This window comes from Betta splendens, unplaced genomic scaffold, assembly GCF_900634795.4.
Source record: "Betta splendens unplaced genomic scaffold, fBetSpl5.4 scaffold_29, whole genome shotgun sequence".
Taxonomy (NCBI): domain Eukaryota; kingdom Metazoa; phylum Chordata; class Actinopteri; order Anabantiformes; family Osphronemidae; genus Betta; species Betta splendens.
The window spans coordinates 135,446-206,023 of NW_026577848.1; the positions used below are offsets into that span (position 1 = coordinate 135,446).

General features: G+C 49.8%; 2 protein-coding genes and 1 long non-coding RNA gene across 6 annotated transcripts in view; all 3 read right to left on the bottom strand.

Moving 5' to 3' along the window:
* Nucleotides 1-2,694, bottom strand: part of LOC129603763 (uncharacterized) — a 2,997-nt gene extending 303 nt beyond the window's left edge. Inside the window, exons 1-10 of one of the 3 annotated variants that reach the window (XR_008693967.1) lie at nt 2,417-2,694; nt 2,201-2,313; nt 1,876-2,055; nt 1,660-1,772; nt 1,405-1,514; nt 1,038-1,162; nt 892-955; nt 717-787; nt 345-459; nt 1-159 (exon numbers count right to left, since the gene is read on the bottom strand). The exon at nt 1-159 is cut by the window's left edge and continues 303 nt beyond it. This is a non-coding gene — a long non-coding RNA (uncharacterized LOC129603763). Of the gene's footprint in view, nt 160-338; nt 460-716; nt 788-891; nt 956-1,037; nt 1,163-1,404; nt 1,515-1,659; nt 1,773-1,875; nt 2,056-2,200; nt 2,314-2,416 lie in introns of all 3 variants that reach the window. The other 2 variants (XR_008693968.1, XR_008693969.1) reach the window with 2 other exon arrangements.
* A 36,023-nt stretch (nt 2,695-38,717) lies between these two features.
* LOC114850817 (C-X-C chemokine receptor type 4-like) lies at nt 38,718-41,303 on the bottom strand. The gene is made up of 4 exons (XM_029142400.3): nt 40,527-41,303; nt 39,958-40,166; nt 39,592-39,875; nt 38,718-39,498 (listed from the first exon to the last, which is right to left on the bottom strand). Exons 1-4 carry the CDS (start codon nt 41,301-41,303, stop codon nt 38,903-38,905), a joined length of 1,866 nt encoding a protein of 621 aa, XP_028998233.1. The 3' UTR covers nt 38,718-38,902.
* Nucleotides 41,304-45,226: 3,923 nt separating this feature from the next.
* Nucleotides 45,227-48,349, bottom strand: LOC114850818 (uncharacterized). Of its 2 annotated transcripts, XM_055506739.1 has the most exons (4): nt 47,339-48,349; nt 47,150-47,234; nt 46,237-47,059; nt 45,227-46,144 (listed from the first exon to the last, which is right to left on the bottom strand). In XM_055506739.1, exons 1-4 carry the CDS (start codon nt 47,962-47,964, stop codon nt 45,423-45,425), a joined length of 2,256 nt encoding a protein of 751 aa, XP_055362714.1. In that variant the 5' UTR covers nt 47,965-48,349; the 3' UTR covers nt 45,227-45,422. The 2 variants fall into 2 exon arrangements, with proteins under 2 accessions (XP_055362714.1, XP_055362713.1); XM_055506738.1 differs by having other exon boundaries at nt 46,237-47,234.
* Nucleotides 48,350-70,578: the final 22,229 nt, after the last annotated feature.

Genomic DNA, 70,578 nt, shown 5'->3' on the forward strand with positions numbered 1-70,578 from the left:
GCGGGACGGGGAGGTACAGTGGGCTGGGGTCGCGCCGGACCCCGGCAGGACGAGGGACGTGGAGGTACAGGGGGCTGGGGTCGCGCAGTTCATCTGAACTCGATGATCGTGCAGCCTCCTGCTGAGGGATGTTGGCCAGGAAGCAACACTGAACATAACCTGCAGGAGATAAAAAAAAAACTATTTAAAGGGCTTTGTAGTTAAAAATAGTAAAGCCCCACTGAATCGTTAATACGTTACTGCTCAACGTATGCCCTCAGACTGATGGCAGGAATTAATGTAGAAACATCAAAGGGAGGTAAACAATGATTCATAGTCGTGATCGTAGATGTTTGTACTCGTACATGGCGGTTAAAAGAAGGCAGATTGCAACTAGTCGCTGTCGCTTCGTTCTGCTTTTTGCAAGACGCGCTTTCCACTGGACGGCAGCAGTTCCTTAGAAGCCCTGGTTTGTTTTTACTGTGGAGAGAGGAAACAAACAGTGACCATGCAGAACAGAGATGGGACACGTCTGGTTTAAGGGAAAAAGTATTTAACACTACAGCTATGCAATGCTGAAAGTCTCATGCAGCTGTTCCGTAGCAGCTAATGTTTATCAAAGTGACATCCGATCACAGTTTCTGTGTGTGTGTGTGTGTGTGTGTGTGTGTGTGTGTGTGTGTGTGTGTGTGTGTGTGTGTGTGTGTGTGTGTGTCTTGTAGTTTAAAGATACTTACGCCTCTTTTTCAGCCAGTTCTAATGCATCATTTATCTTTTTTAACATGTTATAGCGCTCACGGCCTTTAACCTGCAGAAAAAAAAAGGATTTAAATTGAGAGCTGCAATTCTGTGACAACACTAGTTTTTTTTAAATACTTTGTGTGTGTACTAACTGGCAACATAAGTACTTACTCCTCGTCTGTGCTTGAGCCAGACTTCCTTTTGCACATATCAGGATCTGTTGCTGGGGCACTTTCTAGAAAAGCAAAACGTGATCCGTAAGATAGAAGACAGCCAAGGTGCAAAGACAAACCCAGCATTAATAAACAAACACATACTTCTTTTCTTCACTTGTTTGGCCCCTGTCTGAAGTTTGGTACTATTTGCCTCCTCTGTTTTACGATCCCTGCCGGGACACGCGCAGACACGCACCTCGAAGCATCTTCGGCCCAAAAGTTGTCCGCTAAAAGACAGTAGAAAAACATTTACTAAGGCTGCAAAAGCTATCTTTGAGGTGGGATAACAGTGATGCACAACTTCAACTTCAAGTTACATTTAGAAACAAAATAAACATAAACAGGCAAATACAATAAAGCAGGAGATCAAGTTACACCACGTCGACCCTCGGTTTCCATGTAACACTACTCTTTATCCAGCAAATACATTTCAGCTCACACCAATCCTGGTAGATGAAACCATACGTACTCTGAAGTCTCAAGGGTCAGGATGGTGAGGATGGGTCTGCGGTTCATGCCTCCCATGCAGGAGCTGTTGCACATGAAGTTGAACAGGATTGTGGTGATCTCTGAGCCCGGCTGAAACACATGCAGGATAGTAGTCGTTTAGTGCACGGGTAATTTCAGGGATGAAAAACCGTGAAAGCGGAACGAGAGGCACAACAGAATGATAACATTTAATTGCTACGTTAGGGGAAAGGTCAGAAGTGAGAGGCAGTGATACCTGGGGCGGCTCATAGGGAACAGTCACACTGTGCCTTTTTGTGTTGTGATCCTCAAGATACTGAGGCCTTTGGCTGCCCTCCGCTCTGATCAAATGACTGCGATGGTCTGCAGCTGAAAAGGAAAAACCAAAAAGCCAAAGCATCTCTCTCTCTCGTTTTCTTTTAACAAACCTTTTAAAACAGAAGGTATTATTTCACTGAAACGCTTTTCTTACCGTCTTCTTGTAGACAGCCAGCAAATACATTTCAGCTCACACCAATCCTGGTAGATGAAACCATACGTACTCTGAAGTCTCAAGGGTCAGGATGGTGAGGATGGGTCTGCGGTTCATGCCTCCCATGCAGGAGCTGTTGCACATGAAGTTGAACAGGATTGTGGTGATCTCTGAGCCCGGCTGAAACACATGCAGGATAGTAGTCGTTTAGTGCACGGGTAATTTCAGGGATGACAAACCGTGAAAGCGGAATGAGAGGCACAACAGAATGATAACATTTAATTGCTACGTTAGGGGAAAGGTCAGAAGTGAGAGGCAGTGATACCTGGGGCGGCTCATAGGGAACAGTCACACTGTGCCTTTTTGTGTTGTGATCCTCAAGATACTGAGGCCTTTGGCTTCCCTCCGCTCTGATCAAATGACTGCGATGGTCTGCAGCTGAAAAGGAAAAACCAAAAAGCCAAAGCATCTCTCTCTCTCGTTTTCTTTTAACAAACATTTTAAAACAGAAGGTATTATTTCACTGAAACGCTTTTCTTACCGTCTTCTTGTAGACAGCCATTACTCTGAGAACCGCACCGTGTGGAGGTTTACAACCAGGCTCAACTCCCCCGCAGACCGGTGGACAAGTCGCAGGGGGCGGGAGCTCCTCGACAGACCACCCTAACCTCAACTAAACCTGCCAACAGCAGCGCGCTGATCAGTGACTCGCTGTGGAAACATCGATGCCACTGGCTCTTCACACGCAGCGACTCGCTCTGGGCACGAAAATTTAGCAAATGGCCACAATGAACAAGGCTGCACACGAACGCCACAATGAGAGCTATAAAAGAATGGGTCGCGCCTGACCCCGGGAGGACGCCTGACGGGGAGGTACAGGGAGCTGGGGTCGCGCCGGACCCCGGCAGGACGCCTGACGGGGAGGTTCCGTGGGCCGGGGTTGCGCCGGACCCCGGGAGGACGCCTGACGGGGAGGTACAGGGAGCTGGGGTCGCGCCTGACCACGGGAGGATGCGGGACGGGGAGGTACATGGGGCTGGGGTCGCGCCTGACCCCGGGAGGACGCCTGACGGGGAGGTACAGGGAGCTGGGGTCGCGCCGGACCCCGGCAGGACGCCTGATGGGGAGGTTCCGTGGGCCGGGGTCGCGCCGGACCCCGGGAGGACGCCTGACGGGGAGGTACAGGGAGCTGGGGTCGCGCCTGACCCCGGGAGGATGCGGGACGGGGAGGTACATGGGGCTGGGGTTGCGCCTGACCCCGGGAGGACGCCTGACGGGGAGGTACAGGGAGCTGGGGTCGCGCCGGACCCCGGCAGGACGCCTGACGGGGAGGTTCCGTGGGCCGGGGTCGCGCCGGACCCCGGGAGGACGCCTGACGGGGAGGTACAGGGAGCTGGGGTCGCGCCTGACACCGGGAGGATGCGGGACGGGGAGGTACATGGGGCTGGGGTCGCGCCTGACGCCGGGAGGACGCCTGACGGGGAGGTACAGGAAGCTGGGGTCGCGCCGGACCCCGGCAGGAAGCCTGACGGGGAGGTTCCGTGGGCCGGGGTCGCGCCGGACCCCGGGAGGATGCGGGACGGGCCTGTGACGAAGAAGAAGGGAGCGGTGACCGAGCCGCAGCGGATCCTGCGACGCGTAGGTGCCTTGTGGCCAAAAACGTAAAAAGAATCAAAAGTTTCATAGTTTGTCTCGTGGGGTCAGACTGACCCCCTCGAAGGCTGCGTGAGGGTTAAAACATCTCTAGTTGTGGTGACATCTTCTGGTATGGAAATGACTTGCATGCATGAAAAATAAATACAAAAATGTGACTTCTGGGGAGGCTGTTCACTAGACTATGGATGGGGGTCCAAACAACTCTGACATTACTTTTTTTTCACCCATGACCCATCACACAAGTTTTCTCTAACAGACCTCAAACGTGTGATGAAATGTTCTGAGTTTCATCTGTGAGACGTTCATATCAATCTCACAGACATTTTAACTCATGGCGATGTATAAAACCTTTGGAGAGTTCATCAAATGTAACAACACACACACACACACACACACGCTCAGGTTACGTTTGACCTGATCAAATAAAGAAAATTCAACATGTCATGAGATTCTCAATATTTTTATTTATTTTTTTAATTGTGACCAGCTTGGGTAACAGGAAAGCAATGAAGTGCATCAAACATATCAAGTTACAGATGTAGGCCTCTGTTCTGGGTCTCTGCTTCTTGGACGTGTCTCGCCGGATAATCTTGCAAGCTTTTAACAGTCGGGTCAATGTAGCACGCCATCATGGCTAATAGGGCATCCAGATGGTGATAGTGGGTCGAGTGCACATCCATGGGTCTGGAGAAGGCACTGGTCTTGGGTCCGATCATTGTGAGTCCATTGCGGTCGAAGCACATCACGTTGACTCGGTCCAAGTTCGTTTTCTTGTGTTCTGTCAGAGTCCTGTCATTCAAACGGAGGCAGTCGTACGGCTCGGTGGTCGCGCACGATGATTTAGATGAGGAATTTACTGCCGTCATCGCTGAAAGCTTATTCAAACGAGAGTATTTGTTTGCAAGTAAATAGGCAAGGAGGGAGGCAAGGAGCGCTCGAGGAGTTGGGATTTCGAGCTGCTGCAGTATCTTCTATGTAGTCCCTCATGAGTTCCCGGTGGTCCTCGTCCAGACATCTGGATATCTTACACTCCAAGGTTTTTATCCTCCTGCGGAACCTGCTGGCATCAGCGGCGACTCGTATCCAGTATGCCAAGCATGTCTCCCTGGCTTCTTCTGACATACATACAAACCCTACGCCAACTGGGGATTCGCTGAAAAGCACACGGCGCTCTTCATTTACCCCACTCTCTTTGTTTTCTTCGCCACATCCTTTCTTTTCTTTACCCCGCTTCGACTGCGTCTGGTCTCGTACCGCGCTGTCTTGGTCGTTGTTCAAATACGTCGCCTTTAGGATGCCACGCTGGGTTGGGGTACCGAAGGGAAGGATGTTTCCTCCCTGAAGGCCGAGATTGTCGTCCTCGTTCGAGGGACAGCCTTGACTGAGCTTGCTCGCCTCTCTCTGTTTTTTCCCATCGCGCTTCGCCTGCACGCTGCGGACTGACAGGTTCCCCTCTGGGGCTGAACCGTTCCCCTGGAGGCCGAGATCGTCATCCTCATTCGAGGGACAGCCTTGACTGAGCGTCCTCGCCTCTCTCTGTTTTTTCCGGTCGCGCTTCGCCTGCACGCTGCGGACTGACAGGTTCCCTTCTGGGGCTGAACCGTTCCCCTGGAGGCCGAGATCGTCGTCCTCATTCGAGGGACAGCCTTGACTGAGCGTCCTCGCCTCTCTCTGTTTTTTCCCGTCGCGCTTCGCCTGCACGCTGCGGACTGACAGGTTCGGGTCTGTAGCCGATCCGTCCCCTAGGAGTCTGACGTTGTGGTCCCCTTGCCAGGATGAGCCCTGACTCACCTTTTTTGCCAGTTTTTTCTGCATTTTGCCCTTTTGCTTCCACATCTTCTCTGCTCTTGTGCTAAACCGTTCTTTTTGCCCACCTTTTATAGAGGCCGGTTGGAGGTGGGTGGAGTAGAAGGCCCGGGATATATGATTGAGACGTGTCAAACCGAAAAACAATTCCCATTTTATTGTATTCATAAATAAAAAGTCTAGCTAGTCTAGAAATGCACGTGAGCAACGCTATACACGGATGGGTGTGTGTGGCCCAGAGAAAGTCTAAGGCTTTTCCCCTATATGAAACTGGTGGGCGAATTGTACGAGTTGACGCTTCTGCTCACGTATTCTCGAGCCGAAGAGGAAGACAAAGGCACGGCGGTGACCACCTCCGGGGTGGATGTCCGATCCTCTCGGATCCTTTGGTACCTCTCCTTTAGCAGGTTCGAAATCTGCATCATGGTCATCACGTACACGATGTAGATGACGACGTTAAGCACGGCGATGGCGCATTCAATGTTATGCAACCTCTGCGCGTCACTGATCAGAGGTCGGTACAGCAACTCCATGCAGCCCGCAATCACGGCCATGAGCAACTCAATGTTCATCATGATGAGACATGCCATCACAGTCCCGGTGGACTCCTGCCAGCCTTTGGAGTCGTCCATTTTCTGTTTGCTCCTTGCGGCAAAGTAGCTGAGCACTATGCTCGTGACCATGGCCAGGCATCCGAGCACAACGAGGGTTACTCCTGTGTAGATGTAACCGTACTCGTAGCCGGGTCTCCTGTTGCTTGGAGGAGGAGAGGTCCAGGTCGGCGCGATCCTTGCGAAATGAAACCCTCCAGGGTCGAGCCTACCGACTTGTGTCACAGGAACATACTTTTCAACCGGGAGAAGAGCGCCGTCAAGATGAACTACGGAGCTTCTTCCTCGAGTGGCTGGGCTTCCCCTCTCAAGCGGGACAACAACAATGAAGAAAGTCAAGAAGGTCAAGATGAGGTTCGCAAACAGCAATGTATGTTTGAGACTTGAAAGTGTACACACACACACACACACACACACACACACACACGCACGCACGCACGCATGCACGCACACACACACGCACAGTAACAGACAACTCGTGCAAAGATTTATCCGACGGTTGCTACGACATGCCCCTGTGACGCTATATAAAGGCAGCATGTACAAGAACTTTCTCTTCACCTGCTTTCTGTAGGTAATGCATCGCTTGGAACACAAGGAAAATGGGGTTGAAACACAAGGCTATTCATGCGATGCTTGCGAACAATCACTTGGCGCCATTTAAATTGATCAAGACACCAAACCAGCCGGAGGATTGGACCCTGATCAACCATCTCATGATAATCCACAAAGTCAGGGAAAACGACTACGTAGAGGGTGATGAAAACGCATCCATGGAGAGGATGGCTAACAGATTGGCTGGCTATTATGCGGAGCACGCCAGCAGCCGGTGTGTAGTGCTGGTCAAAGATGGCACTGGCGCTCAGAAGCCAGCCGTGAGGGACCAGAGGCTAAAACGAGCTCTTGCCTTACATGGACTTTTGTAAGAGCAACCTTGGCAAAATCGAATTCATGACGATGCAGCTCTTGGCTGGCATGGATTTGAAAAACAAGTTTTTTCTGGTGACCGGCGCCAAGCAACACTTCTCAGAGCTTCCGCTCGTGGATGGAAGCTCTGTCTGCAGCCTGGTGCTATTGCACGAAGACTTTGCAACCATAGATTCCAGCTTGGCCACGACAGACAGACCCGAGGGAGTTGATGGGGTGTTTCTGGCAACCTTTGCAGACATGCACACCGAACAGGTGTCCGAGTTGTGCAACGCGTGCCCACGCTGCAACAGCACGGAGGCCGACATGCTGCTCGTGGAGTTGGCCAACGCACTGAAAGGCAACGTGACCGTGTGCACGGGAGATTCAGACGTGGTGGCGGTGCTGACGGCTTGTGGTCGGGAGGGCATCACCCTGAGAATGGACAACAAGAGCTACCACGAGAATCGAGACATGCACGAGTCAATCTTCGGGGAGCTACTGTTTGCATTTCCCAAAGACCCGCCTGCCCTTGAGAAGGCTTCGAGCGAGACAAGGTTCCGGACACTGTGCGACGTCTCGGCTGAAGACGAACACCTGTTGGCCGTGACACGACAGCAGCACGATGCCTTTGAGGTTCTTCTGGATGAGCACGGCGGGTTTGTTTTCAAGAAAAAGGTGGCCAGGTATTTGTGCCTGGCCGGCATAAGGGGATCCGTCTACCGCACCTTTCTGTCTAGGTTTTTTAAGACAAACGCCCGGGACAGATTGGACGGCTTGGAGCTCATGGTAGACAAAGACTGTAGACAAGACGCGGTCTTTTACCTCTTTGAAACGCTGTGCTCGGCGTCAGACACGGGGCCTGGAGCAAGGGATGGCATTTCTGTGAGCAAGAAAAGGAAGAGACTAAGATCGCAAGGGAAAGAGGAAGACGCGGGGTGCACGTCTGTCCCAAGCAGCGGCGAAGAACCGGGGATGAACCTGACTGGTCTCAAGCGTTTGAGTCAGGCGTACATGAAAGGCATAGTGCCCCTGGGAAAGTTATGGTCGTTTTATGAAGTTGAACCACACGGGACAGCACTTTTTCCTTCGTGTGAAAAGAGAGGTGATTCACGACGAGACCAAACGGATGGAAAAGCTGTTTTTCATGGCTCTGTGCGGCACAGATTACAACTTGGTAACGGGACTGGGCATTAAGAGACTGATGATAGGAGCCGTGACCAACTACGGGTCCTACGCCCTATGGTGCAGAGACCTGAGGGATCTATTCTGGGAAGCGGGCGACGCTAACTCTTCTCCTCCTGCTCCTTTGGAGTATTACAGCATGGGAATGAGGCTGGCCGATTTCACGAAAATCCCCAACGGGATCCGCTCCAAGTACTGGACTGAGGAGAAATGCAAACTAATGGCCAAGACCACAAAATATGTCTGCGAATTGTGGAACCTGAAGAGACCAAAGCCCGGAGCCGAGTACGGGTTCTCTGTGCGCGACGACGGGGTGGTCCGCTTCGCCTTGGACAAGAACTCGCCAGCTTAGTGCCGACAGTCTCTCACAAAGTGAGATTGTGCTAATTGTGAATGTGAACAACTATTTTACATCTTTGACAGTGTCAGTGTTTCTGTTTCCTAAAGTGCCTTTCAGTGTAACAACTGAGGACTGTGGCAGCAAAAAAATAAAGTGTTTTGATTTGGCAGTGTTGTCATGGATGTTGTGTTTTGTCAAGGTTTTCAAAAGCACACACACACACACACACACACACGTATATTTGCAGTGTACAGTAACACACAAAGGCAAGGCAGAAAATCCTTTATTTAAACATAATTATTTATATGCGTACAAATTTTTTATTTGATTCATTTCCTTATACTGTGATACACACACACACACACACACACACACACACAAAAGCATAATGTGAAGGAATGCTAAAGGTTCTTTATACATCATTCAGTCCAGGGTTTTACACTTTGGCCTACTGTACTCTTTGTAAACATCCTCCACTGTCACCTTTGTGACAGGTTCTCTCGTATCGTCCAGGTCTCTTTGCACAGCCAGGCTTAACACCTGCTTGTTGATATAGGCCGACGCGTCGAGTTGCAGTCCCACGTTGTCGGAGAGAGTCTTTACAGCGCCAATCAAGCGCCTTACGTCGAGCCTTCCCCGGAGCGCACCCAGTAAGTATCGAAGGTGGTCTCTCTGCATCTGGGTGGAAAGCAATTCGTTCTTGAACTTGGTATCCTCACAGGTCAAACTTGCCGATTCTTTGAGGAGAGCCATGTTGGAGTCTAGGCTTGCTATGGATCACGAAACTGTGTTTATCGCTATGTCCACCTCAGCCTCTTCCTTTTTCCTCATCATGATCAGGTTATTCTCTTGTTCCATGGGGTGCATGTACAGGGAGGCGAAAAAGTTCACGGCGCAGGAGAATACAAAGTCTGTCAAGGCGCACACCTCCAATGCCACGTTGCGCGAGAACCCATCACCGAGCATTCTTTGGTTTGTGCGTCTCACGGAGAGCGAGCCTCCGACCTAACACTTGAGGAAGCGGGAGTACCGAGTGCTCTCGAATATGCGGTTAAAAATGGGTGTGATTAGGCGAGAGGTTGTCTGAATGGGGTTGCAGGCAAATATTCCCGTGCCGCTGATTCTAGGCGCTAGCCTGTCGACCAAGGGTTCCCGGGACACGTCAACGTCGCACATGAGCTTCTTGTCAGACGTCAGCCCAATACTGTAAGTGCCGCAGAAGGCCACTCCCAGGGACGGCTGCATGACGTCAGTAGTGTACTTGTCGCCGTTCACTCTGTCCGCGGTGTCCCTGAAGGGATCGCCGATGGGATCTAACACGCTTTCTCAAACTCCACCATGTGACGGGAGTCGCAGAAGAGCTTGTGATTGCTTTCCTCCACGTGGCGCTGTCTGCTCGAGTGCTTGCTCCTGACCCTGGCCACAGAGCTGAACGGACGCAGCAGAGTAGGCATGCAGGTGTACGCCTCGACTCGCATCATAGGATCCCGCGTGACGACGCCGTTGAGCCTCTCTGATCGGCCGGTCGTGAAGATGTAAGGTCTGCGGTAGCCGCTCGCGCTCTCAGACTCGGGGAAGAAGCCGTTGAACGCGTCTGCCACCACCATATCGAAGGGGTCGCCCGTATTTATGTGCACGTCGCCTCCTCGCACGTCTTTCATGTACAAGTTGGGCACGTACAGGCCGGGCGACTCCAGGGTCTCGGGTATCACCACGGACTCGCAGTACTGGTTGACGGTGTACACCTGGTGCGTGTTGTGAGCCGTGGGTTTGCAGATGACCTGGGTGCCCAAGGTGTACAGGGCCGACTTTTGTTGCATGAGTGAGACGCCGCATCCGGTGAAGCGCACGCCTCTGAACAGCAGGTAGGACATACTTTGTGTCGTAGTGCTCCCGCACGACGCTGTGCGTCAACAGGGTGCTGTAGTGAATCCCCAGAAGCACCTTGGCCAGGTTGTTGCTGATGCACTGGCAGACACCTTGAAACTGCTGATGTGCAACTCTGTGCCTGAGACGCAGGTGTCTGTGGTGTGCAAGATAATCCGAGACTGGATCGACCGCGACGTCGCGCTCAAGCGAGACCCGATTGGGGAAACGGAGTTAAAGATGGCAGCCGTGGCCCTCTGGGGTGTTATGAAGACCTTCGAGCACGGCCGATGCCCGGCAGTGCCAGAGTGCAGGGCTGCGACCTGTCTGGCCTTCTACGACACGGAGACCGACCTCGTCACCGCCACGGTGGACGGGATCCTCTACAGACACATCTCCCCGTGGGACAGTTGCTGGTCAAGGGGTTCAGAAATGTCCTCCTTGGCCAAGAGAGCTCACCGGACGGTCCAGAGTTGGGCCACTCTCTTTCACAAGATCATACAGGGCCTGACTGCGGCCTCGACGAGACACGTGTACACCAGCGCAGGTGTGGACCGCTCCTCCTTGACCCACCTGGCCGACGTGATGCTTTCGTCCCGAGGAGAGCAGGAGCACGTTGGCCTCTCGGTTCCGGGAAATGCGTTCGGCAAACCCCTACTTGACAATCTGTCTCGCTTCCTCACCGGCGACCGCCAGCACGACATGTTTGGCCTGAACGCCGCCGAGCTGCCGGACGGCGCCACAGTTTCCGAGCACAAGTCTGCCAGCGTCTCGCACAGTCTGAGCAAAATGATGGCTTCGATGATTGCCGAAGGCAAAGAGGTTTTGCTCGTCAGGCAGTTCCTCGGGGAGGTGACTAGGTATCCTCGTTTGGCCTTGGCACGTCTCAAGAGAGATTGCAAAGATCAATGTCTACTGGGCATGGCAGAAAGTGTTGCCAGGCAGATAGAACGGGCCGCAGGGGAGGACGGCGATGCGCGCTCCAAAGAGGAGCTTGTCACGGAGCTGGGCTCCGACGTTAAGCTTGTGTGCTACCCGTCCTCTGTCAGCGTCTCCCACTTGGAGGAAACCTTGAGCATGTGGACAAATTTTTGGAGGAGCACTCTGTCCGGATTCAGTCAGTTCAACAGGAGACACAACACTATTCAGTACAACAACAGGGATACGGTGAGAGAACTTGAGTCCGGATCACCGGTGCACGTTTTTCACTCTGTGCTGGTGACGCTCCTGAACACGTCAGGTGTAACATTCGCCGACAGTCTGACTGGGAGAAAGCCAGACGCTTCGCTCTCCGTCAGCGAGATCATGCTGACACGGGACTCTCTGCACCCGACCGCTTACGGGTTACTGTTGGCCAACAAGCTGGGTCTCAGGCCTTCAGATGTGAACTGTGGTGGCAAAGCGGAGCAGGGAGACGCCACGGCAGAGATGACTACATCAAGGAGCAAGCCCAACCGGCCGTTTGTCGCTGAGGGGTCTCTTGTTGGAGCTCGAGGTGTTGCCGGCACAGGGGAGATTCAGTCGGTGTTATGTCAGAGGACGGGATAGCAGCGGAAGAAGGCCTCTCAGGGTCCTTGAGAGGGGACTGTACTTCAACTCACCTTTCTGGGTTCTCTTTAAGGTTCCCCGGCCAACTGGGAGAAACGTCTGCAACCGCGGTGACAGAAGCAGAAGAAGGTCTGAGGCAAAATGCTGCGGGTGAGGGAGCTAACAGATCCTTGCACTTAGGGGAGTTTGGATTCTTGCGGCGACCACGCTGACGACATCTCATAGCTCTAGCGAACACAGCATTTGCTACTGTTTTGTTGTGTTGTCTTGTTTGCATTTCGGTTTGCATTGTGTGATTAAACATTGCATGTTTAAAGTTTGACTTTGTTGTTTGCTCTACTTCTTTCGTTGGCACCTTGAGCTCAGAGCCGTGGCTACTGAAAGTGGGTTTGTGTCTCTTATTATGCGACAAGGCGTAAAGACACCTCATCCTGGTGTCTACACATTTCACGCTTTTGTCTCTCTTTGCAAGGGTCCTCCCTCTTGCTCCTATTTGAGTTGTTATCGTGATGACAGTTACCACCACCACCAACATCATCCTCATCATCAGTTTTGTCACCTTCACCCACATGGTTGTCTTTGTCCTCCCGAGTGGAACCAATTAGACCTTCCTTGGCTAGACTTAAGAATTTGTCCCTGCAGCTCGTGTCAGGTTGAGAGAAGAGCAGCTGAGACACAGGGTCCAGGAAGCAGGGTTGCAGGCAACGGTCTTCTATCGCGAGTGTGACATACTGCTGTTTTGAGTGCAGCTGGACTCTACCCCTTATCATCCAGAGATTTTCCAAGCTGAGTTCTGTTAGGTCTGCCAGGGACACCCTTATCCCAAAAAGTCTTTTTGGCCGACAGTACAAGCGTTGTGTGTAGGCACGTCTCTATCGGCACAGACCTGTCTCGCAGTGTCTGGACAAAGGCGTTGATCCGCTGAGGTGGTCAAGTTTTAGTCCGGCGCATCTTTTGTGTTCCTCGGTGGGCTTGTATTGCACAAAAGAGTACTCGTTGCCTAGCGATGCAATGCCGACCAGGTAGTCGAGCGTCACCAAGTCTTCCGGTATAGTTTTCCAAAAACCGCGGGACGAGAATAAGGGAGCTGTGTTGTGCGAGGTTGGTACGAATAAGAGAGCATGGCTTCTGTTTCTCAGGTTCTCAAGAGCACAGCCAGAAGCTCAAATGTACTGTCTAGCGCTCGAGAGAATGCGTGATCCGAACAAAAGTGTCTGAGGTTTAGCTCTGCGAGGCTTTGTCCGATCTCACACGTGCTGTGCAAACGTCTGGGTCTGTAAATAGGGTCACGCCAGCCTGCGCTTGCTTCCACTATCCACCTAGGTGTGTCTGAGCGGTCCAAGGACTGCCAGGCTGACACTCTGTGACCCTTTCGGCTATCTCAAGCAAGGCGTGCTTCCAAAACTCTGAGGCCTTGAAAGACATCTGACAAGAGGGACACAGGGCATAGGCACACTGCTGGCTCGACAGAGCCGGATCGTCACCTGAGACCACCTCATTCGCCTCTCTCAGCACCCCCAGTGGCAGAGTGAATTTGGCTCTCTTGATGACATCATTGTCACTAGCTATCGCAACCGTGTCGGGGATCAGCTTCATGTAGCCAAAAATGCTGTTGTCTTCCATGTACAGAAAGTGCCATTCTCCTGCCAGCTCAGAATACGCCGTGTGTCGTGAGGGAAGCCGCTCCTCACTCAGAGAGCCCTGAGTCTCTTTTTTCTGCAGTTCTGATATGTAAGCCTCTATGGCTTTTAGCCGCCTGCTACAAGCTTCGATTACGTCTCGCAGCTCCTTAACCTGAGACTGTATGTTGATTTCAGCCCTGTTCTTGGTCACTGAGCGCTCTGCGTCAGAGAGCAGACTTTCAAAGTGGCGGTTCACAATGCTCCATACCCTTTCAATCACTACTCTAGAAGCTGCACAGGTAGCTGCCTGGTCATCCGTGTCAGAGACCTCTGCTGACATGGTGGTGGCAGTGGTGAAAGGTCGAAACGTCTCACTATTTTATAAGTATGTGAAGCGGGGCAAAGGTATCGTCGAGTGGCGTACGGTCTCCAGATTTTCCTAAAGTCGCAGTTGCATCGTAAAGATCCGGTCAAACCTGAAAGTTACCTCGACGACAGAGATGGCTGGTTTGTTTATCCGACCGGATTTGTGCATGTGACCTGTCTCACCCCCCTTTAAAAAAAAGAGGTGAGGTTTGAATATAAAAGAAGTTTGAATCTGCCAGTTTAACATCATTGACTTGTTAGGCATTTGTGTCTATGCTAAACAAGTCTCTGTAGAGTCTATACTTTACTCGAAAGCCATGAAACATCTTAAACAACCCTCTTGCGTTTCATCTACAATGGACACAGTCCCGGTCTCGAGGGTAACCCGCTCGTCAACGAGGGTAACCCGCTCGTCAACGAGGGTAACCCGCTCGTCAACGAGCGGGTTACGAACGAACACATGCGACCGTTCGCAGCACATGCCAACGGTCACCGTTGCATGTGCTGACAGCACGTCCATGTCTGTCTTATCTAGGCACAGAGAGAAGAAGAGGCGCAGACACCATCCTGTGCAATTTTGTCAAGATGCAGAGTGTTGCCTCCCAATCGAGAGGGAACTCATGGAGATGGAGGGTGAGTTTAATATGTGCAGGAAATACCGCCAGACTAGACGGTGATGAAGACACCGATGAAGAGTCAGAGTACTTGCAAAACTGCAAGTCAGACTGGTCTGATGATGTGCTCTTCCAGGAGGAAGACACAGAACACGAGTCCGGGTATTGCACAGACCCTAACCACTGCGATCCAGCTCTCAGGAGTTATGAAGAAGATGAGGTCGCTTACCTGCGAGCCGTGGGTCTTGAGTTTTGGGATGACGGCTACGGGGGAGGCGTCTGGTACAGACCAGCACCCTTGTATGGTGACAGGCTGGCTAAAGGAGTTGTGTTTGAAGACGATTCCTGTAACGGCGATGACGAAGAGGACGGCGACAACAAAGACTGAATTGTCTACTGGACTCCGGAAAAATTCTTTTGTATGTCCCAGTGAACTATCCCACGTGACAGGTGGTTTATGTTATTCAATATGCTCACAATAAAAACAAACATGACAACAAAATGCAAAGTGTCGTAGTCTTTAATTATCAGGTCAAACACACATACCACAAGCATTACTTGTTGTTGTATACCTCGCCGCTTATTCGTATAGACCTTTCACCGCTATGTATTTCGTCTCTGGTGTGACAGAGAAGCAGGAACGCAGAGAGCATGTCGTCTCTGGTGTACTCTCCCTGTACAGATTTTTTCCCTCCTGTAGTCACCGTGCTTCTCTGTGATAGTGACCATAGACATTTCTTCTCTCAGCTTCCCCAGGAGCAGTTTTCCTTGCTCGGCGTGTGCCTTGTCAGTGAGCCTGTTCCCGGGTAGCGTTATGATATGATATCGCGCCTCTCCAGTACACTGGCCGTGACATCAGTGGCCAAATTGACTCCGTTTCGTGAGCGCCGATACATAAATACATCCATATTGGATCCCATCTTGCTACTACAGCCCGCGCCCTTCGAGGTGCCGATGGAGGATTCGAGAAGTTGAGTTTTCTTGGTGGACTCTGATAACACCGCCCATCCCAGAGACATGACCGTGTCACAATAGTAAAGGGTTTCTCTGTTGATTGCCGAGACCGTGCTTAGAACCATAGCAAGTTTGGTCTTGGCACCCACGTGCTTACCCAGCATGTACTTGTTGTTGATGGGTGACCACTTGCTATAGAAGAGCACCTTGAACCCCGAGCGTATGAGTGACAACTCAATGAGATTTTTTACATCAACCAGGGCGTTGACGTACGTGTTTTGTTCAAATACTATCACCACGGGCACTTCTTTCCACATCACTCTGGGCATCAAAAGTTTCAGTAGCCTTATGTGAGCGCTCAGCAGAGCTGCATAGACTCGAGTCACTTGATCCAAATCCCGTATCTCCAGTTCCTCCAGGGCCATAACCTTACAGGGGGAAGAGAAAAAAAAACAGAAGCGGAGGTTTGAGGAGAGACACGGGGACAGAGGGAGTGATAAGAATTTAACAAAATATAGGTAACAACACGTTCTGTGAGCTCTCAAAGGGTACAAGAAAACGACCGCCGTCATGTTCTGCCCCGCTTGTCAAGCAGCTCGCAAGGAACTGGAAATTTTGATGCAGACTCCATGGGAATGCCTCCTATCACACTACGAGTTTATGATAGTGTTCTCCTTCTTCCAGCGCAACACGGTTTTCTACTCTAAAGTGGATGAGGGTCAACTCAAAACCCTATACAGCCAACTGGTGTCCTTCTCCCCTGCGCGGATACTCATAATAGATGCCCTGATTGCCGTCTATAACAAAAGCAAAGCTCTCAGTGAGAACGCAGGTGACTCACTCGCCGTTCCTAGCGAGTTGTCCAGGGCTATAACGCTGGCGTTAGGCAACAGCGTCCCAGAGCATTACATACACGATTGCATTTCGAGGTGCGAGTGGAAGACGTACTGCAGCATGGTGCTTGGAGCGTTCGCTTCGGCTGATGCAATTCGCAGTGGAGCCCTCAAGTACGTGGCTATCCTGAAGGAGAGCACTCGCAGTAGACGCTCCCTGCACACTATCGTCTCTCTGGCCATCACCGGGTGGACGGTGGAGCTCTCGGACCCGCCGAACAACACAAAGTGTACGTGCGGCATCTGGGCCCAGGCCCTCGAGCTGATTTCGTGCTTTGTGCCCGACGCGGAAACCAACTTGACGATCCAGGACGAGACACGCATAGAAGCTTACATTTGCACTCTGTTAGACTTAAACCCCCCTCCTCAGTGCGTTGATGGGGGCGGTGATGGTGAAAAACACAGACCCTTGGATTACGAATACATGTTTAGCAACCTGCGCGCGTCCGGCTTAGCCGCTGCTGAAAATGACACGGACGAGGAGTAAAATAAATAAAAAGTAATAAACAAGAGACCGCTCGCTCACCACTAGATTGCCGCCCGCCAGCTCCACAGCACAGCACACGCCGGCGCAGGACCTGGAGCCGCCTCCGAAGGTTGGGTCGAGACACAGATAGGCTCTGACCATGGGTGCACGGGTCATGTATTCCAGAGTGATGCTGTTATTTGAGAGAAACTTGTTTATGACCGAGGCCTCGAAGGGAGAGGTGTTGTCGGTCTTGGTGTCTGCCGAAGATGTGCTGCTGCTACCTGTGACTTTGCTCTCAAGGCGTGACCATGTTCATAAGCTCCTTCAGATGGTTGTCGACGGATATGTGCTGGGGACAGTAGACGGCTAGGCAACAGCACGTGAGCCCCGGCTCCCTCTCGTGATACCTACACTTGAAACTTTGTGACACTACGTGGTAAGCGGGCCTACCGTCATCGCCACGGATATCGGCCACCTTGTTCAGCCATGGCGTGTTGTTGACATGACTGGTGATGTGCACTTGCTTGCGGCCTCTGAAAGCAATATTTGGCAGCACCGCAAGAAGCACCTTGGAATTAACAAAGCCAACTTCGTCCACCAGGATGAGATCGGCACTCTGTCCTCTGCTAGCCTGAGAATGATGAAAGAAAAGAGAGAGAGAGAGAGAGAGAGAGAGAGAGAGAGAGAGAGAAGAAGAAGAAGTTAATTTGAGAAGTACATTTTGCACTCCTTTAATTATTGGAATCATCATTTTATATTATTATTGAGACAGTAAGGGTGAAACTGCACAGAGGACAGAGAAAAGAAAAGAAAAGAAAAGAAAAGAAAAGAAAAGAAAAGAAAAGAAAAGAAAAGAAAAGAAAAGAAAAGAAAAGAAAAGAAAAGAAAAGAAAAGAAAAGAAAAGGCTGGTGCAGCTGAGCCTTCCCTACAATGAATCATTCCCACCTTGAGTTAATAGATGATCCTCAATGGGTGAGCTTCTGTGTTGAGAATGAATGCACCTTTAGAGACCAAGCCCAGGGTTATGTCTGCCGAACGCACTGCAGCAGGCACGTGTGTTCAGGATTCAGTTGCTCTTTGATACAAACCATGGCCACAAAGACGCCGAGGGGTTGTTCTTCTGAGGACCAATGTCTTGTTGCAGCTCTGCTCGTCTTTCAGAAACCTCAGTTGGAGTTTGGTGAACTGAACCCGGAGAGAGGCAGCATTGCACTTTGCGGACCAAAGTCACGTCTCTGCCTCTCGGAGGTGGACGAGAACCATCTCATCCTGAAAGCAGGCCTGCCTGTCATGATATCCCTGTTTTCCACGATGCTGACCGAAGAATTTGGTCAGGAGTATAAGATTGCTGACAAAGGCTCTAATGCCCTGTTGACTCCCTCCATGTCATCCTGCTGGATGGTCAAGATACTCGAGGTAGCAGACAAGATAAGGTTCAATGCAAAACCACAGCTACGCTGCTCCCAAGCCGCATCTTTGATTGTAAAAGACGCCGTGCTGAGAAGCGCCGTGGCCATACTGACACTGTTTGACTCCAGTGACGGTAAAATCGACCGCTTCATGAAGAAAGTGGCGTGCAAGTACAAAGACAAGCACGTCGACAGAACTGAATTCTACACCATGGTGGCGATGCTGGCATTGTGTCTCTTCCCATATGTGAAGCATCGTGTCCTAGGAAACCTATTTAACAACCGGACTTTAGTGATTTTGTGCTTTGACAAGACTCGCACAAGGCACCACCAGTGGTCTACGCTGTCCACTTGTATACACCTGTGGGCAAACCAGCCTGAGTTTGTAAAAAGGCTGCCTTCAAACAGCGACCTCCTCGGTAGCTCCCTGCCTGTTGTGGTCACGGCCACCTTGGAAAAGTACATCTCTGAAGCTAGCTACTCTGGAAGCATAATGCCTCACGGCCGGAACTCCCGAGGCCAGGGAGAGGAGGTTCACATTAACGTTTTGCTGGACTCGACTCAGCTTCGAAGGAAAAGCGATCCGAGGCGCCTCCTGGGAAAGAGGAGAACACCGTGCTCCGCGGGCTTCTACGAGAGGCACGAAGGGAGACTCGAGGAGAAAGTGATGCGATTAGAGAAGGACTCAAAGTCTCAGCGAGGAGCGGCCTGACTTGTCTGGAATGCAGCGTGGTGTTGATTGTGATTTGATTGTTGTTCAAGGCGTGTACCGAAATAGTTACTAAAAAGAATTTTAATAAAAATCTATCTCGCCCTTGAAAAAAAAAACGCAGCATGTTTTATTTGTCTGGTCTTTTGTCCTGGGGCTCAAATCAGGGGTAGAGCACGTCTATTACACCACAATGTACAAAAAAAGGCTCACGTTTGATAAAACGTGTACTAGCCTACCATTTCCTTCAGCCTCACTCGGCTAATGAAATGAATATTGGGACACGTAGGCATATTGCAAAAAGTTTTATTTGAGTCGACAAATAAATCAAGCCACAAACCACACACACACACACACACACTGCCAAATCTGCCAAACAAGTAATATGTAGTAGTGAGAGTAGTTTACAACATTTTTGATCGTCTCTTGGTAAAAACCACAGGTACTCTGTCGCAGCTTCTTCTTCCTTCTCCTTCTCTGCATAAAAGAATGTATACTAACCCTGCAGAGAGCACCGCGCACCATGCCATTAGTATAGCCACAGAGGTCAAAAGGGCCAGGTTGCTAGCTAACCCAGAAAACCACCCACCGAACGTGACCCGTTTGGCGGTGAGCTCGTTGTATCGCCTATCAAAGTCCTCTAGGCTTCGTGTGATGTTGTCCAGGTCCTCTCGCACGTCGGTGAGCTTCACACTAGTGTTTATGGCCCGCAGTAGCTCCATCGCCGGCACCCCGGGGATGCCGTGGTTCAGTAGGTCAGAGAAAGACACGGGTCCGTCCGAGATGCGTGGGCCGCTGAACGGCTTGAGCGGAGGAGAGTCTATCCGTACCGTGGCCGAGCCCTCCATCCAAGTGACTTTGTTGTCCTGGTAGCAAATGCTTCTGTGACACGGGGCGCACACTGTTTTGCACTCGCCGGGGTCCTGGACGCATCTGAGGTACCTCTCGTGAGGCTCTGGCTTGTGACAGTACTTGCCGTGGCACTCTGAAGGCTCGTAGTACTTGCCATTTATCAACCACACTTTGTAGTCGGGCCAGCAAGGGACTCCGTCCGTGCTCATCTTGGGCATGGGTATGAGCCCTCTGACGACTGTCTTCTCGACGGTTGAGGGGACAGAGTGCACTATGAAAAGTTTTCTGTCTTTGTACAGGGCGGTGCCAACGGTAGGGAAATCGGAGAGGCCGGGGTGCTCCTGCAGGACAGTCATGCCGCTGGGGCAACTTCCAGAACGCTTAGACTCTATATTTCTCAGACAGTTCTCCACTCCCCTGGCCATGAACTTGGTGTACATCGCGGCCTGCATCATTTGATGGGTGACGCTCTGCATCTGAGCGTACCACATCTGATAGCTGGCCATGACGGAGAACTTGACGTTCGTGTCACGCAGGGCAGCCTCCGTGTTCCTCATCATGGCGTCCCTCATCACCGCAAAGTTGCGGTTGACGATCTCGTTGTTCTTCTGTATGGCCTTTTCCTGGTCATCGATCCTGCCGTTGACGAGCCCTATGTTGGTGTTGAGCTTTTTGCTCACCTCGACCATTTTATTTGAGACGGACACGTAGGAGCTCTTTAGTGTGTCCATTTGCTCTTCCAGTAAGTCCACCCTGTTGGAGACGTGCCACGCGAGCCCCAGCGCCGACGCACCGGTCAACAGAGCTACTAACCTCTTGCGCCTGGAGGCCCTGTGACCTTCAAGCTGCTGGCTTGGCTTGTCCAGCCAGGGAAAGGGTGCCCTGTCAGGCAGCTCGTACATCCTGGCCTTTTGCTCCTGTGCAGCCAATTCCTCGAGACCTTCCCTCATCAACTCTCCTGCTCTGCGGGCATCATTGACAATCTCGTGCGCCGAATCGCAAAGCCGCCCGTAATCCCTTCTGCAACCGTTGTCGCCGCCGCACACAGCAATCAGGCAGGGTCGGAGCGCGCTCACGTCGTACCTCACGCAGCTGACGTTCAGGTTGAGGTAGTCGATGCCAGGGGTAAAGTTGGACACCAAGTACAGTGCTTCGACGGGTTTCACTATTACGCCGTGTTCGGCTTCGACCACCGGCTTGTCAACCACGTAGCCGTCATCCACCGAGACAAGATTCATGCTGTGCGCCACATCGCCGGCAGTGGTTGCGGTCCGTGGTGGGGATGAGAGTGTTGACGTTGAGCGCGACCTGAGGAGGGTTCTCGGAGACGGCGGCCCTCAGCCTGGGTTCCCCGGGGGTACACGACTCGAGCTTGTACAAGTTAGCCAGGAAGATCTTATCGTAGCTGGTGCTGTAGAGCTCTCTGTGGGGCTCCTTGAACACCCCCAGGGCCCCGTGAGCGGCAATGAGCCCGGGACACACGATCGTGTGACTCAATCCAATGTTGTACTGCGGATCCAGGCAGTTCTTTGATCCGGAGGCCGGGTCTTTGTACTGGGCTCCAGGGATGCTGACGACCGGCTCGGCGTCATCGTCGCTATTGGCGTCGTTGTGGTTGAGTTCCGTCCTTCCGAGCCTGTCAAGAGGATACCCGGCAGAGTGTCTTCTTCTTCTTCTCCTCCTCCTTGTTCTTCCGCTGAGCAGCGGACGTCCTGTGCACGGCCGAGGTGATGCCCAGTATCGCTGGGGTGTCGGCTCGCACGCCTCTCTTGAAGTCTGAATCGACCGGAGACACTACAAACTGGTTGATTCCGAACGCAACCGCTACCAGCTCGGGAAACCGTTTCAGCATCTCAAACGAGGTGGAGGTTACGGTCACGTTTACCATCACGTCCCTGGCCCAAACAGTGGTGCTCGTCCCGGAGCAGCACTTGGTTTCTAGGTCCTCTTCGCATTTCAGCACAGTGTTGGTTTCCATGTCGGCCAGCGTTAGATCGCGGACAATCTCCGCAGCCTGTTGTGAATTCCTCTCTTCTAGCGGGCTGATTTTTAGTTTTCCCGTGAGAGACAGCGTGAAGATGACATTGTTGGCCCTGACTCCGCGCCTCAGCAGAGTCAGTAGGTACGGAACAACTCCTCGGTTGGAGCTGGATGGGGAGGAGAAGGAGGAAGTAGAGGGCTCTGCTCCGCTCCACATGTTCTGACAATGTCCCGCGTGGGTCATGTCCACAGAGCCCTGTGGCGTGACAAAAGCGTCAAAATATGAGCCCAGCTGCGAGAAGTCAATCTCTCCCAAAAGTAGATGGGACCTAGGCAGCCTGAGGAAGAGTTTGGGGACTCCTTCTCTGACAAGAGCCAGGCCAAGGGCAGCCGCGACAGCGGTAAACTGTGAGCGATGCCAGTTTCCCCGAGAGCACTCGCCCTGCAGCGTGTCCCAGTCGGTGGCGTCCAGCATGATAGCGCTAGAGTGCGTGGACACTCTCGCCTTGGACAGGGCTTCGGCCACGACGGCGGTGAGAATGCCGAGCTCTCCGATAAGGGACGTGTAAGGGACAAGGCAACTGTCCAGGGAGACCTTCATGATGACGTGGCCCGCTTCGGCCACGGTGTGAAACTTGGTTACATCTAGAGCCACTGAGAGGTAGTCAAACCTGTAGTCGGCTCTGTCCACAGAGAGAAGGGTGGCATCGCAGGAAGGTGGCATTAGAAAGTCCTTAATCTCTGTTGCGGTGGGTCTGTAGGCCGGGTCGCGATCCTTTAGACTCGCAGCTTTTGAAATTTCGCAGACAGCCATGGGAGCCGATGCCGCCCCATCAGCGTCGGTCAGGCCCAGACGAGGGGCTCTGGAAATTCCTATGCAGAACCTATTGCCTTCTGACACAAAACAATGGTCTCCCAGTTGCGCGTAACAGGTGCCTATAGATTCTGTGTCGCCGAGGCCCACGTAGGATAGCACACAGGCGTAGGGGGAGTTTCGGAGGGTCAAGACGTCCTCCGTCTCGGGCCACGCTCTGCTGTCGGCGGGCGCCTGCAACGTTCTCCTCAGGACTTTGAAGGCCACACACTGGGGATCGTCTGGCTCGCACTCGGCCATCGGGTCCCGGCCAAAGTAGTACTCCCTGTTGCGAGGTGCCGCGTGGAGCAAAATTGATATCTTGTTTAGGGGGGCGTTTGCGACGACGCGGTCAGAACACTTGAACCCTCCCGGGACGGCGAGACAAGAAAATCTGTCTAGATTTTTCACATAGGCGCCGAGAATGAATCCCTCGGTCTGTTGCAGGAGACTGATGTTTGCAGAGAATCCGCGAAAGGGTCTCCAGTGAGCGTAGATCATCCCGGGACAGTAGTGGGTGCATGTGTCCCTCGTGCGGTTGTAGCCGTCCACGGTCAAAGCGAAGCCGGCGAGGCTCGTGCCTTGACACCAGCCTGTCTGAGGCCTGCATGTGCTGACGGCGATCCAAACATAGGGAGCGTAACCGTAAGGCTCATTGCCGCCAGCTTCGCGGCATGCTAGCGGCGGGAGTCGTGAGAACAATAGAGCTATTGCTATCACGTTTAGGTGCATCATCAAAGGCACAGGTGGGTTAGTTTTGTGTGATGGATGCAAAAGTCGTGCCACGAGACTACATAGTTTGTAAAAATGTATAGTACCACCGAGTCACAGCAGAGGATTGGTAGCGGAAGCCTTTTCTCCGGTATCTCCCTGCTTGCATTTTATCAAGGCCTGACAGGTGGCCGCGAGTCCGATGAACTGTTTAACGGCATCGTTGTGGACCTTCGCCATGTCGTGGTCCGGCACAAAGAGCGCTCTACCCATGTGAGTTCTGACGCGGTTCATGACGCGCAGGGAAGCCGCGTTCGCCAGGGAGTACGATTTGCTAATCAGGTCCACGGACATGTTTTGTATCACGCCCAGGCTATCGTTGTTTCTCACGGTGTGGGCCAGGTGAACGTTGACTTGCTCCTCGGTGAACCTGTGATTGTAGGAGTCCAGGTAGGCCTTCACCTCGTGAGGCTTGAGCACCTTGATGGACTCGAGTGTGTTTTGGTCCAAGTCGCACAAGGGGCAAGCGGCATCGCTACTCTCGCTTTGCACATACTGCACGTCCACTACGGTGGGGTGGTGCTCGTGAGCGTTGAGTTTCATGTAAAGCATTGGGTACTGTTTTTGCATGAAGCGGTCCTCCTTCTCCTTGCACTGCAGCCGATCCTCTTGCTCTCTCTCACTCCCTCGAGGCTCGGGGAACATTTGAAATATAGGGTCCGTTGCCATCGCGGGGCAATAGCCTCGCTCATCTCGATCTTCCAAGGCATCATCGTTACTAACAGTCGGCCTCTCTCGCCTTGGACGACGTCCGTTCTGGTCGTCCGGTTCAGTTGTTGCCCTCTTCTTATTATTAGCGTTGGCTCGCTTTGCGAGCTGCCTGTCTTCGTGTAATGAAGAAGCCTGACTACGAGTCCAAGACTCAGCAGGATGAGGGTGAGGAGGAGGAGGTGAAGGAGAAGAGGACGAAGAATGGCAAAGAATGATCACGTCGGCTCATTGTCGTCTGCTCACAGAGATCTTTCTGATGAGGCTTGGACCGGATTCATTGAAGGCGATGGCGCCACCGTGAGCGGAAGGATGATTGCTTTATGCTGCTCCTCTCTGCGGGGCAAGCACTGTGTATTTCGTACAAGATCCAAGCACGCGATTGCCATAGTGAACAGTGAACATTGTAAATGGTGCAAAGAGGCTTGCCCCGTTTCAGAGAGGAACGGGGATGGCGACGACGACGAAGTCAGGATCAGGGTGTACTTACGAGGAATGTTTCAACTCAAGTTGTCCGATGCCGTGAAGCTATCTGAACTGATAACTGAGGTCGCGAGCAACCAGAGACACCGTTACGGTTTCCCAATAACCGCTACTCCTCCCTACTGCACGGTGGAGAATGTGACGCACATCTCTGGTCAGGCGCTCCAGAAATTGCTCACGTTTGACGAGGACTTTGTCTGGGGAGACAATCTGATTTTTATCGCCAAGGTGGAAGGTTGAACACCCCCCCCCCCCCCCCCAAAAAAAAAAAGAAAAGAAAGAAAAGAAAAAACAAACTGTTCACCGTGTCTTCGGTTGCGTCCCCCCCTCACACTTCAGACTTTAGATAGAGTACAAGATGTCTTTGAGCAGCAAAGTTACCCCTTTGGTGAGCCATGGGTCCAGGGTAGGGCCCGTCTTCAGCACAAAAGACCAGTTTGTGTTTGTCAAAGTGTCAAACGGGGACAAAAAGAGAGCCGTGTTGAACACGGCCAGCATGTCTTCGGTGGACTATGCGGACAAACACGAATATCCCGAAAGAGCTTTGTGCGCCGACCAGTCTCTCTTTGTGCCCATTTTCTGTAAAGAGTGCTACGGTACCACTGAGGCTGAATACGCCGAGGCGCTGGCTAGTATTGTTTTGTGCAGGAGTGACAAGTTCCTCGTGGGGACGTGTTGCGTGTTTGGAGCAGAGCAGGGCGAGGTTTACCCTGAGTCGAGGAGGGATTTTGCTTTGGCCAACGACGTGTCATACTCTGGAGCATGTCATCCCCAACCAGGCGTGGCCGTGTTCCTACACAAGGTCAAGAAGGACATTGGTCGAGTCAAGTGTTACTGGCACGTGCACAGCAGGTCCGTAGACAAGACCTTTCTGTACTGTTGTATCGCATGCGACGACAACGAGTATACCAAGGGCGTATTGAAGCCCGACATGAGCCTGGGCTTCAGTTTAGGCACGGTGGGTGACAACGAGAGCGGCCCGGTGACGGAGGAGTGCAGTTTGGTCTCGGTGCCCATGAGACCGGGCTGTTTTTGCACACTGGTGACGGGCGAGGACGTGAAACAGACTATGACCAGGATGGGCTTTTCCAGCCTGAAGGACTCTGTCCTCAATGCAGGCCTCGATCTGAATGAGGTCTCACATCCCCAGCGGACTGAGGCTCACAAGTCAGACGAGAGGTCAGATGGGCCTCAAGGCATCACAGAGACAGTAAGATCACTGCGAAAGGCAGTGGCAGACCAAGCCGCTGAGCTGAGAGCACTCAAAGACGTCTTAGAAGCCATAAAGGTTCAAAATGTAGTACTAACTCAGAGACTGAAATGTCCCAGCGACTCAGACACGCTTTTCACAGTGCAAGGTGCCAAGGATTTCACCAGACGTACCGGGGTGAAAACTAAACTGTGCGCTGGAGTTAAACCGGCTGACAAAGAGCACACAGAAGCGGCTACGCGTGACACTGTGGCAGACAAGCCAAAACAAATGGAGGAGGCCGCGGCGTTGGTTCCTCCTCAGACCTCATTGGATGAAATAATCAAGCTTTTTCAAGCCCAGCGGCCTACACGGCAGCAGCCTCAGCAGCAGCCTCAGCAGTGGGATGCGCAGCTGCAAACCCTAAAGAGTATGATGCAGTTGGCGCCCATACTTCAACAGTTCACACAAACCCAAGATCCCTGGAATCCACAACAGCAGATAAGGCAAGGGTTTTTGGCGGACCAGGCTCTCTACAGCAATAACAACAACAACGACAACAACAACAACAACAGCAGTAACAACATGAGGGGCAGAGTATCAAGTTCGGGTGATGAACCGTACAACGCTCTGACCGAGGAGCAAAAGAGAAAGATAGCTCTAGAGTACAACAGGCAGGAATCAGAGAGACAGGCGGCTTGCCAGCGAGAAGAGGAGAAGTTGCTCCATTCCATCAAGGCCAGCGTAAGAGACGCCCTGCTGGAGCAGCACCAAGAGCACAGTTCAGGGTCTGTGTCAGTGTCCAACCCGTCCGTATCACATCTGCAAGCGTGCCGGCTGACAGGAGGGGGATCAACTCTAACTTTGACCCGTACAAGTTGGCAATCTTGGCAAAGTCAGAGGACTTTGGTGTCCACACGTTCAAATCCACCATGTACCAGTACCACTTGCGGTGCTCGATTGTGCTGCAATTGCAAGGTTGATATCCAGTCGAGTATGGCAGCAAGCTCTTCCTGGTAGGCAGAGGCTCGGCTGGAGTGCAAGGAGCCCAGTTTCACACCTATTTTGTCCCCCCATCCTTGGCGGGCGAGGGTTTGCAGGGTGTCTTCGACGGAAAGCGGCACAAACAACTCTGACTTTGTCCTTTTGCTTGTTAAGGCACGCACGGCTAATGGCAAGTACCTGTCCTTCACATGACCCTCTGGGGGGGGTTCTAGCCAGACGTCAAACTCCACAAGTACCACATTGCATCGCCTCACGTCCAAAGGGGCGGACGGCATGTCTGCTGTCGGTCCGGGCGATCGAGTGAAAACCTCCGTTGTAACCTGACAGAAGCTTTCGGTTTTGGGCAATACTGACCCGTACAGCACTCTACCATGGCCTCTCGATGGTGTATCGATCGCCTTGTGTGCAATATTCAGCGTCCAGTTGTCATCGCTACCCTCGAGTCCTTTGGAGTCATAAGCAAACGAGGGCGAGATGCAGGTAGGCGAACACAAGCCATGGGGGTTGATGTAATTCAACAATGCCCGTGTGCAATTGCAGGCTGGGTGCAGCTTGGGTTTCCACATACAGTTGACGTCTAGGCCCTTGCGGATCCATCTTGTTATACAGAGGTGAATGTCATAGAGTTTAAGCTCGACCCGCGCAGAATCAAATAGACCGCAGCGGTAGTTTTTCACAACCAGCGAGACGTCATATGTGTGCACAAAGAAGCCGTCCGAGGCCCTGCTCCAGCCCAGGCCTCTAGTAATGTTGTATTGCCACTGAAAAGACTCAACGGTTGTCTCGTTAGCTCTCACTATGAGCTTTTCCTCTTCCCCGTCGCCATCGCCCCCGCAAACCTTGCACGCGTACCAAAAGAGCGTTTTGAGCACATATCTGTTCAACAGGCCTATGGGAATGGTGACTCTGGTTTGTATGATTAGCGTCTCCCCAACCCACTGAGGATCTGCTTGAGTGAACTGGATGGACACTGTGGGTTCCAGCTGCTTAACAAATGGCTTTACGACGGCGTTGTACATGTTACGCGCCGTGCGAAACGACGTCAACATGTTCAGTGTGCCGTAAATGTTTTCCACCAGTTCACCGCTGCCCGCGAGCAGCCGCTGAAACCTGTTTTTGATACAAAGACGTCCTCCCGGCGAAACCGTTTTGCACAGCTTTTTGTAGTCCACTTCTGGTACGGCCCGTAACCATGACATGGCCAGTTCATTGAGCTTTCTGAGAAAGACGTTAGATTCTATTCTCTGCCACAACCCCACTGGCGGCACATAATCTTCAGGCCTGCCGCAGATTGTGTTGTGCCAGCTGGTACCTGGCAGAATAACACGTTCCCCCTGGGGGCAAGCGGACGTGTGCCGACGACAGAGTTCTACTGTGGAGAAAATTTTGACAAAAAATCCACTGGGGCACACAGCCCCACATCTCGCTCCTTCCTTGGGGTTGTAGGGCAGGGCAGGTTGCCCGAGGAGACAGTCGTGTCGGCAAACCCCGTGTTCCGGGCCCGTGCACGAGATCAGCATGCTCTGAGATGGCCGGTTGCCAATTACGGCCTTCGAGCAGTAGTCTTTAGGAAGACAGCTGGCCAGATTGCTCTTGTCCAAAAAAGTCATATTGCTGCCTATTCTAACAGCAGCACGCACCGTTGTTACCATGCAAATGAGCAACGACAAGGTCATTTTTCATTACACACCTACATCGTCCGTTTAAAAAATCTGTTAATTTGGGAAAAACACACAAACAAAAAAAAATCATGAGTGTCACTAACAGAGCAGTTTTTTAAAAGAGAAGCTGTTGATCCAACGTGTCTCAAGCAGGTTGTGACGCTACCGAAGGTACAGGTGTGTATTTTTGATTGTGTTATAGTATTTCTGGGTATTTCTTAAAATTGTTTGGCTTTTGTTTCGTTTTCCTTTCACCTGCTTATTATAAAGTGTTGATACAAATCATTCAATCATCATCAAACATTTAGAACAAACCAGTCTTGCTTTTTGTGTTCTTAAATTTATTTTATTTATCACTTACAGACCGCATGCATTCAGTTAGTTTCAAGGTACAAAAATACTGTTTTTGGCAAAAGAACAAAGCAGCCAGCTTGGCCTCAGACAACCCATACATATATGTCATATATGTTTCAAGGCACAAAACATTTTTGGCTGAGAGTGCGTGGCAAAGATCAGAGCACCCAGCTTTGACTTTGAGTGCACTCTGTTGTGTATTGGACAAGGGTAGGTACTAGACTTTACACTCTCCTGGACACAAAACATTCCCGATCCGGTTTTCCTGATGGTCACCGAAACACCCCAGAGCAAGGCGGAATCCCTAAAGATATAAAAACCTTTCAGCTGTGACCTTCCTATCAGCTTTTACAGCTGGGACGAAAGTGTCAATTTCTTGAAGACTGCTGTGCAGTGGTTCACCACCAGAAAATGTTACTATTAGAACGCGTGTCTCTCAGCGGGACAACGTCACACACAAATGGGCCTTACATCTACTAAAAGCTCTAAATCCAGGCTTTACAAAGATACAATATCAATTCAGCTGTGACCTTTCTGTCAGCTTTCACAGCTGGGACGAATGTGTCAATTTCTTGAAGACTGCTGTGCAGTGGTTCGCCACCAGAAAATGTTAGTATTAGAAAGCGTGTCTCTCAGCGGGACAACATCACACACAAATGGGCCTTACATCTACTAAAAGCTCTTAATTTAGGCTTTACAAAGATATAGGAAGCATTCAGCTGTGACCTTCCTATCAGCTTTCACAGCTGGGACGAATGTGTCAATTTCTTGACCAATTTCTTGAAGGCTACTGTGTGGCGGAACGCCACCAGAAAATGTTACTATTAGAACGCGTGTCTCTCAGCAGGACAACATCACACACAAATGGGCCTTACATCTACTAAAAGCTCTAAATCCAGGCTTTACAAAGATATAGGAACCATTCAGCTGTGACCTTTTTATCAGCTTTCACAGCTGGGACGAATGTGTCAATTTCGTGAAGACTGCTGTGCAGTGGTTCGCCACCAGAAAATGTTACTATTAGAACGCGTGTCTCTCAGCAGGACAACATCACACACAAATGGGCCTTACATCTACTAAATGTCCTTAATTTAGGCTTTACAAAGATATAAGAACCATTCAGCTGTGACCTTTCTATCAGCTTTTACAGCTGGGAAGAATGTGTCAATTTCGTGAAGACTGCTGTGCAGTGGTTCGCCACCAGAAAATGTTACTATTAGAACGCATGTCTCTCAGCAGGACAACATCACACACAAGTGGGCCTTACATCTGCTCAAAGCTCGAAATCCAGGCTTTACGAAGATATAAGAAACATTCAGCTGTGACCTTTCTATCAGCTTTTACAGCTGGGACGAATGTATCAATTTCTTGAAGGTTACTGTGCGGCGGAATGCCACCAGAACATGTTAGTATTAGAACTTGCGTCTCTCAGCAGGACAACATCACACACAAATGGGCCTTACATCTGCTCAAAGCTCGAAATCCAGGCTTTACAAAGATATAAGAAACATTCAGTTGTGACCTTTCCATCAGCTTTTACGGCTGGGAAGAATGTTTCAATTTCGTGAAGACTGCTGTGCAGTGGTTTGCCACCAGAAAATGTTACTATTAGAACGCGTGTCTCTCAGCGGGACAACATCACACACAAATGGGCCTTACATCTACTAAATGTCCTTAATTTAGGCTTTACAAAGATATAAGAACCATTCAGCTGTGACCTTTCTATCAGCTTTCACAGCTGGGAAGAATGTGTCAATTTCGTGAAGACTGCTGTGCAGTGGTTCGCCACCAGAAAATGTTACTATTAGAACGCGTGTCTCTCAGCGGGACAACATCACACACAAATGGGCCTTACATCTGCTCAAAGCTCTAAATCCAGGCTTTACAAAGATATAAGAACCATTCAGCTGTGACCTTTCTATCAGCTTTCACAGCTGGGACGAATGTGTCAATTTCGTGAAGACTGCTGTGCAGTGGTTCGCCACCAGAAAGTGTTACTATTAGAACGCGTGTCTCTCAGCGGGACAACATCACACACAAATGGGCCTTACATCTGCTCAAAGCTCTAAATCCAGGCTTTACAAAGATATAAGAACCATTCAGCTGTGACCTTTCTATCAGCTTTTACGGCTGGGAAGAATGTTTCAATTTCGTGAAGACTGCTGTGCAGTGGTTTGCCACCAGAAAATGTTAGTATTAGAAAGCGTGTCTCTCAGCGGGACAACATCACACACAAATGGGCCTTACATCTACTAAATGTCCTTAATTTAGGCTTTACAAAGATATAAGAACCATTCAGCTGTGACCTTTCTATCAGCTTTCACAGCTGGGAAGAATGTGTCAATTTCGTGAAGACTGCTGTGCAGTGGTTCGCCACCAGAAAATGTTACTATTAGAACGCGTGTCTCTCAGCGGGACAACATCACACACAAATGGGCCTTACATCTGCTCAAAGCTCTAAATCCAGGCTTTACAAAGATATAAGAACCATTCAGCTGTGACCTTTCTATCAGCTTTCACAGCTGGGACGAATGTGTCAATTTCGTGAAGACTGCTGTGCAGTGGTTCGCCACCAGAAAGTGTTACTATTAGAACGCGTGTCTCTCAGCGGGACAACATCACACACAAATGGGCCTTACATCTGCTCAAAGCTCTAAATCCAGGCTTTACAAAGATATATGAACTAATCAGCTGTGACCTTTCTATCAGCTTTCACAGCTGGGACGAATGCGTCAATTTCGTGAAGACTGCTGTGCAGTGGTTTGCCACCAGAAAATGTTACTATTAGAACGCGTGTCTCTCAGCGGGACAACATCACACACAAATGGGCCTTACATCTGCTCAAAGCTCTAAATCCAGGCTTTACAAAGATATAAGAACTATTCAGCTGTGACCTTTCTATCAGCTTTCACAGCTGGGACGAATGCGTCAATTTCGTGAAGACTGCTGTGCAGTGGTTCGCCACCAGAAACTGTTACTATTAGAACGCGTGTCTCTCAGCAGGACAACATCACACACAAATGGGCCTTACATCTACTAAATGTCCTTAATTTAGGCTTTACAAAGATATAAGAACCATTCAGCTGTGACCTTTCTATCAGCTTTTACAGCTGGGAAGAATGTGTCAATTTCGTGAAGACTGCTGTGCAGTGGTTCGCCACCAGAAAATGTTACTATTAGAACGCGTGTCTCTCAGCGGGACAACATCACACACAAATGGGCCTTACATATGCTCAAAGCTCTAAATCCAGTCTTTACAAAGATATAAGAACCATTCAGCTGTGACCTTTCTATCAGCTTTCACAGCTGGGACGAATGCGTCAATTTCGTGAAGACTGCTGTGCAGTGGTTCGCCACCAGAAAATGTTAGTATTAGAAAGCGTGTCTCTCAGCGGGACAAAATCACACACAAATGGGCCTTACATCTACTAAAAGCTCTTAATTTAGGCTTTACAAAGATATAGGAAGCATTCAGCTGTGACCTTCCTATCAGCTTTCACAGCTGGGACGAATGTGTCAATTTCTTGACCAATTTCTTGAAGGCTACTGTGTGGCGGAACGCCACCAGAAAATCTTACTATTAGAACGCGTGTCTCTCAGCAGGACAACATCACACACAAATGGGCCTTACATCTACTAAAAGCTCTAAATCCAGGCTTTACAAAGATATAGGAACCATTCAGCTGTGACCTTTTTATCAGCTTTCACAGCTGGGACGAAGGTGTCAATTTCATGAAGACTGCTGTGCAGTGGTTCGCCACCAGAAAATGTTACTATTAGAACGCGTGTCTCTCAGCAGGACAACATCACACACAAATGGGCCTTACATCTACTAAATGTCCTTAATTTAGGCTTTACAAAGATATAAGAACCATTCAGCTGTGACCTTTCTATCAGCTTTTACAGCTGGGAAGAATGTGTCAATTTCGTGAAGACTGCTGTGCAGTGGTTCGCCGCCAGAAAATGTTACTATTAGAACGCGTGTCTCTCAGCAGGACAACATCACACACAAGTGGGCCTTACATCTGCTCAAAGCTCGAAATCCAGGCTTTATAAAGTTATAAGAAACATTCAGCTGTGACCTTTCTATCAGCTTTTACAGCTGGGACGAATGTATCAATTTCTTGAAGGTTACTGTGCGGCGGAACGCCACCAGAACATGTTAGTATTAGAACTTGCGTCTCTCAGCAGGACAACATCACACACAAATGGGCCTTACATCTGCTCAAAGCTCGAAATCCAGGCTTTACAAAGATATAAGAAACATTCAGCTGTGACCTTTCTATCAGCTTTTACAGCTGGGAAGAATGTGTCAATTTCGTGAAGACTGCTGTGCAGTGGTTCGCCACCAGAAAATGTTACTATTAGAACGCGTGTCTCTCAGCAGGACAACATCACACACAAGTGGGCCTTACATCTGCTCAAAGCTCCAACGACGAGGTCATTTTTCATTATACACCTAATTCGTAAGAAAAAAAAACAAATTCATGAGTGTCACTAACAGAGCAGTTTTCTAAAAGAGAAGCTCTTAATCCAACGTCTCCTTCGGTGACGCCACCGAAGGTACTGTTGTGTATTTTTGATCTTGTTACATTATATCTGGTTCTCGTACTTGAATTCAAATGGAGAGAGACATTTAAAATTGTTTGGCTTTTGTGTCCCCGGGCTCGTAAGACACCTCGAAAACGGCTCCCCAACGAGGTTACATCAATTAGAATTGGATTTGAGGAGAGGCCGACGGAGAGGGACAGAGGGTCGTCGAGGCCTGGGTCCTCTATCTCTTGAGCGTTGAACGTGTCCACGTATTCAAAGCTAGATCCGTCCTTATAACAGTTAGGCAACCGTACAGACTTCCTGAATGAGTACGGGGCCTTGTCAATGCACGAGCTCCTGTTCTCCACGTGACCAGAGAACCTGAGATAGGTAGAACTTTTAACAGCTCCCTTCTTTTTCATGGCACACGCCAGATCGCAGAGTCCGCACGACGTTGAGTCGGCCGGGTAGGACAGCAGCACGTAGCTCAGAGACACCTTCTCCAATTCATCCAGGAGGGATTTGTACGCCTCGATGCCCTGAAAACTGCAGAGTTCAACCGGCAGATACCAGAGCATTCTCAGGCTCAACTTGGATTTGGTCGAGGACGCCCTAAAGTATACGCCAATCTTACCCAGTGACTTTGCCAAGTCGCGAAGGAACGGGTCTCCCTCCAGCTCGCTCTTTGTCACTTTGCTCAGTCTTAGAAGAGACTCGGCTATGGCCAAGATGAGACTCATGGCCAGGGCCTCGGAGACCTTGCACTTTACGGGTTTCTCCGCTTCGGTCGAGAATCTCTTGTTGCACCTCTGACAACACTTGAGGTCGACGTCAAGATTCAATCGGCTGACGGGCCTGTCGGGCAGGAACACTTCGTTGTAGCAAAGGGAATGCGCGGCGTCTCGGTCGGCCACGATGGAGCTCAGGTATCCCCTGGAAGTGATAGTGTAACGGCGAGTCGTCTTGCCGGTGGCGGGGTCGATGGGGTCCTGCATGAGCAGCACGGGGTTGACCGAGCCCCATTTATCACGCGACGGTAGAGTCCCCACGGGTCGGTGGCTGCGCGTCAGGCAGTAATTCACCAGGTCATCAAATTTCAGCTCGTTGCTCGTCTGCACCGTGAACATGTAAGGGAAAGCCATGGGCCTGTCTGTCAGAGTCCCCGGGAGGTTGTTGTATGCACCTATTAAGACACCAACGCTGAGCGTTTCCCTCTCCCTCTTGTCCTCTGTGCGAGGCAAGACCGAAGACCTAAAATCCTTCTGGGTGGCAGAGTGTCTGACCACCGAGTCGGCTGCCGTCTCAGCCCGCATTTCATCTTCGCAATTTGACGCAGGGTCCGCTCTGTCATGTGGTCTTTCGCGAGGACATTCCTGCTCCTCTCTCTTGTCAAAATAGTTCCACTGTGAAAATGAGGCGCAATCATTTCCGACCACAGAAATTCCATGAATCGACTGATGATCTTGAACGCTCCGGTCCAGCAGTCCCCCGGCAGCTATAACATCATTCAGTTCGGGGGGTTCTGAGGTCATCTTATCTGAGTAGTACAGACCAAGCGCTCGATTGAACAAAGGGTAGTGGTGCATTATGTCATACTTTCTGCTGAGCATTTCTTCTACGGTAGCAACAAAAAGGGAGCAGACTAGGGAACCGAGCTGCATCTCCTCATCCTGAGGGTTCTGCACATAATGCTCTAAAAAGGAGGCGCACTCGATACCCTTTGACGTGCACAAGTTCTCGAGATCGACCTGGGGGGCCATCGTCTGCAGGTCATCGATGGGCACCTGGAAACTTATGTGCCGCTCTAGTATGCAGGTCATGCTACTCCTACCGGGGACGGTAAGGTTCTGCAGCACTCGTGCGGTACGTGACGTTGCGTCTCCATAAAAGCCCGCTGGAACTAAGCGAGTAAGCAACAAGTCACCTTTGTGCATGACGAGAGAAGCGGTTGAGATGTTCCAGGCGTACAACTCGTGTTCTGAGGTTCCTCTGGTCAAGTAGCAGCATGTAGTGCCACTAGGTTTTGACCGTGCATGGATTTTCCGTTTCAGCTCTTTGGTAGCAGAGGATGCCATGACTCAAGATGAGAAAAGAAAAAGTGAAACACTGTTGAATCAAAACAACCAAATGTACCAAATGTAGTTGTCAAAAACAAGCATACATACTCTAGATGGGGCGTCGCTTAATCACTTATCCGATCAGTCTTAACCACAGTCGGATGTTTCACCTTTTCTTGACGAGTGCTCTGTGTGTGTGTGTGTGTGTGTGTGTGTGATGTTGTCCTGCTGAGAAAATGGCGTTCCTATACCAGCATTCCCTAACCATAACCCAGCTCCCAGAAACTAGACCCAATTCCCTGCATGCATTATTGCAAAAAAACAAAAACAAAACAAAACAAAACAACGTTTGTTCTTGTATAGCTTTATTTCTCTTCTAATATGAAGTGTAAGGCTGACCACAGTGTTCTTCTCCATTGATACTTCACCTGTGAAACTGACTCTAAACCACTGTTGCTGGGCAGCCGGTTCAGGTTAAACATGCAGTTTTTGGTTGAAGCTCAGCCAAAGTGGGAAGGAAGACAGAAAGACAGAAGTAAAGAAATGAAATAAGATGAGATGAAACCTTGAATCTTGATGAAAATGTAGTCTCTCTAGTCATCAAAAAAAAAACAATGCTGCATACTCACATTGTTACTGGATGATAGGAAGTGTGCAAAGGAAGAACCCTTGAAACCTGGGTCGAACCTGTAGATCCTGTTCTCTGGGTTGCCGCAGATGCTAAGAGGTCTCTCTGTATGCCTGAAAGACGGCAAATTCTGCAGTTTTTCCATTGTGCTCTCCACACCGAGTCTCAGGGTGGTGCACATGTGTTTGTTCTGGGCTTGCACCATCACGTTGATGTCCAGGTGTAGCAGTACCGCCGCGAGTAAGAGTCTCATCATCAAACTTTTTCCACACTGCCTCGGGGCTAGGCACAGAGTGTACGGGTTGGCGTAGCGAGCGTATTCCCTCTCCACGTGGTAAAAGTGACTGAGGGCTGGGTCGACGTGGTCGTAGTTCTCAGAGCCCAGAGGAGCTAAGCCCAGCTTGTCCAAGAGGACGTGTTTGTATTTGAAGAGAGCGTCGCCAAACTGGTTCTTTGTGACACCCAACACCACTCCCCTGAACAGCTCTAGCTGAAAGGGTTCCATCCTCATGCCTTTAACTTGAAAATATTCAAAAACCCTACCTATGAGGCATTCAAACCGGTACATGACTGAGCGGGACTTGTCCTTTGTCGAGGCGCAATGAAGCTGTAGTTCGCGCATCCTCGCCTTGGCGTTCGCCAGTCCCAGCTCCTTTATTAACGAGGCTTGTGCCAGGCGGTCCTTTATCAAGCGACTGTACTCGGTCATCGCGTCCTGCGCCATCCGCTCCCTTTCTCTATTGCCGTCGTCCCTGGAGAGCCGAATCCTTACGCAGTCCACGGCCACCCCGACCGGCGCAGACCTGGAGTTATCGATCGGGTCCTTTACGGATTCGCCAAGCAGCCACGAGAGCTCATCCACATTTACAGACAAGGCACGGTGGCGGCCTCGCAAGCCCGTAGCGATGCTACCTACCACGCTCATACGCCGGAGCCCCGATGACGACGAGGGTGTCGTGCTGTGTCCCGGTGAATGCATCACAGACAACCTTAACATGTGTCACACCGACAAGGAAGGAGTGAGCCCTGCGCGAGCTACATTAATAGAGTTTGTTTTACCTCTGAAGATTCACTTCAGGTACTGTTGGCTATTTTCAGGTGTTCCCTTGCACGATGTAGAGTGCATGGAAAACAGAACAAAGAGGCTAGGCGGTCAAGAGATGCTCTGTGTCAACCGTACACTGATGACGGGGGACGATCCCGAGCTGTGTAGCCAGGTGCTGTGCAGTGACTCCATCTACCGCCATCGAAACATGAAAGCCTTCTGGTTGACCACAGACGGGCGTCTGGTCTGCGTAGATCGACTCTCTGAAGATCTCAAGTTTCGCTACCTCAGACGGCAGAACCTGCAAGCAGCTTTGTCTCTGTGGAACACCAAACCAGAACTGTGTGGGCACACGATGAGGGCCTCCGACTCAGCTCACAACAACTTGATCAAAATATGCGGGGAGGCGGCACGCTTGAGCAAAGGTAGGTTCTACAACCTGTACGCCAACTACCCTCTGCCGATCAGTGCGGACGGCCGGCGAGACGTCTCGTCAGAGTTGATTTGGGTGGACGAGAAGGAAATTGAGGCCAGAGAGATACGGAAAGGCGACGAGTTACTCCTGGAGCTGCAGCCTCTCTATACGGATTACTTCAGCTTCATCGAAGACAACTCCTCGTCCAAGGAAATGACAGAGAGGGTGTCGCTTCTGGGTGCTCAGTGGCTAGTGCAGGAGGACTGCACAGAGCTGCAGTTTTCACTTACAGTAAAAAGGTACTGGTTCACAAGAGTGATTATTAGATTGGCCCTCTTTCTGGCTACGTAAAGAAGAGGCCAAGCTACGGTCACGCACAGAGGCTTGATTGTCCTTTATGTTGTTAAAATGATGGACTTCACGGCTGCTCTGTGTCGACGGGTGCAGAGCTGTTCGGCTGTTTGATTGTTTTCGCTGCTTGTTTTTCCTAAAATGAGCTGCAGGAAGTCTTTCCTGTTTTGAATACACTATGAATAGAAACCGAGTGTGTGTTTGTGTGTGAGCGAGTGAAAGAAAGAGACACAGCGAGATCAAGACAATCATATGTGGTTACGTTCGTCTACGCAGTCGGTCTTCAGAGCTCCGGCTAATCTCTCTCCCAGCTCTCCTCTTCATCCTCCTCTTCTCTCCTCCAGGAAATAGAATACAGTAAACTTCCAGTTTCTGTTTTTTTCACTTCCAAGTGGAAGTGAGCGTGTGGGAAGCGCTTGTGTGAATGTGTGGTGCGGTTCTGGAACAGGTTCTGGAAGAGTGGACCTCCTGACCTCTCTGTGCTCGCCTCTCTCTCACAGAGAAGAGGTGAAGTGTGGAGCTGGTGGACGGACGCACACGCATCACACGCACGCTCCCAAGTTTAAACCAGACGTGTGAGTTTGACACAGCTGGCATCTCACACCTCCCCGTTTCGGTTTTCAACAAAACTCGAATGTGTTCATGCTCTGGATCAGTTGGCTCAGATGGCAACTCACGAATCAATACCAACTCTTCAATCAACAGGTGTAAACTTTTCTAAAACAATGTTTTTTGAGAACCTGGACAATCCTGGCAAATTAAATGAATGTAGGATGAAATGTTTCTGACTTGTGTTTGTCTAGTTTTACCTTTCCTGACCCGTCCCACTCTTCTCTGATAAGGATTAACTGGTTTCCGTTCCCCATCTCATTAGCTGGCCTCATTAAAGTGTGTTTTTGTTGCACTGATACTCATCTGAGAGTGAAACCTAGTGAGGGTTGAGTGATAAATGTCTCAGGAGGCTCAAGAAACCAAATATTTTCACAATAAGAGTCACATAAATGTTGTGCTTGTTTGTTTTATTACAAATATGTACAAAAAACAATCACAGTTGCTCGCAAACAATATTTACACAAAAAATCCCACAGTAAGGCTGAAGAGGAGTCGTGGACCAGCACTCTGCTCTTTTCTTCTCACACATACAGATAAACACACAATATACACACGTGCACTAATAAAGGCAAACACTAGCTGGAATGCAAACTAGACGACTCGGACTCTGTGGCGGTGGAGGCCCCCGCTCGTCTCCGTGGTAAGATCTTCAGGCTGGAGGCTCGGCTGAGAGTGAGGGCTCTGCGGGCTGAACTCTTGAACCCGGCCCCGAGGAAGGCGTACAGCAGCGGGTTAAGGCAGCAGTGTGCGAACGCCATGGGCTCGGCCACGACCAGCCACATGCTGAGAACGGCCTCCAGCCGGCAGCTGCGCGGCAGGACGTCCAGGCGCAGCAGGGCGTCCACGGAGATGCCCACCCCGTAGGGCAGCCAGCACACGAAGAAGCACAGCACCAGGGCGATGGTGGTCCGGACGGCTCGCCGCTTCTGCCTCTGGCCCCCCAGCGGGCCCCGGGTCAGCCGGGTCACGATGACGCAGTAGCACACCAGCAGGACGATGCCGGGGATAACCAGGCCCACCACGACCAGCTGCAGATGGAAGACTGCGACCCAGAGAGTAGCGCTGTGTGCTGGGTATAAGCGCTGGCACAGCATGGCCCCCTCGCCTCTTTCCTGGGTCCTGGCAAATATTAGGTCTGGCACCGCCAGCAGGCCCGCGGGCAACCAGGCACCTGGGGGGACGGGGGGGGGGGGGGGGGGGGGTGTCATTCAGTAAGACAAACAGCAGAGGAGAGACCTGGATGCGGACAGGGGCTCACACTCACCTACATACACCAGCCTATGGGCCAGCAGCTGCCGCAGCCTGCCGGTGTTGGTGTCTGTGGCCCGGACCACCGCCAGGTACCGGTCAAGGCTGATGAACGCCAGGATGAGCACGCTGCCGTAGAGGTTGACCGTGTAGATGACTTGGACGCTGATGCAGGCCACCTTCCCGAAGCGCCAGTCGCCCAGGGCCGCGTCCACAGCCCAGAACGGCAGGGCCAGGACGAAGAGGAGGTCGGCAGCGGAGAGGTGCAGGCGGTACCGGTCCGTGAGGCTGCACTTTGACCTGGAGATCAGCAGAAAAGTCCAGTCAATTTTAATGGCGCCTCTCCAAGCGGCGCCTGTCGATGCCCCGTCCTTCCCCTCACCTGCGCTGGCAGCCCAGCACCACGACAACAAGCCTGTTGCCTGTGATGCCCAGGATGAAGATGATGGAGTACACCACCGGCAGGAAGATCTGCAGCAGCTCAGTGGTCTTCACATACTCCACCTCACAGGGTTCCTCCAGATCCCCCCCGACCTCGCCAGAACCAGAACCCGAACCTGTGTCATTTAAGTCGTCTTCATTGATTGCCATCTGTGGGTCGATGAAAAGTAAAGAAGTGCAAACAAAATAATGCGTGCTCATTTTTTTATTAATCCATGTGTACAATCTGACAACATAAAAGATACAAACAAACAGAGTAAGGCAAAGCCTGCAACTTCATTTATGATGCAATTCAAAACAACCACAACAATCTTTACGCACAAGTTGTCTGTTCACATTGATTTGGGCCGTGTCACCGGTCACAATTTTGCTGAAACTGATCACTGTGAGACATGTGGTGCCTGGAAAAAAAAACTTTCAAGAAAGCCATCTGTTCATATTCAGCTGAGCCATGAATCTGTCACCGGTCTTGATCGTGCTGTAATTGTAACCGCTGCAAGCTCGTATCACCTGTCCTCCGGCGAAGCCTTGTACGCTCTCCACTATACACACGGCGTGCCTGACAACGGTCCTTAGAAAGCTTTTCACATTTTCATTTTCCACAACAGCGCTGATGGTTGAAGCGTCAAAGTCCTCGTTGACTGCCGCTGCTGCACTTTTCCTCATGTCATCCGTGACTTCGTGATAGCCAGCTCCGTTTGCTATCAGGGTCATCATGGACAGTATACTCTGGGGCGTGTAAGGCGATACGAGTTGAAACACATCAAAATCATGATCGTGCTTAACAGCTTGTATCAGCTCCTCGATCGGGTCTCCTCCGAACTCGCAATTCACTCTCCTGGTAGCCAGCAGCCCTCCCCAGATGCCCTTGTTGACAGACAGGTCGTAACCTGGGTCTACTTCCACTTCCATTTGCGCCACAATGTCTTCTCTGTTTGGAAGCTGCACAGTAAAACGATCTCCCTGCCTGAGCGACTCGTGTCCCGTGTTGATTAGTTCCACTTCGTATAGGTGTGGGGCGTTCAGGAACGGTCTGTTTGCAATGGAGCTGCTGGCGGCGCACACCGCCACTTCTTTGAGTTTTCCTAAAAAGCCGGCACTCAGTCCATGCAGCGTTGGCACGTACGAATCCATGTCCTTGACAAAGTGGAACAGGCCACCGGGTAGATAGTTCTTGGCAAACTCGTACTTGTAGCATCCATAAGGGACATCGGTGGTACCGGCTCGACGCTCCCTCAGATTGTACGCATAGGTACGAATGGGTTCGTGTATCCTTGTGGACGACATTGGCGGTTATGACTATGGAGGCGCACGTCTGGGTCTCGAGGATAGGATATTGGCAGCCAAATAAGTAAATAAATAAGCAAATAAAGCAGTCAGCTTCGAAATAGGAACCTCTCCGGTTGAGGACGATCTCGACAGCTTGGGCGGTACGGTGTGTTAGGCTGCTTGAGAACAAGTGAGACTGCTGCGAGTAGCTCCAGGAGTATAGGGGCTTTGATGCTGTTGAGTCTGAGCAACCTGATGGTAAGCAAGTTAAGATTCTCGTCAGAAAGTACTCCAAAAGTCTGAGAAAACCACGGGCACCACTTCAGAACAACATAAGAACTGAGATCGTCCTGCTCGTTAGGCCGAGGTGGTGTCAGACCATCATTCGGCTGGCTCTTTGAACTTTTCTCGTTGAACGTGAACAGTCGCACACGGTTAGGCTCCTTCTCATAGTCTTCAGTTAGTTCCTTTAGAGACTTGGATGACGTGAGGCATATCAGCTCCTCTAATGTTAGGTTAGGCCATCCGGCTGCACCGGGCGCCAGACTTGTCATTGTGGTGATGTGTTGTTGTTGTTGTGGGTGGACATGGAGATCTGACCTGACTCAAGGGGTGTGTGTCAAGATGAATAGTTCATCTCCACCCTCTTACGATAAGCCACCAGTCTTTCGTCGTAAAAGTCTACAACGCCAACCCTCTCGGCAAAGTTGCAGTTTGTCATTCGGAGATTCTCTCTTTTCACCACCCTAGTTAGGACAACGTACACCGAGGGCTTTATCGGTGACATGGAGAAACATCTTGGCGGGCGGTAGAGCACTTGGCCACGCACGGTGCTGCCTTGGCAGTCGTACGTATTCATCGCCAGCAGACACGCCAGCGGGTGCGTGGTCACCGTCCAGTTCATGTAGTTCCACTGCGAAGGAGCGACCTTGTAAATGGTCCCGGTCTGATCCCCCTTCACGTAGAACTCGTTAAATTGTTTTGCGTGGTTGAAACCAATGCTCTGCACTACACCTTCTGTGTCTGCGATGGCAGGACGTCGCTGCTTCTCAGCCCCCAGTTGAGTGTCCGCCAAGCACAGCGACATCTTTTTCTTGCTTGCGATCTGTATGCCGTTAAAGTCCATGTGCCAGATCATTCGCACCTTGCAACCCACCCACAGTTTGTCCACCGTCAGGTAGTCCCTTTCCCCGGGAGGGGGAGTCCCTTGGCGGTATCTGGGCACCGAAAAGAGCTTGGGCAGCGTCTGAGCAGCCTGCTTCAGCACTTCGTACCATGCGCCAGGCCCCTTAGAGCTCGCGCGGTTGCGAACGATACTGACAAACTTGTCCGCGGCGCATGCTTTCTTTGTCACCTTGCTCATGTAGGCCGCCGTGTAGGCACGCTGCTGTTCGTCCTGATGGAAGATCCGCAGCTGTTTGGGTTCGTAGTCAGGGTTCATGACATCGGGCTCCCCGACGGACACCTGACTCCTGAAAATGCGCTGGGACTCTTTCGTGACCGTGTTGAATTGAAGATACGTCACGGCCTCCGCGTAACCCGGGTCCTCAAACTGCCGCCTGTTGACAAAGAGCTGAGTGGCAGACGAGAGGAGGCCCTCGAAGCGCCCCGTTTCCCAAATGCGCAGGCTAGATCCCACGGGCTGCAGTTGTGAGACGCTACCGGAGAAGACTATCAGAGGACCCTTACCCGGGCCATAGAAGAGAGCCAGGCAGCACAGCATCCTCTCCAGCAGGTCCACGCTCATCAGACCGTACTCGTCTACAATCAGCACGTTCGCCCCCAGGAACGGTGGAGGCTTCAGCTCCCGCTCGGCGATTGTCTTTTCAAAGATTTTGCTGCACACCGCGCACGACTCTGGTCTCAGGTGTCTGCACGAGTGTCGTCCAATCACATTGTTCTGCGCGCTGGACGCGGTGGACCCTCGCAGTGTCTCAAAACTGGAAAGTACGTGCCAGTGTACTTTGCAGTAGGCCCGAGTAAAGGCCTCGAGCGAAAGCTTGTCGTCCAGGAGGTCCTTTGTGAAACCCATCATCTTGTGAAAAGTGTAGACTTTGTCCAGTAAGCACAAATCCATCAGAGTACCTGCTGCCTTATTGGTCATGGCGCTCACGGTCACGCTCATGTGCATGCTCTTGAGTTTTTTCTCCAGCAGGGTTATAGCGTAAGACTTGCCACAGCCAGCGTCGCCACTGAGCAGAGCCAGTGTCACACGGTCGCCTCGGGACATTTGCAGCTTTATCATTTTCCTAACCCATTGTTCCTGGCAGTACCTCGACATGGCCAACATTGCCTTCGCTCTCAGATCCTCCTCACTTACGCGTGGCCTCTTGCTCCCAGATCCCGCCGCATCACCTCCCGTTCGTCCGTGTAGCTTGGTTGAGCCTGTACTCATGTCTGTGTCTACCAAGGTCACACCTTTTTTTTTGTTTCAATTCAGTCCCTTTCTACTTGTAGAGACCTATAGAACGGGTTGATTGTTGGACCAGGTTGAATCGAACAACACACGCTTTTGAAGAGGCCCCGGCTCTGAGATGGACGTTGACCCTTGTTGCCAGTTAGTCCAACTAACAGAAGACCTCCCCTCTTTGTCCTGATCTTCCAGGCCTCTGCGTTTCATGAACACTGAGAGGGAATGCTCCAAATTAAGCGGGTCCCGTTGGCGAGACAACACGTCGCCATCTGCCGCTTTCGCTTTTGCTGAAACGCCACTCTTGTGACGGGGGGCCTCAATCCCTTCCAGTACAGAGCGTAAGACTACGCTTCTGACACGTCCAGAATCTCCTTGAGAGTCACTCTGATCCGCGCCCAAGCCCGACGTGAGAGGCACATACACGACACCTAGAGTCTCCCTGACCTGCCGAGCTCTCTCTCGCACGCGTACAAAACTCTCGTAGGCTCTGGACACCGTGTCTCTGAACAGCGTGACGTAAGAGCTGTACACACTCTTGCTCGTGTGTAGGGCCACTATTGTCACTCCTCCCTTGCCTGTGCTGTTCATCACGTTCAGCAGCCCTGTTAGCACTTCAATCAGCGGAGAGTGCGCCCTGTACTCAAACAGAAGCCAGGCAAAGTCCTCGGTGTCCACCCTGTCCGTGGATTTGTATTGATTGCCGTGCACGTAGGCTCTGCAGAATCCAAAGTGTTTGGCGTACCACTCGGGCTCCAGTTGAGAGAGCATGATGTTTATGTTCTCCAAAAGCACGCTGAACCCAGTGGCCAGTTTATCGCCTATCCTCATCTCAAACAGCTTCTGTAACACGCCCGCCGGAGTAACACATTGACCCGGTCTGAACATGCGATCCTCCGGCAGGGACACTGCGAGATAATGTTTCCCCACCCAGTCTAAATGAGGGTGAAACTCATCCGCGGGCGCCCCTAGGGCTGCTCCCCCGGGCTCTGTGACAGCGGCGGTAGTCTCGCTCACCGACAGCCTTATTCTTAAGGCTTCTCGTTCTTCGCAGGCTTCCTGGAGAGCCTCCCTCGTGTTCTCCAGCTCCTTTTGGCACAGTTCGAGTTCATTCAATGTATGCCTGTGAGCTTCGCTCACAGCGTAAATGGAAGCGTCGTCCGCTTTTGAGTGTTCCCCTCTCTCACGATTCACGTTAAAACCCACTCTGTCATGTAGAGCTTCATTCCTTTGGTCACACTGCAGATCCAGTGTCCTCTTGAGCTCCAGAATTTCACGTTTTAAGTTTGCTATCAGTTTCATGTGAGAATGATCATTGCACTGATCAGACGACTATTCTCGTGCCCTCTTTCTGCACACGGATGAACTTCTACTGCGGGTGAAAGGCATGACTCCGACGCAATACTACTCATAAACAAGGAGGAACAAGCCTTATAAACATCATAAAGTGGCAGTACACCTGACGTTTGACTAAGAATATCACAATGGTGACACTACATTGCAATAATAAAAAAAGACATCTCTCGGTAAACACTGTGCCAGGAAAACTTTATTTATCCTTAACATGAATGTTTAAACAACAAAAAGAATAATAAATTGACTTAATGATACGTGCATAGTTTGGGACATCTATCTTATCTTTACATTATGATATTGAAGACTACACCCGTTGTTTTCAAACCGGTTCCCATGACCCGTCTTGAGTAACTGCAGTGTCGCCATATATTTCAAAAAAATTGCTCAGTATATATTTGTGTGAGACCGTTAGCCTCCTGATGGTCATTGAAACTGTTAAATTCATCGACAATATTGATGTAACATCCTTCCGAGTTCTGAACGTAAGGGCATTTGAACATATCGTTGGTGTGACTCGAGTTAAAATGGTAATTTACATTGTTTCTCGCTCGCCGCTGGACGACTTGGGGGTTCACTTTCTCCATCCCACTTTTGTAAGCCAGCAAAGCTATGATGTGGACCAAGGTAGAACCTTCAGAAGGTTTACAGTCCAAAACCACTTTGAGCTGCCTCTCTTTCTGGGATGCGTACTGGACTGTAAACCACCTTGCCAAAAAGAAAACCATGTTTCTAAACTCTTTGCTTGAGGTAATGGGTTTTAGTGTGGTATCAACGAGTGGGACCACTTTAGGCAGCCCTCTCTCGGGCACCAAAGTGCACCACATAGCCAAGATGACCTGCTCCTGTAATACAAAGCAGCACCAGTGAAACCTGACATAGCCCAGGCGTACATTGAATAATTTTGGTAAGTTTTCATCGGGACCAATCATCGTTTCGGTCTTTGACGGAGGACGACTTCCCACCAGAACATGATCCCAGAAGCCCTTTATGTGAGGGATGCATACGTATCTGTAGGCCATCTCTTCTGGCAAAGTTTCGCTTTCCCAGTACTTGAAGGACATGCTGTCGTTCCTGTCGATGAGATGCTTGAAAGCTACGTAGAAAAGGAAACGTGCTCTCAGTTCAGGGTTCAGACAGACAGACAGACAGACAGATAGACAGACAGACAAAAAAAAATTGAGTTACCAGTGTGTAGATCTGGGTGAGCCTGCTCCATGATCTGCTGCACGTGCCTGTTGACTTGGTCATCCGTCTTAAAATGGTCATCAAGGTTGAGTTTTACGTCCCAGTCTCCTAGACCCTCTAGCTCGGGGCAACTGGCTATCGCGTTAACTAGGGTGCAGATGGGGCCTTGTTTGGATGACACATTGTGCATACGGCAACCTCCTTGCTCGCGATAACACAGCGTGCAGATTACACAGCCGCACACACATTGGACGGGTCTGTTGAGCTGAATCAAGTACTCGCGACAGATCACAGCCCTATTGAAAATCATCTTGCAGACAGAACACAGTATTGATCGTTTCACCATAGTCAGCAAACTCCCCGTTCCATCCTGATGGTTGGGAAGATAGGGGGCGTGCTGGAGTGTAGGCTGTTCCGCAGTTACCGGCAGTGGATTGTCCGTTTGAACATCGTTGTGCTCGGGGTGTTGGTTTTGTGGAGTTGAGGGCTGCACCTCAAGCCCTGGATAGGCTTGAGCGAGAGGTGCCTGGTGCTTCCATGCAGTGGAATATGCGGGCTGTTCCACAGTCACCGGCGGTGGGTTGTACATTTGCGCGTCACCTTGCTCAAAGTGTTGGTTTTGTGGAGCCGATGGCTGACGCGATACGTGGGCATAGGGCACCTCAAACGCTTGAAGCTGTGGGGCGAGAGGCGCATTGCCTCGAATGTGAGAGGAGCACTGTGTCAATGATTCCACAGGTAGAACCTGGGGTGTGTGCAGTGCATCCTCAAGCTGGGGTTGATGAGGGAAAGAATGGCACTCGTTTGTTGCAGGCACTTGTTCCTGGGAAAAGGTGTACATTTGAATAATTGGAAATGCGTCCTCTAAGTTGGTTGCCTCAGACATAGGGTGTGGTGGCTCAAAGGCATTTACCTCTGCAAAGAGGCCCATGTTGTGGCAGTCCTGGAAAGATGTTGGAATTTCACCGTCCAACAGGGATTGCAGTGCAGTCGTCGTCCTACAGAGGAGAAGAAACCATTAGAATAGAAACTGTTACCGCAACGTAAGGAAAGACAATTGCAATTAAAATGATTATAAGAATAAATGAACTTTACGACATACATAGGATTTTGTATGGCAGCAACAGCAGCGTCATCCTCTGTGATTTCAGAATCCTGGTGGTCAGGTGCGCCACCCTGAGGCACGCTCAATGATTTTTCGCCGCATGGTTCAAGCGTTGCTCGGCTTGTTGAGGCTGTCTCAGGTGTGGCGTTTGGTATAGCAGCAACAGCAGCGTCCTGCTCTGTGACTTCAGACGTGGCGACCAAATCCTGGTGGCCGGGCGTGCCACCCTGAGGCGCGCTTAATGATTCTTCGCCGTATGGTTCAAGCGTTGCTCGGCCTATTGACAGGGTCTCAGGTGTGACATTTGGTATAGCGGCAACAGCAGCGATGATTTCAGACGCGGCGACCAAATCCTGGCAGCCAGCGGGGTCATTTTGAGGCTCAGCTGAAGATTCAAGCACTTCTTTAGCCCTTGACAGGAGCGAGGACTTGTGTGCATCATCGGCAGATTGCACCTCTGTGCCAGACACAGGATCTGTCTCAGTAGATCCAGATTTAGCACGAATCATCTCTGTGTCAGCTGTGCTGGAATTACTTGTGGCGTCTACAGCCTCAGCGCATTTGGCCTTTGAAGCCTTCTTTTTAGACTGGAGCTCAGGAGACACAGTGTCTTCTTCAAGCATCGAGGTAGCCACTCTGGTATGATTTGGCTTGGAAGGTACCTTCTTAACGGCAACAAGGTAGTCAATGTTTGTTTTTTTTACAGTCGTTGAGCCACCGGGACTACAGGAACTGTCTGAGCCGCTGCCTGAGCCGCTGCCTGAGCCGCTGCCTGAGCTGCTGTCTGGGCTGCTACCTGAGCTCCTGCCTGTGCTGCTGCCTGAGCTGCTGCCTGAGCTGCTGCCTGAGCTGCTGCCTGAGCTGCTGACGCGACCACCGGTTTGCTCAGGGACCTGCACCTCTTCCTCGCTCTCTGCTGCAAGAACCTTGGATCTCTTTCTGCGGCGGCCGTGGTCGACGGGGAAATCTTTTACAGGACCCTTTTCCTCCACAAGCACTTCTCTGTTGGAGCAGAGACGCGGCCACCGGTTAGCTCGGGGGCCTGCACCTCTTCCTCGCTCTCACTGTCAGTTGCAATGTTCCTGGATACTCGTTCATCACGGAGATGCCTTTCGCTCTTCCAGGGTCTCTTTCTGGAATGACCGGGGACAAGGTGGCGTCGCTCATGGTCGGCTGGAGAATTCTTTGCACGGTCCTCCTATTTCAAATGTCTCTTGGCTTTAGTCCGGTCTTTGCGCACGAGCACTTCCCTGCTGGATACCCAGGGCCTGCTAGACAGCTTCTCACCGGCTCTCCTACGCTTTTGAGCCTCATCTTCCGCCCTACGACTGGCAGGTGTAAACGTCTTGGAGTAACACTCCAAGTCATTGTATCGCCGTTCGCTCATCCGGGGTCTCTTTCTGGAATGACCAGCTACTGGTTCGGAGTCAAAGTCCTTCCACGTGTCACGCCAATCGACGTGGACTGGGGAAGTCTCAGGAAATTCTTCCGCTCTACGCTTCCTGACTTCACGCAGGCCCGTGCTAACATGCCCTTCGGTATTGTGACGGAAACTCGTAGCAAAGTTTTGAAATTGACGCTTATGTTTAGGACCCCCCTGCATGTATAAGCCAGACGTTGCAGGCGATGCGGTTATTTCACGAACGCGGTGTTCTGGACCGAGGACTTGAGTAGCTCTCTCAAATTGTTTTTTTTCTCTGCCTCTCAAAGGTTCCCAGTTTCTAGCCCTGTTGGTGGGGCAATACCTGCTCCTGTCAAAAGTGTGTGAGCGACTGTCCTCTCTTGAGTGCCCTTGCTCACTGCCACTGTTTTCTGGGAATCTGATGACATTGTAATTGTCTCTCTGTCTGCCAGAGGTCTCGTGTTGCACGGTGACACGTAGATTGCTGGTAGGTTGAGCGTCAATGGCGTGTCTCCTGTAAACGCTCGTGGGTGCAAACTGATCTTGACTAGACTTCCTGTTGTCATTCGTATGCATTTCATACCATCTTCTGTGTTGGATGTTTCGCAAGGGGGAGGGTGTTGTACACGGCTCCGTATACTCATTTTTGCCATGCTCGTACGTCTCGTCGCTCCTGGAATATCTCTGGGCCATCGTCTAAACTCGTGCTGGCGTTGTTGGATGCACAGGCAACGTGGTTTCAGAAAGTTAAAGTTCTGTCTAGCCAATATTAAGTCTGTGGAAGTTGAAACATCCAACCACGGCAAAGGTATCTGACCAAAGTTCCTTCTGTCAAGGCAAAAAAACAAACAAAAGAGAGCAAGTATCAGGACACAACACACAGGACAACAAACAGTACTGGTATTTTGACTCTGGTTTAAAGTGCAAATAAGAAAAAGCAGAAAGAAACACAACAAATATTCTGTGTATGAGAGCACTGTTGTTTAGAGACAGAGAAAGGTCAACTGCATACCTGAGTAGGCAGAGATAAGCCACCGCTTAATCTCATGGGAGCCTCCATTGTGGGCCAATTGACCCAATCACTGAATGCTACGAAAATCTATGAGTTTAAATCCCGTGAGAGCTCAAACACGTTCTGGGCGGCACGGCAGCCTCCCAGAAATTGACACATTAGTCCCAGCTGTAAAAGCTGATAGGAAGGCTGAATGGTTCTTATGTCTTCGTAAAGCCTAAATTAAGAGCTTTTGGTAGATGTAAGGCCCATTTGTGTGTGATGTTGTCCTGCTGAGAGACACGCGTTCTAATACTAACATTGTCTGGTGGCGTTCCACCACACAGTAGCCTTCAAGAAATTGACACATTCGTCCCAGCTGTGAAAGCTGATAGGAAAGTCACAGCTGAATGGTTCTTATGTCTTTTGTAAAGCGTAAATTACGAGCTTTGAGCAGATGTAAGGTCCACATGTGTGTGATGTTGTCCTGCTGAGAGACACGCGTTCTAATAGTAACATTTTCTGGTGGCGAACCACTGCACAGCAGTCTTCACGAAATTGACACATTCGTCCCAGCTGTAAAAGCTGATGGAAAGGTCACAGCTGAATGGTCTTTGTAAAGCCTGGATACAGTGCTTGAAGCAGATGTAAGGCCCATTTGTGTGTGTCGTTGTCCCGCTGAGAGACACGCGTTCTAATAGTAACATTTTCTGGTGGCGAACCACTGCACAGCAGTCTTCAAGAAATTGACACATTCGTCCCAGCTGTGAAAGCTGATAGAAAGATCACAGCTGAATGGTTCTTATATCTTTGTAAAGCCTGGATACAGTGCTTGAGGCAGATGTAAGGCCCATTTGTGTGTGATGTTGTCCTGCTGAGAGACACGCGTTCTAATACTAACATTTTCTGGTCAAGAAATTGACACATTCGTCCCAGCTGTGAAAGCTGATAGGAAAGTCACAGCTGAATGGTTCTTATATCTTTGTAAAGCCTGGATTTCGAGCTTTGAGCAGATGTAAGGTCCATTTGTGTGTGATGTTGTCCTGCTGAGAGACACACGTTCTAATACTAACATATTCATTGTTCATGAAACACTAGTAAAATAATGTGACAGTCAAACAAATAAAATGTTTGTAACTGATGAAATAAAATGACAGACAAACAAATATGTTCAGACTACTTTATTTGCAAACTCTCACTCAGATTCTCTCATTATCTGTATAAAAAACAGCTACAGAATGGAAACGTTCAGGCACGTGGAAAACCAAGTACCAAAGGCACACAGGTAGAATACACAGATGAGGCACAATATTTGGGGGTTTTGCACAACATAGGTACATAGAGACAGTCGACGTTTCTACAATTTCATTTCAAACAGTAGAAACTCTGGGTTGGCAGACACATCGTAAATGCACTTAAAATCACATAAGGACACTCATATAGGAGGTGAATAAACCCCAGAAGACAGTGTATTGCAGTTAAAGAAGCACCAGATACACCATGAGGCAAAAACGTATCACATTTCAGCACAAAACCTCTTTTTTAAAGGGTTGATTCAGGGGCTCCATACAAGCCCTGGACCGGTATTGTCTGCGCTCGTTTGCTGCTACCAGCTGCGTGTCTCTTGCCCTTAAACACATGTATCACCTGTGCCAGTCCTGGAGAGCTGTGTAGAACGGGCTCCACTATGATGACTCTGTTCCATTTTAAACATTGATTGTGTATTTGAACATAGAAGGGCCCGTAGGCGTGAATTACTGAGCCCAAGGTGCGCAGCTGCAGGTCTGCATACTGCCCTGGGCCTAGTACGGTTTCCCAGGAACTTGTCACCGAAATCTTTTGCTCTGAGAATGCACATGTGTTGTACACAGAGTGGAGCAAGTGCTCGTCATCAGGGGTAGCTCGCGAACTAGGCGGTCTTTCTTTTGTGCAGAAAACATCTTTGTGTGTTACCGCCAAAGCGGTTCTCACCTCGGCTGGCAAGTAAGTGAGCAATCCCAACTGTTGCATCGTCACGTGGATGACAGCTAAGCCTTCCTTGCCTCCCCAGGCAGGATCTGTACATTTCCAAACATATATGGTGTCAGCCAAGCACCCGATAAAGTCCACTCTGAATCCGGCACGCCATCTCCAAATCCTTGCCGGTTGTATACACTTGAGAGTGAAGCCCAGAATCCTAAGAGATAAGATCTGTGCACGTAGAAGACACTGCAGTACGTGGTAGGCGAGGATGAATTTCTCTGTCTCTTTCATTACGAGCGTGCCGTTCACGGAGCCGAGATTCCAGTCTCCCGCGGCTTCGCCAACAAAAACACCCACTGCCGACGAGTTTAAAAACGGTGTTTTCACGAGCTGCAGGGTAAACGTCCTGGGCACAAATGGGTGTACCTGTAGAGAGGTGTGCATGTCCAACATATCCTGTAAAAGCTCCACTTTTGAGACAAAAATCTTGCGCGTCAACAAGCCTTCCACGTCGTTGATGGTGCAGACTGGGCCCAAATACAAGGTGCTTGAGCTGCGGACCATTAGGAGTTTATTTGCGTCATTCCTGGTTAAAGTCGGGAACTCGCCAGTAATCAGGTCCACATATTTAAAGCCATTGTCAGGTGGCGTAGCTAGGTTCACTGTTTGGTACGTTTTAGGTCCTTTTTTGCAGTGCAGTCTTCTACGAGGAATCTGCTTCCTAAAGACCAAACTTTGAGGGTACGACGTTTTGTGACTCTGAGGATCTTTGCGTATCACATCTTGCACAAGATCAAGATCATTCGGTTTCACCCAACCGTTACGCTGCACCGGCTCAGTTAGGCCTAAGGCTGCAACAACGGGCTCGTCACTTTGGGGCTTAACACTAGAACTACTGGGTTTTCTAAATATACCCATTCCTACTAGAAGGTGGTCAAATGATCTGCTCGGCTAGCTGAGACCCTGAATCATCTGTGAACAGCTGCCTTTGTTAGGTAAAGAGGGCCATCACTGACGCACTCTAGGTGGTGGGTTGCGTGGGCTTGCTGACCCTGCTCCTGTCTGCAAGGCTGCACAGTTCCTATGAGTCTAAGAGTGACATCCACTGTTACAATGTTCAACCGCTATGTGCTTGGATTTACAACGTGAAAGGACGAGTGTCATTGTTGCGGTCTCACCGAAGGAAGCAATAAGATATCATCATCAATAATACAATAAGACAGTTTTAGATCCTTCTCAAATGTGGCGAAGCTTTGTTTATTTACAAAAAAAACTAGTTCATATATTGTTTGCACTGTAACGTCATCAAAAATTACAGAAAAGATGACAGTACACTCATCAAGTTTTAACAAATGTGCAATAAAAAATATAAACAGAAAACGCTTGAAAACGTTTTTTATATTCCGTTTATTTCGTTATTACTGCTTTCACCTGTAACACATAAAGTCATTGTAGAGCTACAACCATGTTCCTACAAAGTTAACCAGATGTTTATTTCGTTATTCCCTCTTTCATGTCCGTCTGTTGAATGAAGGTGGGCGTGGCCATCCACGTAACAGAGCAGGGACACTGGGGGAAGGGGAAACGCTCATCAACACGCAGGACAAAGATCTGCGTTTCTCTGCTGCTACAGCCTCGGCTGCGTTGGGTTGTTAGTGTCCCTTTCACCTCTACCACATGAAATGTGTTCCTGCTAAGTTGATCTTGAGCTGCTATCAGAATCGTTTTATTCCCCAGGTTTGAACAGGGCAAACATTATTTTTATTCACAAAAAAATTAAAACGTTCACATGTGATTTGCCCGCTTTGATGTAGACAAAATTCTTGAAAGCGTTTTACATTACATCCCGTTTATTTCGTTATCCCCACTTTCATATCTGTCTGATAAATAAAAGTGGGCGGGGCTATCAGTCCCGTAGCAAAGGTAAGCGCTGACTGTGGGGGCTGGGCGCATCAACATACAGGACAAAGACCTGTGTTCCTCTGCCACAGCCTCCTCTTTCAGCCTGTTGCTTTGGGCCGTTATTCCCCCACTTACTGGAGCCACATGTTGACAAAGTTGACCAGCCGCTTTCATGTAGACACCAAAGTCTATAAAGCATTTTACTTTACATTCCGTTTATTTCGTTATTAATATACATGTAATTGCAAATGCTGCTCTGAGCTCTTTTACTTTGATGAGTTTTGTGTCTACATGAAAGCGGGCAGAAAAACGTCCATGTGTGTGTCACGCTGAAAGCGACTGGTGAACCTCTTGGGAACATGGCTGTAGCTCTGCAATGACTTTATGTGGTACAGGTGAAAGGGAAATAACGAAATAAACGGAAATATAAAACAGAAACGCTTTCAAGCGTTTTCTGTTTAAATTTTTATTGCACATTTGTTAAAACTAAATGGGTGTACTGTCTTTTTTCCTAATTCTTAGTGACGTTACAGTGCAAAGCGTATGGGATTTTTTTGTAAATAAAAATAATTAAATAAACGGAATATAAAACGGAAACGTTTCAAGCGTTTTCTGTTTATATTTTGTAAATAAAAATAAACCCGGTGAATAAAAACGATTCTGAAAGCAGCTGATCAACTTCGTAGGAACACATTTCATATGGTACAGGTGAAAGGGACACTAACAACCTGCTGCAGCAGAGAAACGCAGATCTTTGTCCTGCGTGTTGATGAGCGTTTCCCCTTCCCCCAGTGTCACCGCTCTGGGACGTGGATGGCCCCGCCCACTTTCATTCAACAGACGGACATGAAAGAGGGAATAACGAAATAAACAGCTGGTTAACTTTGTAGGAACACGGCTGTAGCTCTGCAATGACTTTATGTGGTACAGGTGAAAGGAGTAATAACCAAATAAACAGAATATGAAACGGAAACGCTTTCAAGCGTTTTCTGTTCACCCAAACTAGATGGGTGTACTGTCATCTTTTCAGTAATTTTTAGCATTTGCATGTTGTTGTAAATGAATAACGAAATTAACAAAATCTACGTTTAAAAAAACTGTGAAGAGTTCCGTGTCTACATGAAAGCGGGCAGAACAACGTCCGTCTATGACTCACTGCCGAAAGCGGCTGGTGAAACATGGCTGTAGCTCTGCAATGACTTATTATGTGGTACTGGTGAAAGGGGAAATAACGAAATAAATGGAATATAAAACCGAAACGCTTTCAAGCGTTTTTTTGGTTTATAATATATTTTTAATTGCACATTTGTTAAAACTAGATGGGTGAGCGGTGTACTGTCGTCTTTTCTGCAATTTTTAGTAACGTTACAGTGAAATAATGTGTGAACTTTATTTAGTTTTTTTGTAAATAAGCAAAGCAGCAAAACTGTTTTATTGTCTTGTTAATGTTTTTTATTGCTTCCTTCGGTGAGACCGCAACAATGACACTCGTCCTTTCACGTTGTAAATCCAAGCACATAGTGGTGGAACATTTGTAACAGTGGATGTCACTCATAGACTCATAGGAACATGAGTAGGAACCCTGCTCTGCCTTGCAGGCAGCAGCAGGGTCAGCGAGCCCATGCGTCCCACCCCACAGAGAGCGTCGGTGATGGCCCTCTTTACGTAACAAAAGCGGCTCTTGGCAGGGTGCCAGCTGGAGCGTGGCGGACAAGTGAACACCCAGCCGTAGTTAGGGGTATATGTAAAGGTGTACGTCCCTTAGTAGTTCTAGTGTTAAGTGCAATCACGATATCCTTCACTCTTGAGTGGGTGATACTGTCACTTGTGACATATGTCATTTTGTGGTATGGTGTGTACCTCATTTCCTGCAGGGCAGTGTTGGTAAAGCCTACTGATTTCCATCGTTTGTTAGATCTCAAAAACAGCTGTTCGGCACACGTCGCCTCTCTGTCTTCATCGGACTCCACAGGCTCTCCCATGACTACAGACTCCTGCATTTGACACGGATCGACAGTGGTGCAGTGTAACCCACTGTGGTTGAGCGGCTCATCCCATATCGGCTGTACCACTTCAGCTGCCTGCGTCTGCGGAGGATCGACTGAGATGTACTGTAGCTCGCTGTGGTCATTTGTGCCCTGGATCGCAATCGGTAATGGCTGTTCCGCATTAGGCTCCTGGATCTGAGACAGATCAAATGGAACGTACTCCGACCGGCTCTGGTCGTGGAGATTGTGCTGTATTTGCTGTACCACCGCAGGCGCCTGCAGTTGATATGGATGGAATGTGACATACTGTAACCTGCTCTGGTTGTCGAGCTCCTGCCAGTTTAGCTGTACCTGGTTGTCTGTGCCCTGGATTTCATGCTGTATTGTCGGTATCACTGCAGGAAAATTGTCTTGATGAATATAATAATGATTTTCCAAGGAACATGAAGGTTGGGGCTCACACAGGGACCCGGGCTGAGATTCCTTATGAGAAACCTGTCCAGGGAGATTGAGTTTACGCTCTTCGTTTTCCCGTAAAAAAATTAAAAATTTGTCCCGGTTTGTCTTGCAGATGTCTTTGAAAACGTCAAATAGCCCCTTCTCTAAATTCAGGTCAGGGGTATCAGTGGGCTCTGGATCACAAGCAAACCTGTTGATGCCTTGCTGCTGCTCACCGAGACATAATACTGTGGCTGTTTTGGCTGACTCCGGGGCTGTCACCAGCTTGTCCAAGTCTCTGCTTTGCCTTCGGTTCTCGTTATTGCTATCGGTCTGGCACATTTTCTCTGGCGCTTCGGGGTCAAGCCTGTCACTGTGTGAACGCTTGTTCGTTTGAACATAGCCAAGAGAGGGCGTTGCAGATGAAGCACGCTCAGTAGCAGAAGTAGCAGCGGCAGTAGAAGTAGTAGTAACTGTGCACCGTCCTTTCGTTTTAACATTCACAGCACTAAGAAATCCCTGGTGGATCTCAGGTTTGGGAGTGGTGAAGCCTTGCCGTGTCACTCGAATTGCAGACGCTTCGTCTTCTCTCAGCAATTCTATGACGCAGACACGCAGGGGTTCCTTAAAGCCCAGACTCAGCAGCTTGTCCTGCAGAGTTTCTCGTGAGGATCTCGAGTCCCTTCCCAGCCACACGTGAGGCACGTCAACATTGCACACGGCTCTCAATCCGGCTTCCCCTGGTCCCAACGAAGACCAAAGGTTGTCGTTCGCAAAACCTGTCCAACATAACTCGCATGCACTGTAGATGACAGAGGCCCTGTTTTGCCAGAGTCCGTTTTCCACCTTAAAGGAGTCCACCACATATGGTTCCTCAAATCCCGGGTGCTTGGCATTTGAGGCTGTGCCCTTCACTTTCCACCAGTTCAGCAGCTCCTTTCGTTTTTCAAAGAAAACGTCATCGCTCTCTATTTGTGCTTGCAAGATATACAGTGCCAAATTAGCGCAGGCAAGGCGGAAAGTGTTTTCATCCTTGGTGCAGCTCAAAGGCCTGTACAGCCTTGGTATTGAGATGAACGGTAACAGGGAAAGCACGTCTCCGGTCTTTCTGTGGACGAGGAAGGCCGTGGCGAGTTTGGGTCCCCGATACGCCGTCTTGGCATACAAGCACCTGGGTGGTCTCTTGTCTTGCAGGCACGTGTCCCTGAGGGAACCCATTACCCCCAGAAGGACCTTGTGGATGTTGAAAGCCAGTTGCTCATCCAAAGCTTTGCCCCGCACGCTAGCAACCCAAGAGTTTAGGGGCTCCCATTCTAGATCCAGAGTTGTAATGACGTGCATCTTGATTACATTGGTTTGGTACACGTCCTGCAAGACAAAGCAATCGAGCCTGGGTTCCAGCAAGCTCGTCTTGCTTCACACACCCTTGCCACAGAATGCAATATGTCTTCTACCTGCAGCTTGGGGACCAAGAAGCTCAAGGAGAATGTAGACACCTGGCGCATTTTGCTCAGTATAGTTACCCTGGGTGACAGAATGGTCACATCATCATCATCATCATCATCATCATCATCATCATCATCATCATCGTCATCGTTGTTCCCTTCAGAAGCTACATCGTTCTGCCACAGCTCGTGACACAGGCAATGCTTTGCCAGGAAAGTGTAAAGAGGTTCAGATTTTCTCTCAGCAAAACTGTTGAGCCTGGGGTTCCAGATATTATCCTGGTCGATGTGCAACTCCAGGTATGGCGGTATAGGCAGAGACAGCTGCCTGGAACTTTGTCTGTTTTGCAATCTCCACCATAGTTTTAGAAGATCAAACGAGTAGTAGTCGTTGAATGTTGTTTCGTCATTTATTTCTTTGAGCTGCACAAACACATAGGAGGCCATGAGGAGTCTGGCGCGCTTGTTTTTGTAAAAGACGTAGTGCTTGTTCTGCACAAGTTCCAGAAACAACATGACAAAGTAAGGCGTGTGCATAACAGCCAGGTGCTCCAAGCGCAGCAAGTTCAATACGGCATCCGATACCTGATTCTGGGTCCCTTTGTTGCTAGTAATATTGCCAGCTGAGCGGGTCTTGAACTTGTACCTGCCAGCGATCAATGTCACAGTAACGTCCTTGCACAGTATGCAACAGTCTGCCTCTCCATTCCAAAAAAAACTACTGAGTCCCATAGGACCTGGTAGGTCGTCGGGGTGGTAGTAGAAGTCGTGATGTGTGCGTGAGGAGATGAGGGGGAGCGTAGCCTCTTGAGTTCTGTAGTGGTACAAGTAGCCAATGGCTTCCTCTGTGGACTTGAATGTTTTACTGTGGTCCAGAGCGCCTGCATGGAGAGATGCAGCTATTTTTTTCCACTCGTGCGCCCCGTAATCCATGGTGGTTACTGTGTGAAAAAACAATAGAGATGTTAGGTTTCTTGCGCACAATAGATAGACTTTGACAAACACATGAGAGAAACATCTTTGGCTCATCTAGCAGCGTATGTGCACGTGGAGCAGCAAACCATCAGAGTCTGAAGATGTTCAGGGTGGTGTCATTGTCCATGACAGTGTGAGAAATCATCATCTTGTATTTCCTTTCCCCGGCGTGGTAGTATAGAGTGTGTTGCACGGCAATGGCCAGGCAACTGGTTCCGTCTTTCTGAAGAGCCCATTCTACCAGAGATCGCTTGACATCCTCCTCAATTGTCGAGGTGCACCTGTGCCGGACCCCACAGCTATACGGCGTGGGTTGAGAGAGTCCCAAGGCGGGCAAAGAGAACCAGAAATCGAAAGCAGAGTTTGGACAAGGGGAGCCCATCCTACTCCTGTTAGCCGGCAACCTGCCGGTCGCTTTTTTTGACAATTCATAATCTCCTCCAAAGTACGTGTGCATGAAGAACGAGACGTCCCAAGCTGGAGGCTCGGGCAGAACCCCGGGAAAGGTCTCCATGTTCATGAGTATGTACCGAATCCCAAGCGTTTCATGTTTGTAGTCTATCACTTGCACCTCCTTCGGTAATTCATTCAGAAGCCCAAAAATCCACGTCATAACTTTGCATTCTATCTCTTGGAAGTTGAAGTTGTGGTTGGACCACACTAGAGCCTGCAGTCCTCGCAATTTTGGCACTGCAGCGATGCACTCTGTTTTACTGTCGAAGCTTTTCCAGCGTAGATCGATCACGCACTCGCGGTCCGTCCGCACACCCACCTCGTGGTGCTGGCACGCAACAGAGATCGTCGCTGAGCAGGGCTCAATGGCCCCCAAGGCTCTAGCCTCTCCAAACACTCTGTTGTCATACTCAGCCACAGGGATGGCGAGCTTGCGTTTGATCACGTACAGGGCGCTGAAATTGTCACGCCCTGGGAACATGGCAACGGTGATTGCACTGGGCAGCACGCCTTCCCTGGCTCTGAACATCTCCGACTGAATCACAAAGTTGAACTGGTCCAAGACCGCCAGGGGTCTCTCGGCGGTGCAGCCGAAATGAGACGGGCGAGTCCTGTAGACGTACAGACCCGGCGGAAGGGTTTGAGACTTTTTCAGCTGATACACGATCACGGCGTCGCAGCACTTGGAGTACACCCTGCCCCGATTTTGAATTAGCCACCTGTATGCCGTCACCATGGTGTCCATTTCGTAGGCCCAGAGGGTTCTCACACTTCCAGGATCGCCTTTCTCTCCGCCCCATTTAGAGAGGGCTTTTGCTCCATCACTGGGTACTAAAGAAGCGACGCTGGCACCTGCGGGTGTGTTGGTCTGCAGAGCCGCGTAGGAAGGAAGAGACCGCTCACAAAAGCATTGCTTGTTCTTTGAGGAGTGCCGAAGCAGCATCTTCACTGTGTTTTTCAAGTTGAACCTGTGAGCGGGGCACGGCTTTGCATTGTCTTCTGTCAGATCGCTTAAACTGAAGCCCTCCGCCCCGGGTACATAGATTATGTCTCCTATCACCGGCACAGGGTCCAGAGTAAGGGCAGTGTGCAGCGCACAGCAAATGGGTGTCGGCTCCATCGGTGAGAACAACCCGTCTTTCACGGGCGAAGTTCCGTCTGGTCTGCTGAGAGATTGTGAGAGGAAGCGTGCCAATTCTCAGGTGTCTCGTGTCCGGAAAGCAACAAACATGTATAGGAGGGTGTGTACTGTCAAGTACAGGAGCACCGGCATGGGCAAAAACCCTAAACTGTCCAGCTTCAAGTGTTTTGTGTGTCTGGTCACGTTGGTCAAGAGCAGCAAAGACAGGCAACGGGCAGGCGTCAATCTCCGCTGTCCGTGTAACGTGAGGGTGTGTACGACCTGTTTCAAAACCAACCCGGAATGGTACTTGGCCAAGCCTCACTTTACAGAGTGCCAGACCGTACAAAGTTTCATCTGCGAGGTCTGCTCCTGCTTCGAAGGCTTCAAAGAGAAAGTGTGCTGCGTTTGGATGTGCTCTAGGTGCTCTGCTGAACGTCACGACCAAAGCTTGCCCTGTTCAAAATGTTGCAGGAGCCTGGATCGCCTACACCGACGTGAGACGCGTAGTTTGTGGCGTGAAGACGGGAAATCTCTGGAGGGACCTGAAAACATCACCGCCGTCACGTATGATGAGAAGAAGATCGGGGATTATCGGGACATGATCAGATTGCAGGTTTTTGATAAGGTTTCTCAGAGTAGACACTTGTCCGCCTCAGATATCAGAACCCTGTTTCACGAGTGCTCCACGCCTACTCAGGTGTGCACATGCAAGTCTAAAGGAGATCAAAACCCAATGTGCACCAGTTGTACTCCTGTTCTGACCGTGATGCAGCTGCTGGCCAAAAATCCACGTCCCCTGGCAGCCTCGCTTGCCGAGCGTGCTGTGCCCGGCAGGGCTCTGGCTCGCAACGTGTACGACCGAGCCTTGCTCATCAGCATGCTCAATGAACGTGATCTGCCCTTGTGCGTCAACGGACGTTTGTGTAAAGGTATGCTGCTGAATTCTCAGAATAATCCAAGGCCGCTAACCGCACTAATCTCGCCAGAGTGTTACAACCAGTTAGTCTCCAACAGAGCCAAAAATGGAGAGGTTGACCAGATTAGCCCGTGTTGCTGCATCCTCTGTCTTTTGTTCAACCAGTCTGCTGCGATCGCTCAGATGTGCAACGCCCGCTACTTACGTCTGGAGCCTCATCCGAGCGGGCCGGTATATTATTTCAATGTAAAACTTTCCCCCGATGTTGGAGTGCCAGAGGTGTGCATGGATGAGTTTCAAGGTTACCTTGTCAATTTTGAAGGCTCCGTGGGCAGCTACAAGCCCACGTTTTACTACAATTGGAGAGACCTGCTCAAAGTGTTACACAGACACGACAGTGGAAGCATAAACCTTTTACCTTAACGACGTTAAGCGTTAACATTTAGCGCTCTGATTCTTCTGACAAATCTCAATTCTTGTGTGGATGCATGGCTGGACAAAACAAGTGGTTGGAAGGGAAACATGTGCATATGAAGGTTGGTTGGATGGATAAATGACAAGGGGACAGAACTTGCAGACTTTAGATATGGAAGAGCAAAAGGTGAAGGCTGGACTAAACTGTTGGATGGTTCATGATTGTGGCTCTTGCATGAACAGTTTCTGGCTAAAGACACACACACACACACACACACACACACACACACACACACACACACACACACACACACACACACACACACACACACAAACTGTGTATATGTGTAATATTTTCTGCCATAAGGTCTTAGGACTTTTTTATATTTGTTATAAAACATAACCATGCGTTCAAATAAACTTAAGGAAAATACATGAACAGGATAACAAAATATACTGAATTAAAGGTCAATGTAATGATGAGTCACTGTTTGACCATTGATTTTAAATGTTACAGCACTGTAATGCCTTTCCTTGTGTTCCCATCAAAGTAAAACTGAAGTAAAAAAAATGTCTAGACGAGCGTAATTTTCATTTTTGAGAAGAAAGTCAACTATGAAAGGATGTTAAACTGTGTGTGAAACAGCTGGTCTGGAAGGACCCATCCACAAGGGTTGGGTAATTCAGACAAGATGGATTATTGTGATCAACAAGTGCATGGAAGGGAAACACGTGCATATGGAGGTTGGATGGATAAATGACAAGGGGACAGAACTTGCAGACTTTAGATATGGAGGAGCAAAAGGTGAAGGCTGGACTAAACTGTTGGATGGTTCATGATTGTGGCTCTTGCATGAACAGTTTCTGGCTAAAGACACACACACACACACACACACACACACACACACACACACACACACACACACACACACACACACACACACACAAACTGTGTATATGTGTAATATTTTCTGCCATAAGGTCTTAGGACTTTTTTATATTTGTTATAAAACATAACCATGCGTTCAAATAAACTTAAGGAAAATACATGAACAGGATAACAAAATATACTGAATTAAAGGTCAATGTAATGATGAGTCACTGTTTGACCATTGATTTTAAATGTTACAGCATTGTAATGCCTTTCCTTGTGTTCCCATCAAAGTAAAACTGAAGTAAAAAAAAATGTCTAGACGAGCGTAATTTTCATTTTTGAGAAGAAAGTCAACTATGAAAGGATGTTAAACTGTGTGTGAAACAGCTGGTCTGGAAGGACCCATCCACAAGGGTTGGGTAATTCAGACAAGATGGATTATTGTGATCAACAAGTGCATGGAAGGGAAACACGTGCATATGGAGGTTGGATGGATAAATGACAAGGGGACAGAACTTGCAGACTTTAGATATGGAAGAGCAAAAGGTGAAGGCTGGACTAAACTGTTGGATGGTTCATGATTGTGGCTCTTGCATGAACAGTTTCTGGCTAAAGACACACACACACACACACGGATTGTGAAAACAGATTGTGATAAATGTGCTGCATCAAGTTTTCACAGTTTAGGAGGCATTTTCATCGCTGAACAAAACCTATTCTCTGTACTCCATTTGGTCTTTTACCTCGTTATATCCAAGTGTGTTTTCATACACTACAACTGCTTTTATATATTTATAAAGTTTATTAATTATAAATATTATTATTTAAAACAATACATGGGTTGGTTACACAAAAAGAACAAATGTGAATATAATAATAGCATTGTTTATGAATGCAAAAACAATTGTTGCATTGCTTTCTTTTTTTAAAAAAAGGACGGCTACACAGAATAAATGCAACTAGAAAGAGTACACATAAAGAATAAATGTAACTAGCATAAATGCAGTTAGTATGATTGTACACAAACGAATGAATTCAAACAGGGTGATTACTCCCCTGCCCCCCAAAAGTCAACAGCCTCTTGAAGATCTTCACTTTTCAATGTAGGGCCTCTCACCATGTCATCCTCTATTTTGCCCAGAATTTCCATGACATTCTCTGAGTCTTTTAGATCCTGCAGAATGGCTTCTCCGGCTTGTCCGATCTTTTCGCCAGACACTCGGATATCGTATTTCTCAAGCAATTTCAATGCCGCAACGGTGAAACTATTTGTCAGCACCCGGTTCTTCAGCGCCTCATAATATGTCCCCAGGAAGAATGGGGGAATTCCCAACAGACAGGTGTGCTGCAGTTGGCTGGGATGAGACACCTGACAACCGTTACAAAGCACCTTGTTGTAATCGTAGATCGTCACGGCCAGGACCCGAGCCACAAAGTATTTTACTGTATCCAGAAACAGCCTCAGCATTGGCCCGTGCAGCTCACCGGCGCTCAATGCGTCTTCCTCACGAATGGACTCAAGATCAGCCAAGAGTTTTGAGGTAATAGACAGAGGGGACGACGCTCTATCCTGCTCTTCTTCACTGTCACAAATGATGCTACCCTCTGATCCTAAATTCAGAGAGGGCGATTTGCTGGAGCGCCGCGATGGCGAGGAGCTGTCGTTATCACAGGTGCTGCAGCAGGTGCTTTCATCCGATGAAATAGGTGAGGGTGGGAGTGAAAGAAGCTCGTGTTGAGAATCCATGTTTGCGGAGCTCGGTGAATGCTACAAAAGGAAAATGAGGCTCTCTATTTATGCCCGGAGGTGAAAGCCAGGTGGGTGGGGCTAGACGGAAAAGGCTTTTTTTTTATTTTACTATAACAAAGCTCATGCCAATATGGAGTTAAGCGATACAGTTGGACAATCCATACAGTTGGACAATTCAAGAGTGGAACAAGCGTGAACGTTCTTTTTTTTTTTTCTCTTCAATTTTATTATTTTCACGTGTGTACAAATTGTCATCATCATGAAGCACACACCAAACTATCACAAAGACACTGACAGTAGTCTCAAAATGTGTCACGTTTCCTCTTGTTTCCTCTTTGCGCCTCCATCGACTGATCGTGCACACCAGTATGTTTTCGTCCCTGGCTGTATGTCACCGATGACTCTCCCAAGGTTTGCGCTTGAGTAACTCGGGGCCGTTGCGTGTCATTGCCAGGGGTTACACCCCTTCTCACGGCGAGTGCTGCGCATCCTCTGTTTGAGTCACGCATAGGCCTTGTCAAAGCAAAGAGTTTTCTGGACTCTTGAGGCTTCATATTCATCAATTCTCCCTTCACAGCCATCATAGTCGCGGCGTAGTCCTGTTTCAACATCTCCACAGAAAACACATCAGCCCCCTGCACTTTGTTAAACACTTCAGCGGCGTCTTTCCACTCCCAGTCCTCTTCCAGCTCTATCAAGTCCCTTCGTCTATTACGGTCCACTTTCAAATGTATCTTGTCCTGGTCGTACACCGTTCGCGTGGTGCAAAACGAGCTCATGTTTTTCACTGGTACGCCTGAATATTTGTCAGAGTACACGCTCAGTCTAGGCCCGTGGAAAGTGTCTCTTGGACCTCGCCTCGATTCTCTGTGGTGTCTTTTATCGTACGCTTCCTTTGGTGCAGCATGACCCATCGCTCTTCTGATAACTCCCCCATAATACAAGGGTGCTGAGCACTGGAAGGTGTCCTCACCCAGCAAGCACTTGTTGAACGTGAGTTCGTTCAGGGGACTGATGGCCTCCGTGGCTTCCAGAATCACAGAGCGCACGGGATCTTCTGTAAAGTCCAGAGTGAACCTTAACCTGGGCGCCGGCCGTTGCTCCTCCTCGTTGTCATTCGAACACTGACCCAAAGCAGTGACATCTTCAAAGTCTCCCGCCTCGTAAGCTCTAAACATTGCTGTGCCCAACTGATCCCAAAAGCCAGAGTGGGAACTGGGCGCATACAGGGCCAGCATGTCATACACAGCTTCGAGCGGGACTGTGACGGAGCCCACTTTCTTGGGGGGATTCGCGCGGCCTCTCCTGACTTGCGGCTCGTTCTGTTTGGTTGCATATCTGTAGGTGCACAGCTTGTAGTTTTTCATTCCAGGGTTATCACGTGCCGGGACTTTGCACGTCGAGCACAGCCTAAGCATCTCATGCGCCACATCTTCACCCTTGAGCTTCAGCTCTGTGAAAAACATTTCGTCTACCCCCGAAATGCACAGGTGTCCATTTTTTACACTGCTCCTCAGGCGCTGCTCGCGGATCTGGGTTAAGATATAACCTAGCACCTTGCAAGCAAAGCGACCCTGCGTGTCGACCGCCCGGGGACACAGGTCAGGGAGACAGGCTGCTGCACACAGCTTGTAGACAGCGTTGGTTTCCAGACAAATCTGTCCAAAGGACAGTTCATTCAGAGCGTTCAGTCTGTTCCTGTTCAGCTGCTTCATGTAACCCCTCACGTCCGGGCAGTACTTCTCGTCTGGGATCACGGTCCACGGTGGAATCCATATGTCAAACACAAAGTGACACGCCAGCTTCATAGCTTCGGCAAACACTAGCTGGTTTATGCAGAACGAAACTCTCCGACTGATCACGCCCGTGCACACAATGTGGCTAGCATAGAGGGCTGCCACGCAGGCGTCTCTGGCGGCGTCAAACCTCACACTAAACTGCATAATGTCAGAATCTGCGATCATCGTGGCGGACTGAATCAGGTTTTGCCTGTACAGGCACACTGCAGCTATTTGCTTCATCTCACATATGTCCACCGTGTCGATTATCTGCTTGTTGCTACGCGTGCGAGTGACGCTCTTTGGGAACTCAGAATCCATAACGAGACACCGATCGGCCCATGCGTCACTGACAAACCCCATTGTGTTTGTGTTCCACACGAAACCGCAGTTGTGCACTGCGTGATACTTGACGGTGCCCATCTTGCCACTGCTCGCGTCTCTGGTCACCACGTCGCTCTCCAGCACGCTGGTGTCCAGGAGATTTTTGAAAGTGTTTGGTATCACATTGGATTCCTTGTCCGCGTGTTTCATGTTCTTCTCGTGGGTTATGTGCGCATCGTCAATTATGACGACGCAGGCGGTTCTCTTCTGCTTGTACTTGAAAGCTTGTGGGGTGAAAGACGTAAGTGTCTCTATGCAGCCTTCCACACCGCTGAACTGGCAGTTCAGCACATTATTTGCGTAGGTTTTGCCTTCTCCTGGGCCTGTGACATTAAAGAGCATAATCCTTTCAATTGTGTATCTGGGGGCGGTGTTGGCAATAATGTAGTTGAATGTGGTGGAAGCCTGAAACAGCCTGCCCACCTGCAGGTTTTCACAAAACAAATAGCGCACCAAGGCACAGTCGTACACCTTTACAGGACTCAGAGCCTCAGACAGGTCAACGTCGCTGTCGCAATTGTCTGGTTTCAGGTACAGAGTCTCGTGAATTTTGGTTAGACTGTAGCTGAGGGAAAGGCATAAGAAGCCCATTTTCTCATCTATCACATCTCTCAAGCCTTTGTATAGAGACTCTGTCTGTCTGAACTTGCGTCTGTCCAGCATGTGGAAGACCATGTTTGCTATGCACTCAAACTGCCTGTGTCCTCTGTACTTGACCTTCATTTCTTTGCTGAGGCGCTCAAGCTTACCCAGGTGAGGGTACAGGTGTGCAAAGTAATAGCTGTGGTCATCTCTGCTCACGGTGAAGGGATGATGCTCAGAGAAGTTGTAAAAACACGAGTACGCCGTCTGGCAGTCTCCTCGGCACGCTTTACCGAGGTCCTCGGCACACCTTAGTCTGCAGTAACACTGTCCGCTGTTTAGCAGAGATGCTAGAGCCCGTGTCCTGCGATTGCCCCTTATGTCAAGTAACACCTTGTCAATGCTCTTCTTCTTAATGGGCATGTGCCTGTGGATCAATGATTTGACAAACAGATCGGGGGTTTCGTCACTGATGAGTTTCTCCAGAGAGTACCTGAATACCAAAAGTCCTCTGGCGTTACACTCGCTGCTTTCCGAAGAACTGCCCAGGTCTCCCGTAAAATCTCTCAGCCTTTTTACAAATCTCACGTCCTTTATCATGTTCAGGTTATACCCAGTTTGCACAACTTTTTGTTTCATCCATTTTTCCTTTGTGAGTTTTGACATGAGCGAGAGAAACAAGGCTTTGCCTTCTCCCTTGCTCGCCGTGTCCGTAATCCTACCTATTGAATTCTCCAGGACTTTGAGGTTTAGGTCTCTTATGGGCTCGGGTAGAATGACCGCTTGCCTACCCGACTGACATGGCGTGAACATGGAACCCTGTAGCTCTTTGACTGTCTTGTTCTCCACCTTGTTTGAATTTAGCGTGTCACTGTGGATATCCACCCAGTCAAAAATGGAGCTCAGTTTTCCTTTGCTGTCTCTCATGTTTATTAGGGCATTGTTGAGGGACGAGGCTTTCTTCCTGACCAATTGCAGTCTCATGAAGGCACTGAATGCCTCTTCCAGCACCTCTTCGTTCACTGCTGCAGAGGGTTGGGAGGAAGATGGTCCTTCATCATCGTTGTCAACGCCTTCCTGCCTGAACACATCTATGTCTACGTTCATATTCATGGCGGCGAGCAGCTGAGAACTAGACATGTATTCATCCGCATCATCAGATGCCGGCGTTGTGTTTGACAGGCTAGATGAGTCCTCTTTGCTCATGTTTAGGACAAAACAAAAGAGGCGCCCGTGAGCAAAATCCTCCCTGATGGGAGGTGACATGGTAAAAAAATCAGGGTTCTCCAGAGTGACCTGGACAAGTTCTCCTTTGCAGCAGTAGGTCAGGTAAAGGAGAAATTGAAAGGTTGCCCGCTCATGTGGCAAAAACGCTCCAAAGGACAACTCGTCAGACAACCTGTTGTGCAGCATCTCAGTCTCAATGGCAAGAAAAAGTGCTGTCCTATTCGAAGGCACCTTGATCCTATCAACTACTGCTGTATTTTCCTCTCTGTGTGGCACCCACTCTGTGGTCGACACCATTTTGACGTTCTTGGTCATTGTGCCTGGCCTGGTGTGGTATGTTTGAGGGTCACTTTCTCGGTAAACAGTTTTCTATGTGGCAGGGTTTATTTTTTTTTTCATTTTTTATTCACCCATCCATTGCTTAAACATACCACAGGCCCTACCTCTGTAGTGGCCAGAGGACTGGAAACTGGATGGTTGCAGTTGAAGAGTCGAAAGCTGTAGGCTACCGTGGTCGGATTCTCGGTTTCACAGCAGAGACAGGTACATTCGGAATTAGTAGACAGTCATGGTTGGATTTTTTTCTTCAGTCATAGTCTGGGTGAGTTGAAAGTTTGAGGCAGCCGTGGTCAGAGTTTAAGCCTCAGTAGCGGCTGGGTGATTCAAAATTGGCAGTTGGACATTTACAAAGTCATGAGTCGGAAGTTGCAGTCAGCCGTGGTTGGACTTTTGGCCCCTTCAGCGGCTGGGTGATTCATGATTGGCAGTTGGACGTTGAGACTGGTGCTGCAGGCTGGATTATTGCCCCAGCAGTGGCTGGTAGATTCGCATTTGGTAGACTGTGAGGGTTGGATAATTTAATGACACCTGGCCTCCTGAGAGCTAGGCGCGAGAAACAGCAGCGTTAAACTGTGTGGTTCCCAGGAGCGTTCCCTGAATCTGTGGATTTTTTTTTTTTTAGCTGTCCCTCGACTCTGGTTCTATGGTCAAAAGTTTTAACTCCAAGCTGGGGTTATCCAACTCCCACATAGTAAAAGGACAGGAACATTGCTCTGTGAATCTAGTAGAAGCCTGTGCCTTTTGTGGACTTTTTCCCCAACATCTACCCTGAACGGAGAAATGTCAATACTGTTCTTGAACCCAATCTGGTCGGCGTGATGATGAAATCAGTCATGTTTTATGCACAGGAAGAGGAGTTGTTGTGCTGCGGTTTGGTGCTGCAGGCTCAAGATGTCAGCAAAATCTACACCACGGTACACTTCAAAGTAACCGGTATAGCCCCGGTGGTGGGCTACGATCTAGACTTGTGCAGGGATCAGGATGGAGAGGATGAGACCTGGGAACGTGTATGTGACATTTGGTCCAAGGACTTTGCGGCCGAGCCAGTGAGCCTTTGCCTGATTCACGATGACATCAAGCGAAAAGTAAATGCTTGCGTTTTCCCACTCCGAAGCATAGCTTTGGCCGAAAAGTATGTAAAAAAGGTAAGAGGCGCATTGACCTTTGGAGATTTCTGCCCTGACAGGGGTTACTACCTGCCCCGAGATGGTAACACCGCTGCCCTGTGCTCGGACGTCATGTATGGCAGGATGTACTTTGTAGCCTCAAACAAACTCACAAACAAGGTGAAGACCGTCTCTGCCTCTGAACTAATCTACGATCACGACAAGTCAGAGGCCGAGGCTAGAGCGTTTGACACTAAGCACATGCCCCACTTCTACAAAGCAGCTTGTGTTGATATAGAGACCGTGTTTGACGCGTCATATCGAGACAAATCCCTGCGGTGCGACTCCTTTGCCTACAAGTTTCCTTACTGCACAGAGCATACAGTCACGGACATGACAGAGTACAGGAATAAGGTGGTTCAGGCTCTAAATGCGGCCAAAAAACAATTGCCCTTAGGCAAAAATAGGCAGGTCTCTATTCCTTCTCTGGCGCCCGACATGTCAGGTCAGCAGCACGAGATAACATGCGTTTCCCTAGTGATCCTCAACACACACAAGCCAAAGACGTCACAGGAATGCCATAGGAAAAAGCTGATAGTTCTCTACAATAAAACCAAAGTGACAGGCAACCGGCGTCCTGAGGTCGACCAACAATTGGCCGCTGGCGCCGGTTTAGACGATGTTAAAAGAATTTCGTTTTACCCGTGCTCTGGAGAACTCGCTTTGCTTCAAAAGATGATCAGTTTGCTGCACAACCACGGCATAGAACTGCTGTATGTGTACAATGCAGAATTTGACGTGCGGGTGATTGATCAGCGTGTGCATTTCTATGCCGAATCCAACTACACAAAGCATTTAAAGGACGCGACTCAGAAGCAACAATGCTCCTCACTGCTGCAAGCCTGGCACGGCCTCTTTGTGCCTAGAGACCTGGCAAAGGACGCGGCACCTTTCTTCCAATTTGAAAATGTGCGTTACCTACACATGTACAGAGAGATGCTGAAGAACGTAGGCTCGCTGGTATTGAGCGGTGCCTTCACTGAGTACAAGCTACAACTGGTGTCTGCCTTTATTGAAAAGTTCAACAGGGAGAAGGCTAAGCTGGGTCACTTTAAAATGAACAGCTGCGGCATGAACATCATAGATCTGTACAGGATGGCGGGGACCAGAGAGATAAAGTTTGCCTGC

Excerpts from the sequence above, each read along its gene's own strand:
- LOC114850817 (XM_029142400.3), bottom strand. The coding sequence starts at position 41,303 with ATGTCGTCCACAAGGATACACGAACCCATTCGTACCTATGCGTACAAT. Across the intron at positions 40,167-40,526 it reads AAGGCTTCGCCGGAGGACAG|ATGGCAATCAATGAAGACGA; the intron begins GTGATACGAGCT and ends ATCGACCCACAG. Across the intron at positions 39,876-39,957 it reads GTGCTGGGCTGCCAGCGCAG|GTCAAAGTGCAGCCTCACGG; the intron begins GTGAGGGGAAGG and ends GCTGATCTCCAG.
- LOC114850818 (XM_055506738.1), bottom strand. The coding sequence starts at position 47,964 with ATGCTTGAAGAAGACACTGTGTCTCCTGAGCTCCAGTCTAAAAAGAAG. Across the intron at positions 47,235-47,338 it reads GCTGCCATACAAAATCCTAT|GACGACGACTGCACTGCAAT; the intron begins GTATGTCGTAAA and ends TCTCCTCTGTAG. Across the intron at positions 46,145-46,236 it reads TCACCCAGATCTACACACTG|CTTTCAAGCATCTCATCGAC; the intron begins GTAACTCAATTT and ends TTTTCTACGTAG.